The sequence below is a fragment of the Perca flavescens genome, chromosome 2 (assembly GCF_004354835.1).
Source record: "Perca flavescens isolate YP-PL-M2 chromosome 2, PFLA_1.0, whole genome shotgun sequence".
Taxonomy (NCBI): domain Eukaryota; kingdom Metazoa; phylum Chordata; class Actinopteri; order Perciformes; family Percidae; genus Perca; species Perca flavescens.
The window spans coordinates 34,419,847-34,491,935 of NC_041332.1; the positions used below are offsets into that span (position 1 = coordinate 34,419,847).

Below are 72,089 nucleotides of genomic sequence, written 5' to 3' on the forward strand. Positions count from 1 at the left end.
TCCTGGCATAAGACACTGAAACAGATTCAAAATTAAATATTTTCTAATTCCTATGTGTGTGAGACTTATTCAATCTGTGTGAGTCCCAATAGTGATGCAGGGTAAGTCTTGGCTTTAATGTTGGAAGATTGTGAGTTCAGATCCCAACTGGACTGTTTTTGTTTTAAGACCAAGAATGTTTTTTTTTTGTCACAAAAAAACAGAATTTTGAATGAATGAGTTACATTTGAATTAAAGCAACTCAGACTCATTTGAAGAAAAATCTCTAATTCTTTGCTAAAATAGAGCAATATTATTTAAATATGAGATGCAGTCAGCGCCACTAGATGTCAGGATGGCTGCAGGTTGGTTTGTGGAAAATCACACTATCACACACAGATTTAGGCTGCAAGAAGCAATCATAGCTGCAGTTAAGAAATTACAAATTTACATTGAGAAGGCAATGACGCAGTGATCTGAGTTCACACCGTGTGTGTGTGTGTGTGTGTGTGTGTGTGTGTGTGTGTGTGTGTGTGTGTGTGTGTGTGTGTGTGTGTGTGTGTGTGTTCTTGTTTAACTATATTCGTGGGGTCCAAAAACTGTGAGTCCAGTATACTTGTGGTGTCCTGATAGCTTTGTGGGGCCAAAATGCTAGACCCCGCAAGTTTAAAGGGCTGTTTGAGGTTTAAGACTTGGTTTTAGGATTAGGGTTAGAATTAGGTTATGGTTAGGGTGAGAGTAAGGGTTAAGGTTAGGCATTTAGTTGTGATGGTTAAGGTTAGGGTAAGGGGCTCTCTCGTTCCTTGTTCTAATCGTCTCCGGAAATGGTCCAGTGGAGAAGGATGGCGTCTGCCAACGCAAACACCGTGGGTTCAATCTCCGCAAGAGGTAAGACCCACAACAACACAAACATTAAAAACTTCAAGGGTTGCGTTGATTTAAACTTGCATTTCTACCACCAATCAAAGAGAACAGAACAGGTGAGCGCAGGGTACGGGCATATTGTTTTTTTTTAAACCTTAAAGGTGTTCTGCCACACATATTTCATTATGTTTTGGTCATAGATATATACACTAGATGTCGCCTTGAGGTTCTAAGCATACGTCAAAACCGCCGCCATCTTGGAACAGGTGTCCGAAGTTTTCCCGCATTCAGATCAACGCTAAATATGCTGGACTTTTGTGCTGCTTATTGATGTTGTATGTGCTGCTTATTGATGATAGAGATAATGAAAAGAACAAACAGCAAGGGATAACATTTAACAGGTGACAATGTGTTTTATGATATATATGCCGCCTTTGACCAGCAATCTGCGCTCCGGCGGCAGCGGGAGGCGGAGAGCTCCGTGGCCTTGCTGCTGCGCCAATCCCCGCTGATCCAGATCGGACCGGGCAAAGACAGAATGGTGATCGGGAGGATCTTACACGTAGTCCAGGACAACCTGTATGTCGATATCGGCGGGAAGTTCCACAAAGTTTGCCGGCGGCAGACGGACGGAGAAAAGCTACAGCGGTGCAACAGAGACTGTCTGCGGCTGCAGGATCCGGAGCTCAGTGCCCGTTAAAATGATATTTAACGCATAAATACATACAGAAATAAATAGTGAAGGAGTGAGCCTGGACATTTCAGTCTGTTTAAACTTCACTTTGAAGTAGAAAACTCTTAGTTCAGAAGGGTGAAGTTTCTGTTTGGACTCAGACCTGTGAACCGATTATAATAAATATTATTTGTATTAACACATTAATTAGTCTCTTTGTTTTGTATTCGATAGTTCATCTTAAGTTTACTTAAGTGGAAGCAGTATCAAGTGGAAGAATGGGACTATAAACCTAGGCTTACAGGCACTAGGCATTACATTTTGAACAAAGTAGATTATATTAATATCAAAAGCTTAATTTTTCTTTGAACTCGATCATAAATACATACATACCACAAAAACTAGAAAATCACTTGAGATTGAGGATTTATCGTGATTTTATTTCCGTTAGCCCTTTACCTACATTGACGCTGATGCATTTAACAGGAGTGACTCCCCTGTTCCAAGATGGCGGCTCTGTTGACGCATTCGTTCCACTGAACAGCAGCAGCCAGGCGACATCTAGTTTATATATCTATGACTTTGTGGTAATGTCTGAAGTTCTACCAAGGACTCTGTAACATTTCTTTTGTGGAAAAAATGCCTTGGTTACCTTGTTTCAAGCCATTCTAGCGTGGTATAGAAAGCCTTCAGGAAGATTTGTGCCAGTTCTCATTAATATTCAACGAGCTAAGCTGCTTGACTCTGATTGGCTAACAGCTAGCCAATGAGAGCCTGGCTATCAGCGTCCTTTACCCAGCGCACCTGGGCAAGCTCATGAATAGTAATGAGCTCAGGCAACACCACGTCAGACTGACCAGCTTTTGTAATCGGCCTAATTTCTCCGCTTATTTCTTTTTAGTGGCTAGAGCTGACAGAGGAGGTAGCAGTTCATTTTCACATTCACAACATAACACAAACACATATGGACCTAACATATTTCAAAAAATACAAGTAAAAACGGTTTTGTGTGGAAGGGCACCTTTAAAATGTACAAAACAACATCACATCGACACATTCATTAGTGACACAAGTAAAAAACTAAATCTTGTGTAAGACAAAAGAAAAAAGTAGTGCAAGTTAAGATATTTCTAGCTTGTAACATTCAGAAGGTCATGTACTGTAAGTTGACAGAAACTGAACTTTTTCATGTTCAAAATGTTTTCATTCTAGTTCAAATAAGAAAAGAAAGATGGAGGTTTGGATGAAAACACTTCCGGGACAACAACTTTTATAGTAGGACATTCCTGATGAAACTATATTTGGGTTTTTAAAGATTCTTTAGTAGGAACTAGAGCCGCAAAGATGAATTGATTAGTTTTCAACTATTAAATGTTTCTTCCCCTTTCCATCCTTCCTTATTTATTCACCCTCCTTTCCTCTTCTTTCCATCCTCGCCTCCTTTCTTTCAAACTTCTCTTCTCTTCACTTCCCCACCTTCTTCCCTATGTACTTCCTTTCTTCTTTTCTTCCCTTCTTGCATACTTACTTTAAACTTACATAAAGTCTAGAGCTGCAATGATTAATCGATTAGTTGTCAACTATTAAATTAAACAGACTCATCCTTCCTTCCATCCTCCCGTCCTTCTCTGCATTTCTTTCCTTCCCTTCCTCCTTCCCAACGTTCTTCCTTTGTTCCATCTTCTTTCCTTCCTTCCTTTTTTCATCCTTCCTTACTTATTCTTCCTTCCATTTTCCTTTCTTTCATCCTTCTTTCTTTCCCTACCTTCTTTCCTACGACAAAAAACGTAGGAAACCATCACAACTACAACTATAGGTCTCGTGTTGTGAATGTGAGACTAAGTGGCGTGTTAAGTTAGTAACGTGTGTGTGTGTGTGCGTGTGCGTGTGCGTGTGTGTGTGTGTGTGTGTTTGTGTGTGTGTGTCTGTGTGTGTGTGCGCATGTGTGTGAAGCGCACCATTTATATTTTAATACCTGATTAATTATGCCTTTTCTTTAGCTGTGTAAAATCAAATTGCCGGCAGATTGGGCTGGGTTTACCCAGTCTAGGATTTGGCCACATCTTAATCGAAAATTTTTTTCTTCCATGTCATGCAGACTGCTTAAGAGTTTCTTTCCCCTGAATATCTCCATATTTAGCTGTATTTAACAGCAAACCACAAACAGTGGGCGGCTGCAGAGAAGCAGCCCCACGGCTTGTTGTTGGCCCCAGGCTTCATAGTGAGGATGGTGTATTTCTGCACACATGCAATGTTCACATTAAACCAAACACAAACCATGCCAATAGTTCAGTATGATTGCCAAAAAAGCTTGATTTTGATTACATTAAATCATAGAATTTTCTTGCACTTTTTTTCAGTCTTCCATATGCTTTCTTTCAAACATTTGCCCAGATGTCAAATCAATTTGTTTCACATTTAAATTTGTAACAGCCATGAATCCATAAAAGTGAAATGTGAGACACCAGGAGGAGTAATGCACAGTATCTCCCATCTCAGATACCTGAAACTGTAGCTCTTTCCACAGAAGCAACAGTTGCCTATTAACATATCCAGCAGTTACAGAGCAACATTAGCATTTATATGGAGTCATGTTTGTGCAACTTGATGAATGGAAGTTTGCGCTGATGCACAAAGTTAAGTAAAAGTAGCAATATCATGTCTTTGGACGTGTTATGAGAACATTAGCTATTTTCAGTTTCAAACTTGTTTTGAGCAAGCTGTGCTCTACTAAATAAACACAGTGAGTGACATCAGATGCTTTTGCTTCTCAGAAAGCTACGTTGATATTTCATATGCAGAGGTGAAAGCCAGATCAGCAAGCAGGCTCCACCTGGGAATTAAAGAAAAGGTGGGCTACTTTTATTTTTAGTTTTTTTTTTTTTATCCTTCCTCTACAACGTTTAGTGAAAAAAGGCTCCTTATCTTTGAATTATACATACACAATATGCAGCTCACACACACACACACACACACGGCAGGTTGAATATCAGTCTCAATCTATGGGGTCCGATTTTGCCCAGAAGATGGTGCCATTGACTTGACTATAGAAATTGAATAAATGATCTTCATTCTCGAATTAAGCAAAACAGACCCCAAACTTACCAAATGTAGCCAAATATCCAATGAAAATGTGTGCATTATAGCAGAAATGCAGAGTTAACAGAACAGTACACTCCATAAGAGAACCTAAGGAGTGACTATAAAGGACAACATAACTGGACGATGTGTTGATGAATTTATTCACACAACTGACACACCGATGAGCTCTGTCACTTGCTTTCACTGACTCAGCCAGCCTATAAGAGGAGGGAAATACTAACTCCTTATTTATATGTGTCCTCTCAGCCGGCTAACCAGCCATCATCTACAAATCACAAAGGTTTTGTTCAGAGATGGAAGCATGTGAACCCCATGGCTGCTGAGCTGGGTGTAGGTCAATCAGGAAAGACAAGTGAATGAAGTAAAGATAAATGTTTACTATAACACATGACAGGTGATAGTTAAAAAAAAAAAAAAAAACCTTGAGCATCAGTGAGATAAATCCAGACACCGGTGGTGGTAGCAGCTAATGTTTCTGATGATTGTGATTCAGCTCAGGCTGATAAGGCTGATAAGTGCGATGATCTGCACTGACATCGTCATACTCAGATTCTAGTCAGAATATGAGTTTGATACTGCTCCATTGGGTTGTGATTATGGGGCGTGTTTCAACCGAACCAGGAAAGAAAATGCCTCTGCACTCAATCCGATAGACCTACAACCAATCAGAGCGCCCCACCTTCTTAGCGACCATCGGAGCCAGTTGATAAATTAAACTTTTGCCGAATCCCATAGGAAGGACGGCAAAAACATCTTTCCAATCGACAAATGCCTTGATCGCGGTTCTCTGTTCCTCTTTTAAAAATAATGCGCTGTCGATATCTTCTATAACAGACGCTATGGGAATCTACACATCTTAATTATCCAGCAGCAGCCATCTTTGTTGTAAATAAATTCAACCCAAGCGCTCTTTGGTGAGGTGGTTGATTACGTTACTGTTGATCATCTGTTCATCATCGTATAAAGCCCGCCCTGACAATTTGATTGGTCCAAACAGCTCTGGTTCGAGCATAGTTGCTCCACAATGGATCAAGTCCAGACCGAACTTCCCGACCTCAAATGTTGTGGGCGGGGCTAAGTTTCGCTGGCATTCAGGCTAAGCCGTTATTGAACAGTGGATTTTATTTGATCTGATATCTGATGCTGGCATGAGGAACATGCCCCATGTACATCATATACAAATTCAAGGCTCTCTTACTCAAACTAGAGTTGTTGGATTGTTCAGTGTTCCATGTGTCAGGGGTACCTGAAGCAACAGAACCCCACCAACGCAGCCCACTGCGTTGATTTAACTCAGTGCTGATAGCGGTCTGAATGCCCAATTAGTATTGGGAAAAAACTTTGAGAATGGAATGAGAAACCAAACAAGGTTGAGGCTGAACCTGTGACAAGTTAATTAAGGCCTTATTGAAAACGGGAAGCTCAAAGTGTAGTCCTTTGGCAGCTGCTCTCCATTAGGTTTAATCATGTTTATTTTGCACTGTGCAAACTTTTGACCGTGCAAAGTGTGTATGTCCCCTCTCATTCATTGCATGCTGGGATATGCTCCAGCCTCCTTTGACCATGATTAGGATAAACAAATACAGTTGATCTGAATTGAACAATTGAGAAATACAATGGATGATCTGTGGTTATGCTTTTTGAGCTGGGAAACAACAATTCAATAATGTCTGGGTTGAAGCAAACCTATATTTTAACGTTGTGTTTAGAAGTTAATGAGAAGCTCAGAGCAACAGTTCACACAAACACTTCTCACTTCCCCATTTACAAATTCGGCAACATTTTACATATGATCACAGAGCGCAGTTCTGGCGAAAAGTGGGCAGAGGTATGATATTGTGACTGTCTGTGGCTGTCTAAACTTGTTGCACAGCTGAGCAGCTTTTTGCAAAAAAAATTGGTATCAACACAGTATATCCGTTTTCATTTATTTCAGTAACAGTGGGTTGATGGTTCCATATTCTAGGCTGATGAGAGCATGCAAGCTAATAACTGGTTGTAAATTACACATTACTTCAGATGGTGTCTATAAAAATATTCACCCCCTTTTTCCTGTTTCCCAAAATTGAATAATTGTCAATGTGATGGTATAATTATGAAAAATGATGTGAGGTGTGGTGGCTTTAGAGTCATTTGAAGGCACATTTGACTCAGCAAGGTACAAAGCAATAACATGAAATGTAACTTATGACTCCTACTTTTTTATTGTTTTGAGAAATTATGTGACTACATTGATGGAAAATAGGTACTGAGTGGAACAATTTATTTGTGTGTGTGTGAACAATTATTCAATTTTGGGAAACAGGAAAAAGGGGGTGAATATTTTTATAGACACCATGTGTATCGTGTGTATCACCCATACTCTTCACCAACCCATTCACATGTGTTTCTGTTCCTTTATTTGGGGTTTTTGTTCCTCCCACTCTAGCACATTTTATGACTGTCCTGCTTGTCATGTGCATTTTCTTCAATGTCACCATGATATGATGATTATGTGTTTGTTAGTACTTTTTGTATTGCAATACACTGCGGATTGGCCTTGATCCCTACAGTGCATGACCCCAGAAAACAACATTTGGCCTGTATCCCACATGTTGGGAATTAGGGAAGATAATTTGACATTATATTGTTTTAGTCACAGTAGCTGTAGGTTAAACATGTTTAATACAAGAGCTACAGTATCACTGAGCATGGCTAAAGTTGAAGTAAGCAATCTAGACTTATATCTGTGTGCTCTCTCAGTTTGAATCCCTCCCCTCTACACCTTAGCCTCAGAAGTGAAGACTGTCACAGTTCAATATTTAGCTGAAAAGTAGGACAGTGAACGTTTTTTCCAGAAATGAAACTAAAAAAAAACAAACAGCTGTTACTCAAAATTATTTTAATTGGTTCTTATATTTCAAGTATTTAAAGTTTTGGACAGTCTATACATGAGTATGCATTTCATTTTTACGTGCAAACCACTAAACTACACAGTATTTTTCATACATAAAATCAGACAGACACCTGTGTTGTCTTTGTTGATGCTTTATTGGCAGATTTGGAAAGAAGCAAGAGAAAAGAACACTTCTCACAAACAAATATTTGGAGGACTTAGAACAAAAATTGAGAACATGTGCAATTATTGTTGTAAACAAAAGTCAAATGAAGACATAGTAACAGTGTGAACAATGCAATTAACTACATGCAAGATAATCATAAAATTAAATCCTAATTCTCTGATCACCCCATCTCAAGTCAACAAGTGACCTTAACCTGACTGACTGACCTTCCCCTCTGTCTCTCCAAGAAGGACCCCGTTTCTAGTGTGGAAGACCTTGGCCAAAGAGGAACTTATTGGGGAGGGGATGTATTCTTGACATTGGTCACCACCAAGACTTGGTGCACATTCTACTATGTAGGAGAAGAAGAAGGTACCGTGCTTTAACATGCAGCTGTCGCTCACTTTTCCTTTATGCAGATCAAATGAACACCCACCAAGCAGATCACTGTTCCAGTAAGAATCCTCATCATAAACACTAAACGTAAGTTGGTTTTTCATGTTAATGACGATGGGTCCAAACTCAAATGTCTCTGGCCATTTAGGATTGTCATTGTCACCTATGATGACAGTACGCTTAATCTTATCACCATAACTAACCTCCACTGAACCATCTGTCTGAGTCCACTCATCACCATAAAGACCTTCTGCATAGAGCCTGAAAACCTTTAATGTTGCAAGACCTTTCCCAACAGGACAGCAGTTTGACTTGATATTCTGACTACTGTTGCAAACACAAGCACAAGGATCCCTTTTGCTGGATCTGTGCCCAATCTTACAGGTTTCTGAGCATTTTTTCAACACTGCATTTTTCTTGATGTACTTCTCCACCTCTTGCTTCAGTCCGGCTCTGGCAATATGACCAGTTGGCAGTATGGTGTGCAGGGGATTAATGTTGTATCGGACCACATCAGGTGTGGTTTTCAGTGAGCTAAGCCAGTTACTATAGACAGAGGGGTTTGATTGGCCTTCAAAGAGGATATCAGCCTCGTTGATGTTTCCACCAATGATCTCTGTGGTACGTTCATTAAATGTGCTGCTGAAACTTTGACTAGAGCCTAACTTCTGCTTCTTTGCCTGACAGTGTTGGTACTCAGCCTTAATGCTAGCAGTACTTGCAAAGCTAGCAGAGGCCTCGACTGACAAACAGTCTTTGACGTCTGTTGCAGACAGTCCACTCATGGTTGTCTGGCAGGTCCGGACAGCAGTGCTTGCTTTTATTTCCCCTCCCAGAGACACTTGTGTGATGTAATGTGTACCATATGTGTCGATCAGACTGCGATATGATGGCTCTGTCTTACGTGAATAGGACGGAAGGGAGTCCACAGCTGATTCAAAGTCATGACTCAGTGGAGGTTTTGTTGCCATTCTGTAGCTGTAAAACACAAGGATAATATACATAAGTTACTGTCGATTGCAGTATTAAGTATTAAGATTACAGTAATGTTCATATTTGTCACTTTAAGCATGAAATTAATGATATAAAAGACAAATATCTGTGCACATACTCACCGGTAGAAGCTACAGTATACAGAATGGCTAAAGAAGTTGTAGTGGTCTTGTTTCGACTTTTGCATGGCAAAGGTAGATTCTTTGGAGTGGGAACCTCCAAAACCAACACCAAGAGTGACAGATGGATCTACAGGGATTTCAAGGCCAATTTTCCAATCATTGGACACGGATGATGTAGAATCATTGACAAGAGTTTCGACAGAATCATACTGGATACCGGAGACCTTTAAACTGCACTTGGGGAGGGTTCTCCAGTCCACCATGGCAGCTGGAACCTTCTGGCTCTCTCTATTCATGTAGCTGTTTGTGTACAGCCTGCAAGTGCCATTGCCAAGCTTCCATGTTTCAGAGTCGATGACATAGGCACCTTTCCGCTCCATTGTGACGATGTCGAAGCCTTCTCCACCCAGATTGTAACCAGGGACAAAGTGAGCGTTTTCACATTGCTGCGGTGTACCAATGAAGCTTACACTGGATGGAAGACACAGAGGACTCCATGCCCAGCACAGGAGCATGAGATGCCACAGCCTTGCCATCTGTATGGAAGAAATAAATAGGCACAGAAGGTGAAAGGCGTGAACACAGAATCAGTTACACAATGCATGTAATGCATCAATATACATTGGATATCACTAAACTAATGACTGAGGAATAGGATATACTATGCTATAGTCCTCTGTCTACTATACTAGATAGGAGAGAACTCAGGGGTCTTACCTCGGCTGTTGACAGCAAGCTCTGTTTAGTAACTTACAATGCCTGACCCATGTTATAGTGGTAATGTGGAGGTGGAGTCTTGATTGTTTGCCTATGTGATTCTCACACATTTTATAGGTGTGTCTGTGTGAGTGTGAGTGTGTGTGTGTTCTGTGTGTCAACTGTTGTTGACAGTACTAAACATTCATCAAGCAATTCAAAGGAGAAATATCTGTCCTTAAGTTGTATCAATAAACAGCTTGTGTTCAAGTTAACTTACTGCATTGGAATATAAAGAGCAATGTATAAGGTCAATGCCTCTGTTTGAAAGCCAGTCATTAAATTAAGATTTACAGTATATCACGTTTTATGGTATATTTTATAATGTGTAGGTGTATAGACCTTTTAAAACATGTTTCTGTTGAAATAAATATACCTATAAAGTAGTTATGTATCTTTTACGTTTGCCCTCTCATGGACATAATGCCCAGAAACATTTTTTTGGTCAGTTTTGTCAGCCCTAACTATGTGTGCCCTCTTGACTTTTGTTGTTTCCTTGCATTTGTATGATTATGCATTTCAATTGTACATGTAACCACAAAACTACACAGTATTTTTATTACAATAAATCACACTGACACCTGTGTTGTCTTTGTTGATGCTTTATTGGCAGAGTTTTTTAACTAACAGAAGCAGAAGAAAAGAACATTTCTCACAAACACATGCAGTATTTGGATTACATTTGAGAAATTGAATATGTGTAATTATTTTGTTAACAAAAGTCAAATAAAGAAATAGTAACAGTGTGAAATATGCGATTAACTAGATGCAAGATAATCATAAACTTAAATCCTTATTCTCTCATCACCCCATCTCATGTCGACCGCTGACCGTAACCTGACTGACTGATTTAGCATTCCTCTTCCCTGTCTCTCCAAGAAGGACCCCGTTTCTAGTGTGGAAGACCTTGGCCAAAGAGGGACTCATCGGGGAGGGGATGTATTCTTGACATTGGTCACCACCAAGACTTGGTGCACACTCTACTATGTAGGAGAAGAAGAAGGTACCGTGATTTAACATGCAGCTGTCGCTCACTTTTCCTCTACGCAGATCAAATGAACACCCACCAAGCAGATCACTGTTCCAGTAAGTATCCTCATCATAAACATTGAACGTAAGTTTGTTTTTCATGTTAATGACCATGGGCCCAAACCAGAGGTGGGTAGTAACGAGTTACATTTACTCCGTTACATTTACTTGAGTAAGTTTTTGAAAATTATACTTCTAGGAGTAGTTTTAAATCACTATACTTTTTACTTTTACTTGAGTAGATTTGTGATGAAGAAACTGTACTCTTACTCCACTACATTTAGGCTCCCATGAGCTCGCTACTTTTCTTCTTACCTCTTTGGTATTTTACGCGTCATTGTTTTTATCCCCCCGCGTACGCCTCATTTTAATGTTTCATTTTGACAGAGAGAGAAACTTCCGCTAAAGGCTCTACCACGTGACTGTGTTTCACCAATCAAGCGTAGTTGTGCAGTCTCGTCACGTGACCGTACTCAATCTCAGCGCCGGGACCGGACCATGGATGTATTAAGAGAACGGACGGGTCAGCTTTACAGTTGTAGCAAAGTCGTAGTTCAATCAACCCAGGGTTTCCCAATCTAGAGACGCACACGTTCACATAAAAGAGGCGATGTTTGCACAACATGACCGATAGCCACATATTTTTACATAAGAAGAGCAAACTATAATTCTACATAAATATCAAGAACACAGACACGGTTTTGCTGGCAAAACACAATACCATCACTGCTTCCTAAAACAGGACAGCTGGCAAAAAAAGGCGACACTGTAGATGCGTAAATCACAACACCCAGCATCACTTCCCTATCAGTCAGGCACAAGATCTGACCATAATTACACGTTGCCTTTCCATAAACTGTTGTTGCTTTAGCCTATTTGCAGTTGCAACCCTGGCAGTGACCATGAGAGCAAATAAAAAATATATAAAAAACATAATTCAAACCGCTGTGCGCATTGGCGACACACGGTCAAGAAGCCAAGAAATAGCCAATATGTAATTCCCTCCCATTAAAATCTATATATTTCATAAATATATCCATCAGGGAATGTTAACGGGGTTGTCTGTCTCTAAATGTTTTTTGTATGAGCGCACCCCTCTCGCTCTCTCCCCCCCTCTCGCTCTCTCCCCCCCTCTCTCTCTCTGCTCAGAATTCGAGTATTGATTGGTCAGTAGGCGGTGCTTTTACACCGGTTCATCTCTGATCTCCAACCTGCTCCCGACCAGGTTAGGCGTTCAGCATATTATGTTACAACGGCGATTGAACCCGGTATCAAGTGATCCACCTTCGTGATACAGAAAATCCTGGTGAACCTTAAATTACCTCGTTAATCCCAAATCTTGCTTTCTAGTCCAGGCCTCTGGCCTCATAATGAAAGCATGTTTACCTTAGTAAAACTGAGAAACAGCAGCTCCATTACCTTGTTCTAGTTCTGCCTGTAGAGCCTGGTAAAAAAGTATAAAGGTTTGGAAATTTGTGTTACTTGTAGGGTTGGGTACCGAAACTCGGTGCCAATAGGGAACCGGTGCCGACGTAAACGGTAGTAACGAGACCGAATAAGAACGAAAGTTTCGGTGCCTCATTTCGGTGCTCAACTTTACACTACACCTGACAGCATGTAACGTTAGCCTACCTTTAGCTAGCAGCTGGATTAATCACGGTTAAAATGCTGACAGCTAACGTTAAACAGTGTAAAGTGTGACTGTACAGCGGGATGTAACAGTCTGCGCAGCAGCTGCCGTTGTCGAAATTAAACAACACAGACGGTGCGTTCACTTGCAGCTGCCATTGTCGGAATTAAACAACACAAATTCACTTAAAACAGGTAGCCTCGTGGTGCATTCACAGTAATTGTAAAATACCCTTTTCCCATCTGGGGTTCAACAGCAATTTACTGGTGAAATAAGTTATTGTTATAGTTATTACATTATTATTAAATCTTTAATTTTGACCATGGCCTTAGCAATAAACAAGTCACTGACTGTTGTTTACTACCCTTATTTTTTTCTTCTTTTTTTTTTTTTAACTTTATTGAAAAGTACCGGTTCAGGCACCGTTTAGGCACCGGCACCGTTTTAAAAGTATTGATTTAGCACCGAATCAAAAAAAAAACCAAACGATACCCAACCCTAGTTACTTGTGCTTATTTATTTTTTATGTATTATTATTTTATTGATTTTATTTTTTAAGTAGGCTACTTGAATTTACCTGGATTATTTTAATTTAAGCTATTTTGTAATTAATTAATTAATTAAAATTTATTTTATTGATTGGATGAACTATAATTTGCCTAAAGATGATTATTTTGTATTTTTGTCCATCTGATTGAATGCTTGTGTTAAAAAATAAATCAGACATTACTCAACAGTTACTCAGTACTTGAGTAGTTTTTTCACCAAGTACTTTTTTACTCTTACTCAAGTAATTATTTGGATGACTACTTGAGTCATATTATTCTGAAGTAACAGTACTTTTACTTGAGTACAATTTTTGGCTACTCTACCCACCTCTGGTCCAAACTCAAATGTCTCTGGCCATTTAGGATTGTTATTGTCACTTATGATGGCAGTACGCTTAATCTTATCACCGTAACTAACATCCACTGAACCATCTGTCTGACGCCACCTGCCACTCCCGGACCCTCAAGTGTCCAATCCCACCGTAGTTCAACATCACGTCTCCTTAAGTCCTCTTAATATTAATATTTCCTCATTTATTTCATCAACACATCCATTTTTCAATTTTTAGACCAGGTTTTTCCTGGTCTGTGGCGGAATTGTTTTCTGAAACTGAAAAATAGCACCAGGGAACATTTGCGCCTGAACACGCCTCCTCTTTTTGCTGAACCGCCCCCGGGAGCGCAAATTCATTCCCTAATTTACCGACGTGCGTCTGTGGAGGGAAAAGTCCGCTGTGCATCAGGTGCAAAATAGAAATGATACATGCGTCAGTGTAAAAAGTCAATTGCGCTGGGTGAAAGATAGGGCCCTTAATGTTGCAAGACCTTTTCCAGCAGGACAGCAGTTTGACTTGATATTCTGACTACTGTTGCAAACACAAGCAGAAGGCTTTTGCTGGATCTGTGCCCAATCTTACAGGTTTCTGAGCATTTTTTCAACACTGCATTTTTCTTGATGTAATCCTCCACCTCTTGCTTCAGTCCGGCTCTGGCAATATGACCAGTTGGCAGTATGGTGTGCAGGGGATTTATGTTGTATTGGACCACATCAGGTGTGGTTTTCAGAGAGCTAAGCCAGTTACTATAGACAGAGGAGTTTGATTGGCCTTCAAAGAGGATGTCAGCTTCGTTGATGTGTCCACCAATGATCTCTGTGGTACGTTTGTTAAATGTGCTGCTGAAACTTTGACCAGAGCCTAACTTCTGCTTCTTTGCCTGACAGTGTTGGTACTCAGCCTTAATGCTAGCAGTACTTACCATGCTAGCAGAGGCCTCAACTGACAAGACCTCGGCCCGCTATGAGCTACATGGAGCTCCGTCATGGCCGGCAGCCCGCGGTGCTCGATACTCGCGCAAAGTCACCGTTTCTGGGTGACTGGACCACCAAACGCTGCTGCCCTGACAGAGCTCCAGGGCCTGCAGCTCGGTGCTCTCCCTCCCCTCTTCCTGCTAAATGGCCGGTGTGTGTGAGTGAGAGTGCGGTCAGCGAGCTTGTTACGCCCGCAATCTCTTACCACAGGTTCCAGTTAATCTTATAATGGATGTGTGTTGAGTTATTTAAACAAACGATCAGGGAAATAAACGCCTTTTGTCCGCGAGTCTAATTGATAGAGCCCACGGCTTGATGGAGCTCTATCAATGAGAGCTAGCTAGCTAGCCTCCTCCTAGACCTCTGAAATTCACAAAAATGCATTAAATTGAAATCGGACAAAAGTGTTAGCTAAGCTTTGTAAGGCCTTAGGGTAGCTGTGATATACATCCCGTGATGAAATTCAAACTGTAAATATACTCTAGTTATGCCAAAAGGGTAGCTAACTAGCTGCAAGCTTTAACCATAGGATTGAAGGGACACTAGCAGCTAAAGAAACCGCAAATGTTCACAAAAATGCATTAAATTGAAATTGGACACAACTGTTAGCTTTGTAAGACCTTGGAGTAGCTGTAATATAAGTGGAGTGATGAAATTAAAACTGTAAATATACTCTAGTTATGCCAAAAGTGTAGCTAACTAGCAGCGAGCTTTACCCATAAGATTGAAGGGACACTAGCAGCTTACGAAACTTTAGGTTACTTAATGTAACCCCGGTTCTTTGATAACAGAGTGAGGTGTTTCACTATGGGAATCGCCTCGGCGTGACCAACTAAGGAAGCTCCAATGACACCACGTCTGTGACAGACAGGTCGAACTGTGCCAGGGCAACGCCCCCTCATATAATCACAGTCGACCGGCTCCTTGCAAATCATTCCAGATAGGTTTCTTTCCGTGTCTCTGCAAGGAGGGACGTGTTGGTGAAACACCTCACTCTGTTATCAAAGAACCGGGTTTACGTTAAGTAAACAAAAGTTCTTTTTCTAACTTTGTTCGGTGTTTCACTATGGGAGATATAGATCACTCCCGGATTGCCTGAAATCTCCCGAAGCCAAATAATATTGAACCGAGAGTCACACTAACCCCGGCGCCATAACCTCCAGCACAGCCTGTGCCAAGGACAGTCCGGAAACATTGAGCCTGTAAAACCTCACAAAAGTGTGAGGTGTAGCCCTGCTCGCTGCCACACAACTTTCCTTCACTGACACACCCCTAAAAAGGGCCCATAAAGTGGCCATGTCCCTTGTGGAATGAGCTCCCAGACCCTGTGGGGCCTGTAAACCTTTAAACTCAACACGTCCAACACGACCTACAAATCCCACAGAGGAACCAGGGGCCTGGAAACTGGGAGCTTGCGGCGTGCCCCTTTTATGAAGCGACAAACCAAGGGATGTTGCCCTGCTGGCTTATCCCCAAAACCTACATGGCAAGCTGAGACAGCAGCCAAGTACACCTTAATTGTGGAGAAAGCTTTCCCTTTATCCATCAGGTACTGCAGGAAACATAGCAGGTCCACCACAGAACACTGGTAAGGGATGGTATCCCTATGTTCGCACCACTCCTCAAAAACCCGCCACTTCCCGCTGTAAAGAGCGCGGATGGACGTGGCCCTTGCGCTTTGAATGGTATTAATGACTCGTTCTGGCAGGCCTGATGCATTCAGGTTCCACCTCTCACGGGCCAAGCCCAGAGCGCCACGCGGTATGGGTGAGGGTGGTAGATCTCCCCGCCCGCTTGGGAGAGAAGGTCTCTGTGAATGGGGAGAGGCCATGGCTTTCCCGCCAGGAGCTGCATTATCTCTGCTACCCAATGCTTGGACAACCACCACGGCGCTATCAGGATTAGCGAAAGGCCCTGAACTCTCACCCTCGCCAGGGTGGGGGAGATCAGACTGAGGGGGGGAATGCATAGAGTAGCATGTTTGGCCACGGGTTGGCTAGAGCATCCACACCCAGCGGTGCATTTACGTCTGCCAGAGAGAAGAACATTGGACATTGTGTTTTCTTGCGAGGCAAAGAGATCTACGGCTGCCTGACCGTATCTCTGCCAGATCAGTCCCACCACCTGTGGGTGGAGAGTCCACTCCCCGTACAATGGGTTTCCCCGTGACAGAAGATCTGCACCCCTGTTTAGAATGCCTGGCACGTGTGTTGCTTGAAGAGACAGCAGTCTCCCGCTGCTCCACAAAAGCACTGTGCGAGTCAACTTGTGCAGCTGCAGAGAGCGAGTGCCGCCCTGGCGGTTGATGTACGCAACTACTGTGGAGTTGTCTGTTTTCACTAACACATGACAACCTTGGAGAAAGTGCAGAAAATGTTTCAGAGCCAGAAACACCGCCATAAGCTCCTAGACATTTATGTGAGCCTGGGCTAATCTCCAGCTCCGTGTGCCATTCACTGTTCTCCCCAACAGTGTCGCTCCCCATCCTGACAGGGAAGCGTCCGTTGTCATGGTTACTCTGGATTACACTAGAGATGGTCCAATACCATTTTTTGCTTCCCGATACCGAGTACTGATCCGATACCAGTGGGTCATATATTTTATTATGTTTTAACAATTGTATACAACTATCCCTGTATGGATGTGATATGATATAACAGCTGTATACTACAATCCCCGTATGGATGTGATATGATTTTTATCTTTGTTGTCTGTCTGGCTCAGGTTAAACTCTTTGTAAAACATGAACAAACACAAACAATGAATGTCGTACAACTTTCTTATATTCTCGGTTATAACGGAAAAAGAACATAAATAAACTACTTTAACGTAGATTTTCTTTAGGGCTTTATTACGTGGTATCGGATCGGTGCATAAACTCCAGTACTTCCCGATACCGATACCAGCGTTTTAGGCAGTATCGGATACCGATACCGATGGTATCGGAACATCTCTAGATTACACCGCCCCTAGCGGGACGCCCAATGCGAGCTCCGCCGTGTCTCTCCATAAGCGGAGGGCTGATACGCACGCATGGCGTGCTTCTCTGCTTTCTGTGTGTCACTGCTCGTGGCTTGTGGGGTGGTTCCCGACAGACATGGGTCATTACTGTTGGCCACAGCCACTCTCAGCCGCCTTTCCAGTATCTTTTCAGTCATTGGCGCGCAGTGGGCGCATGACTGGGGGTCAGCCAGCGCTGCCTGAGCATGTTTAATGCTCATGCAGGCTATGCACATCGGGTGAGGGTCCCTGCCCGAGATGGATGCCCTGCATGACGCGGGGCACAGGCGGGATACAGCCTCCCTAGCCTTCGGCTCCGGCCCTTTGGCGGGGGCCGCTGCTGAGGACATGGTGCTGGAAAGGAATCAGATCAGCGTAAATATACAACCTTAGCAGGCGCGTTGTAACACGTTAGCCTGTCGGCAAGATTAGCACACAGGGTTTAGCCCGAGCTAACGTTATTAGTGTACCATAAGAGTTAGCTCGTCGTAACACGTTAGCTCACTCCAGGTACCTGGTTAGGCTAACAAACAAATGCTAACCAAAAAACCCAGGGAGGCTCGCCGTAACATGGTAGCCAGAGGGTAAAGAAGTTACACAGCTAGCTACCGATAAACAAATACCGACTAGCCAAAGAAGAAGCAGTTCGCCTTGACACGGACAGTTCTTCAAGTGTGTAACCACCAGGTAAAACTTCTTACTTACTCAGCAAATCCAGACTGGGTCGGGAACTGCGTTCGGCGACGTAGTCCTTAACAGTCCATCTGTGAACTGTTAGCAGGCAACCAACCAAGCTAGCCCAGAAGCGCTGAGGGAGCTTAGTATAGTATTCTTCACGGGAAGAAAGCGAGAATGATTTGCAAGGAGCCGGTCGACTGTGATTATATGAGGGGGCATGGCCCTAGCACAGTTCGACCTGTCTTTCATGGACAGACGTGGTGTCATTGGAGCTTCCTTAGTTGGTCACGCCGAGGCAATTCCCATAGTGAAACACCGAACAAAGTTAGAAAAAGAACCCTTCATATTCAAAAAAATGCATTAAATTGAAATTGGACACAACAGTTAGCTTTGTAAGACCTTGGGGTAGCTGTAATATAAGTGGCGTGACAAAATTTAAACTGTAATTAAAGCTGCAAGCAGCGATGGACGGGCCTTCGCGCCCCAATGCGCGTCGGGGTTACTGGCGGACGCCGCTCCTTGCGACCGTGCACTCAGACACAGCAAATCATCACCAATGAAAAGGAAACTCCCTGCTGAGTTCAATGACACCTCAGACAAGACTCTACCTTAAACAGTTCAAATGTTATGAAAGGGGGCGTGGCTTAAGCATGGGGGCTGGCCAAACCATCACCAATGAAGAAGGCACTTTCTGATGAGTTCAATGACACCTCACACAAGACTCTACCTTAAACGGTTCAAATGTTATGAAAGGGGGAGTGGCCTGAGTAAGTGGGCATGGTTAAAGTATAGGGGGCAGCTCAGTATCACATGACGAACACATTATGGGCCCTATCTTGCACTCAGCGCAATTGCCTTTGTACACCGACGCATGTATCATTCCCATTTTGCACCCGAAGCACAGCGGACTTTTCCCTCCACAGACGCACGTTGGTAAATTAGGGAATGTATTTGCGCTCCCGGGGACGGTTCAGCGAAAATGTTCAGGCACAAATGTTCCCTGGTGCTATTTTGCGGGTTCAGAAAACAATTCCGCCACTGAAGGAAAAACCTGGTCTAAAGTCAGTGGCGCTAGTCTAAAGTCAGTGGAGTGTTATTCAGATGATATTTTAGGGCGCATGCTTGTCCATAATGTAGCGTGTGCACAACGTACATACACGTTGCTTCTCTCATCTAAACGGACGCAGCAGTTCCCATTTTTGCAAATCATACTTACAAGAAAAAATATTACTGAAAATGTGCTTCAGGTGTTTGGATAGGTCAGGAGCACTTTACAGTACAGTCCTCAAAAAGTCGCAGCATTCTTTGTGGTTTTTTGTGTTTTACACAACATTGCCATGAATGATGGATGTGTTGATGGCATAAATGAGGAAATATTAGAGGACTTAAGGAGACGTGATGTTGGGCACTCCAGCGGGATCTGGTCTGGGAGTGGCAATGCGCGATGTGCTCCTGGTGGAGCGGGTGGACGGAGATGGAGTGGGGGGAGGAGGAACGGGCACAACAGTAGCAGGTGGTGCGTTTGGAGGCCCACGCTCCATGGCTGCAGCAATCCTCTCCAGACTTGAGGAGATCCGCACGAGATGCCGCAGCAACATCGCCACCCGGTCAAGACGGGCATTTATTACTTTGCCGCATCCCGTACAGCTCCTGGCATGCGCCAGGCAAATCCGCCGTCATAATAGCAATCCGCCATGGAACAAGCGCGCCTGCTCTTAAAGGGAATGTGAGATAACGCTCTGATTGGTTTATTGCACGTTACGCCCAAACCACACCTAGCTACTTCAGACCAACCCATTTTAGATTTGCGTCGAGATCCGCCCACAAAGCTACTTGCGTTTCACGTTTGATACTTGCGTTTCAGAGCGTTAAAATAGGACCCTATAAGTTTCATGTAAATCGGATGATATTTGTCATATAAGGCGCATTTCCTGTTGCCAGCGAGGGGCGCTATGACCAAAAGTCAATTTTGGCCTGTAGATGTCCTCAGGCCTGGATCCTTGTCAATCGTGAGAAATTTTGGGCAGATACGACAACGTACACTCAAGTACACTCAAGTACACTCAACAACTTCTTTGTTCATTGCTAAACACTCAAAATGGCCACCACGCCACGCCCACACCGTCTGACGAAAAGTTTTTCTGTTAATAACTTTTCAACTTTAAGGTGTTGAGATGGTACAGACCAAGTTTGAAGTCCATCGGATAATATCTCTAGGAGGAGTTTGTTAAAGTATAGCACATATAGTTTTGGGCCTACTTCCTGTTGCCATTAGGGGGCGCTATGATTTTTTTTTTTTTTTTTTTAAGATTATTTTTTTGGGCATTTTAGGCCTTTAATGATAGGACAGCTGAAGAAGTGAAAGGGGAGAGAGAGGGGGAATGACATGCAGCAAAGGGCTGCAGGTCGGAATCAAACCCGGGTCCACTGCGTCGAGGTGTAAACCTCTACACATTGCTGCCCGCTCTACCAACTGAGCTATCTGAGTGCCGGGGTGCTATGACTTTGAGTAAATTTTGTCCTGTAAATGTCCTCAGAGCTAGAGTGTTATGAATCCTGAAAAGTTTCGAGCCAACTGGACAATGTACACTGGAGTTACACCCACTTCCTGTTTCGATGGCGAAACACACAAAATGGCTGCCCCGCCATGGCCACGCCCTATGACGAAAAGTTTTTCTTTTAATAACTTTTCATCTTTAATGTCTTGAGATGACACAGACCAAATTTTAAGTTGATCAGATGAAATCTCTAGGAGGAGTTCGTTAAAGTACGACGTGGAAATGACCAAAATCGCAAACAAATTTCAAACTTTCAATTCAAAATGGTGGACTTCCTCTTGTGTTTAGGGTATGGCTCCAATGAGGTTTTTTGTACGTCTTGACATGTTACATATGTGTACCAAGTTTCGTTAGTCTACGTTAAACGTACTGTAGGGGCTACATTTTTTTTAACTTTGTAGGGGGCGCTAGCGAGCCATTTTTGTGCGCCTATTCCCGAAGCCCTTAAAATATGTAAATTGTCACCAGATTTGATGCGACCTTTGGTGAGTTTTTGAATAGGTTAAGCACCTCAAAAAGGAAATTCATTTGCCGTAATAATAATTCCTTCAGTTTCAATAGGGCCTTCGCCGCTGTCGGCGCTCGGGCCCTAAATAGCAGACAAACAATGTATAACATTGCATTGTCTCGTCTCCAATGTATGTGTAAGTGTGGTTGCTCAACTAAATATTCTCTTGTTACAAATAGGGCCATATTCACAGGGTAGCAAGCGGGCAAATTTTTAGCCCAACCAATGTTACATACCCCATATTAGAAAACCTTAAGGAACAGTGTGAAATACCCTTTATAATCATTCTATCACCCCAATTTTTACCTGAATCTTGATCGCTAGATGTATCCGAGTACTGTCGATAGGAAAAAAAATGACCAAAATCAGTGCTAGCAAACTGGAGTTGCTGCAGCTAATGGCCAGAGCTCCCAGCATGGGCGTCAGTTTGGTTTGAAATGTGCTGGGGACAGAGACGCATTCGGAAGTGCATTTCCAGAAGTGCTGGGTACAATGACGCATTCATTTTTCTCTCAGTGAAGGACTTCGCTATGGCATGTGAGCAGCGGCGGTGCCAGGGAGGGGCTGGGGGGGGCTGTAGCTACCCCAAGGTTTGCCATAGCACCCCCTTAGCACCCCCAAGAAATTGCTGTGGTTGATTTATAAATAAATAAAAAAAATCGTTAATGTGTAAATAGTATAATTTATATTTGAAAAATGAATAAACACATTAATAAAACAAACTGATTATTTTTAGGCTAAAAATACAGGTGATCGTATTCAGCCAAAGGGTGCAGCACCTTCTTATATACTGTTTTTGTACAGCACACATTGAACTGTTGACCTTACTTCTGCAGTAACGTATTCACAAAGAAGAAAAAGAGCTTAATCTTTGGAGCCGTTAAGATTAGAGAAGTGAGTCTAACACTAGCAATGGATCGTTTTTTACTCCGTAAACGTCAAGGTGTGGAGACTTTATCAAAACCTGTAAATGAGACTGAGAGATATGGTGAACCTGTCACCAAGCGGGACGAAGAAAAGCAGCCGGAGGAAGATGACCTGACCACGGCTGTGATCGCTGCTGAGGATGCTTAACGTCACCCTGCTGTACATGACATTAGACCAGGGGATCACACAGCCAGGCCACAGTGGGGAAGTCAGCTGACAGGGGTCCATGCAAGAATTTTGATCTCATCTATGTCTCATAGAAGAACATTACAGTAAACATGTGTTTTACAGAAATGTGAATAAATGGATCACCGAATCTAAAGTTATACAGCGCACTGGACATCGGTTTATTTTTAGCCCAGAAAACATGTTCGCCCTCAGTGGCTTATTTAGATATATTAAGTCACTACAGATATGACTACAGTATTTTGACCATACGTGCAAGTGTGAAAACTGTGTGACGATACGCGAGTGTGTGCTTGGCTGTGTGTGGTGTATTTGGCCTGCTGCATTACTCTTCTGAGCCAATGTATGAGAGCTGCAGTAATGATTGTTTGAACCCGGCTTGTTGGCTGGTATTTGAAATATGTTTAGTGGGCTAATCAGAGTTCTATGGTGCTGTTGTATCGGCAACTTTAAATCAATCTCTCTCGTTCGCTCGTTTAGAAAACCGCGGCGGAGGTGGATGGGCATCTGCGCGAGTGTGTGTAATGTTAGGGAATGTGTCAAGGGAATCTCAAAATTTCAGAACACCCTCACTGACACGTCCAGCAACCCCAAAGCACCAGCAAAAGAACATCAATGGCGCCGCCACTGCATGGGAGGAGTGGCCTGAGCTTACTGCCATCAGCACACAGCAAAGTCTCTACCTGCAGTGCTCGAACCCTACTTTGCTACTAGAGTGGAACTCTCAGTCCAAGATGTGACAATATACAGGGGTCCTCACCGACGGCTAGTGCCTGTGGCCCTGAGAAAACAGCTGGTGGACCTGGCACATGAAACTCACCAGGGTGTTGTGTGCCCCAAGCAGAGGCTGCGTGACTTATGCTAGTGGCCCGGCATGGACATGTGGGTGCAGGACAGCATTAATGCATGTGTGACCTACCAGATGAATGATAAAAGTGCTAAGACGCACGCTGCTCCACTTCAGCCAGTTTCACTGCCAGACAGTCCATGGCAGAAAGTAGGAATTGACATCATCGGACCGTCAGCGAGTCAGCGAACTGGGACTGCCGCTATGCGGTGACACTGATTGACTATTACACAAAGTGGCCGGAGGTGGCTTTTACAAACTCAATCACAACCACGGCTGTCACCGCCTTCCTGTCTACTGTGTTTGCCCGCTTCGGCAACCCCACAGAACTCATTAGTGATAATGGGACACAGTTTACCTCGAGCAATTTCGCAGAATTTCTGGCAGTGAGGGACATTACAGACAGGAAAGTTTCTTTGTATTATCCACAAGCAAACGGAGCCATTGAACGCTGGAACCGCATTCTCAAAGAGTCACTTCTTACTGCCAAGCAGGAGAGGAAACCATGGAAACCATTCATACAGGACTTCTTGCTCACGTACCGTGCAACTCCACACAGTACAACAGGAGCGTCACCATATGAACTCATATTCAACAGGAAAATGCTCACAAAGGTGAATATCGGTCCAGCAAGCAAATCTACCCTGCTGTCAGAGAAGCAGCTGCAAAACCGTGTCACCTTCAAACAAATTGCATCGAAAGCCTATACAGATGTGAGGAGAGGTGCACAAGTACCAAGGATCAAAGAGGGAAGCCTAGTAAGCGTACGGAAACCCTTCCATGTCAATAAAGTTCCTATAGACCTGCAAGGGTGGTACAGAGAGCGGGTGCAAATGCGTATGTGCTGGAAGATGGATGTACATGGAGCGCTACTCATCTCTCTCTGGTTCCCCGACAGTGTCACCGATACCATTGAAAGTTCTGCTCCAGTACCTGAGCCGGGACCTGCACATTGGCGGGATGTTCCGGTACCTAAGCCAGGACCTGCACAACTGCTGGATGGTGACATGCTGACAACCGCCAGGGTCAGAAAGAAGCCTGCATGGCTTAGTGATTATGTACATTAATCCTTCTCATGGCCTTTTGGGGGAGAAGCTATTGAAGAGGGAATGAGAATGTGAGATGAACAGAAAAAAAAAAAAAAAAAAAAAAACATTGAAAATGTGACTGGAAGAAAACTATAATTTGAATGCTGTTTTGCTTGTGAAATTGTTTCTTTAATTCCGCTTAAGTTTAAAGCTTCTGTTAGAAGTGTGATAAACATAATGTTGCATGCTATAACTGTTAAATTGATGCTATTATTGGAAAGAAGAGGATGTTAATGTTAACATTGGGTATGCGTACCCACTGTCATACAAACTTCCTGTGTCACACAGTAAAACTGTGCTACTGTATCTGTTAGTGCTGTACATTTTCAGATGCATCCCACATTTAAACACTGTGAAACAATCTCTAGATACTGTATATTTATTGAATATGTGTAATAATAAACTATAAGCAGCATTTATTGTCTGTACACAATTCTTTCTTTTTACTGTTTGAATGGTCCTCCATCAAAGCAGCAATTTTTGCCCTGTTCCCACACTACAATTAACCAAAATGTCACACATCCAGCTCATTTACTTGAATGAGGAAGCTTGCTTGTTGCAAAAGCTTAACTGTTTATGGAGCTTAAACTAAGAAGGAAAGATGCACCATACTGAATAGGCCATGTAGGCCTAGTTTTTTAGACAAGTCCGTCATTAGGTAACTGTAAAGTACCATAACGTCTTTGAAGGTTTAACTCTTAAACTGCAAGATCGTAGTACAACTCCAGTAAAAATGTAAAAATAAAAATCCCATCAGCTCCTTCAACTTGTGCACGATTTATCATAAAGGATTGTGTAGCCATCAGATTGGCACACAGAAAGAGTCACCCGGTTAAATGGCAATGGGACACCAGGATCCAGCAAAGTCTCAGTGAAAAGGCCGCTCAGCTCCCGACATCCCGCTGGAAACCGACGGAGGCACAGAGGCCATCCAGCTCACCGTCCGACGCCTGCTCACTGGCCAGCAGGATGCCCAGCAGAAAGGTGGCAGTCGGTGCTCAATTTCTCCACGCTTGCCTCACTGCCCCCTCTGATGTAGAGATGAATATGGACCAGAGATGGGCCATTGCCCCTTCACCACTGAACCTCATACAACCCCACTTCAAGAAACCCCAACTGTCCAGAGTGCAGTCCTTGAATAAAGCAATAATCAGAATCAGAAAAGGATTTATTGCCAAATAAGTAGCACTTACGAGGAATTTGCCTTGGTTGTTGGTGCTTGCATAAACATATTAAACATGAATATGAAATAAAAAAACAATAAATACAGAAACAAGTAACGCAAACATTGTAACTATTATACAACCATTAACATTAAGAAAAAAGATGCTGTATGGATGTGCAAAAAATGTTAAGGGATGTGTATAAGGTTAGGATATATAGAATATGCAGAGGACAGGTAACTAGTACAGTATGTCATCCAAGTGCTTGTCAGCTCCAACCAAAACTGCACCTCCCTCGCCTGAGCCCCTGCTACATTTGCAACTAGTCCAAAATGCTGCTGCCAGTCTGACATTCACAACAACACTGGCTCCCTGTTGCAGCTTGTATCAAGTTCAAAACTAGCTTACAGGGCAGTGAAGGAAACAACTTCTTCCTTCTTACCTTTTAGCCATTGTCAAACCTAGGTGCACCCCTTTGCCTCTGGGAAAGTATCTACCCTCTAACTCTTAGGACTATGTGGTGGTTCAATAACTTCCCTATTGAAGTCAGCAGACTTTCACCACAGGCTGAAAACTTACATCCAGAGCTGTATAGTAACGAAGTAGAACTAAGTACTAAATGCCTGTATCTGTACTCTGCTGGAGTATTATTTTTCCACTTTTATTCTTGAGTACATATTTTCGATGAATCAAATACTTTTACTCCGATACATTTTTTATGTACTTGTTACTGTTGTGAATTCCTCACGCTACGGAGACTGTGGAGGTTACAGTGTGTGTAGTTACGGCTACATTAGTTACGTACTAATTACTTAATTTACGTAAGAAATCCCCGATACATTACGGTTGCCCGTTCAATGTAAGTTTTTACTCTTTCTATTTAGCTATTGTTGCAGCAGATTAAGCTATTCCTGAGTTGTTTCAGTCTGCAATGAGTACTAGCCAACTTTCCTGTAGCTACATCACACGTTACTAGCTAGTGTGTGAAACGTTTTTTGGGGGTTTAATCATTACTGTGCTGGAGAGGATGTTCATTTTACTTGCACAGTGTGATAATTGTACATTTTATTTCAGTACTTGTTATTTTTAATATAATATATTTAATATGTGTTAATTCCTTTGGCTACAGCCTTGGCTAAACATTTGACATAATATAAAAAATAAGATATTCAAACTTTTGACTGCTTTCTTTAATAACTAAATAACACAATACGTTCAGTACTTAAGTAGTACATTTTAAAATGAACTAGTCGCAATACTTAAGTACAAAAAATGTTGAATACTTTAGTAGGCCTACTTCCACTTAAGTGTGGTGCTTAAAGAGCACTTCAACTTCTACTCAAGTCACTTTTTTGATAGAGCAATTGTACTTTTACTCAAGTATGGGTCTCTAGTACTTTATACACATCTGCTTATGTCTAATTTCTAAACAGATATTGCACTTACAAGATCAGTTATCTCATAGGTATGAGATCTGTGGCCTAAATAGGGGTTGTGGTGGTTGTTGTCGTAACACAGAGTTATGGCCAAATACTATTGACTATGTTCTGTTTACAGTACTAAACATTCATCAAGCAATTCAAAGGAGAGGTATGTGTCCTTAAGTTGTATCAAGAAACAGCTTGGATTCGAGTTACAGTGCTCAGCATAAGTGAATACACCCATGCTAAAGTTGACTAAAAAGAGGAATAAAAAAATCTTCTTTTGGAAATTGATCTTAATGCCTTAGTTAAAAAAGTGAGGAAAAATCCAACCTTTAAGGACACCAATTTTGTTTGTGAATGAAAAATGTATCGTAAATAAATAAATGTTCTTCCTTAAAATACAGGGGGCATAAGTAAGTACACCCCTATGTTAAATTCTCATAGAGGCAGGCAGATTTTTATTTTTAAAGGCCAGTTATTTCATGAATCCAGGATACTATGCATCCTGATAAAGTTCCCTTGGCCTTTGGAATTAAAATAGCCCCACATCATCACATACCCTTCACCCTACCTAGAGATTGGCATGGTTTTATTTCAGCTATCCTAATAGACCTTTTTCACGGCAGACATGTTGACATGTCATAGTAGGAAAAGCACAGGTGTATTCAAAACCATCAATGATGGCTGCTTTCCACTTAGGAAAGGCCCTGGTATTGTGCATGCTGACTCACTGAACTAGCTTACTGGGACACTTGATGAAATTGAGCCATTGTTAAGGTTATCAATTTCAGCTGTGCTTTTCCTACTATGACAAGTCAAAATGTCTGCTGTAAAAAAGGTCCATAGCTGTTAGTTTGATTTGCATTGAGAGATGATTTTATAGAAAGTACCCCATGACCAATCTCCAGGTATGGTGAAGGGTATGTGATGATGTGGGGCTATTTTAATTCCAAAGGCCAAAGGAACTTTATCAGGATGCATAGTATCCTGGATCCATGAAATAACTGACCTTTAAATATAAAAATCTGCCTGCCTCTACGGGAATTTAACATAGGGGTGTCTATACTTATGCCGCCTGTATTTTAAGGAAGAACATTTATTTATTCACAATATATTATTCATTCACAAAGAAAATTGGTGTCTTAAACGTTGGATTTTTCCTCATTTTTTAATTAAGGCATTAAGATCAACTTCCAAAAGAAGATTTTTTTATTCCTCTTTTTAGTCAACTTTAGCATGAGTGTATTCACTTATGCTGAGCACTGTAATTTACTGCATTGCAATATAAAGAACAATTTATAAGGTCAATGCCTCTGTTTGAAAGCCAGTCTTTAAATTAAGATTTACAGCATATGACGTTTTATGGTTTATTTTGTATTGTGTAGGTATATATATCTTTAAAAATATGTTTCTGTTGAAATAAATATACCTATAAAGTAGTTATGTATCTCTTATGTTTGCCCTCTCCTGGAAATAATGCCCAGAAACAACACCATTTTTGGTCAGTTTGGTCAGCCCTAACATCTATAGGACATCTATAGTCGTTGCATTTGTATGATTATGCATTTCAATTTTACATGTAACCACAAAACTACACTGTATTTTTAATACAATAAATCACACTGACACCTGTGTTGTCTTTGTTGATGCTTTATTGGCAGAGTTTTTTAACTAACAGAAAGAAGCAGAGGAAAAGAACATTTCTCACAAACACATACAGTATTTGGATTACATTTGAGAAATTGACAATGTATTATTTTGTTAACAAAAGTCAAATAAATAAATAGTAACAGTGTGAAATATGCGATTAACTAGATGCAAGATAATCATAAACTTAAATCCTTATTCTCTCATCACCCCATCTCATGTCGTCCGCTGACCTTAACCTGACTGACTGATTTAGTATTCCTCTTCCCTGTCTCTCCAAGAAGGACCCCGTTTCTAGTGTGGAAGACCTTGGCCAAAGAGGAACTCATTGGGGAGGGGATGTATTCTTGACACTGGTCACCACCAAGACTTGGTGCACACTCTACTATGTAGGAGAAGAAGAAGGTACCGTGATTTAACATGCAGCTGTCGCTCACTTTTCCTTCATGCAGATCAAATGAACACTTACCAAGCAGATCACTGTTCCAGTAAGTATCCTCATCATAAACACTGAACGTAAGTTGGTTTTTCATGTTAATGACGATGGGTCCAAACTCAAATGTCTCTGGCCATTTAGGATTGTCATTGTTACTTATGATGACAGTACGCTTAATCTTATCACCATAACTAACCTCCACTGAACCATCTGTCTGAGAAGTCATATCACCATAAAGACCTTCTGCATAGAGCCTGAAAACCTTTAATGTTGCAAGATCTTTCCCAGCAGGACAGCAGTTTGACTTGATATTCTGACTACTGTTGCAAACACAAGCACAAGGATCCCTTTTGCTGGATCTGCGCCCAATCTTACAGGTTTCTGAGCATTTTTTCAACACTGCATTTTCCTTGATGTACTTCTCCACCTCTTGCTTCAGTCCGGCTCTGGCAATATGACCAGTTGGCAGTATGGTGTGCAGGGGATTTATGTTGTATCGGACCACATCAGGTGTGGTTTTCAGTGAGCTAAGCCAGTAACTATAGACAGAGGGGTTTGATTGGCCTTCAAAGAGGATGTCAGCCTCATTGATGTTTCCACCAATGATCTCTGTGATACGTTCATTAAATGTGCTGCTGAAACTTTGACCAGAGCCTAACTTCTTCTTCTTTGCCTGACAGTGTTGGTACTCAGCCTTAATGCTAGCAGTACTTGCAAAGCTAGCAGACGCCTCAACTGACAAACAGTCTTTGACTTCTGTTGCAGACAGTCCACTCATGGTTGTCTGGCAGGTCCGGACAGCAGTGCTTGCTTTTATTTCCCCTCCCAGAGACACTTGTGTGATGTAATGTGTACCATATGTGTCGATCAGACTGCGATATGATGGCTCTGTCTTACGTGAATAGGACGGAAGGGAGTTCACAGCTGATTCAAAGTCATGACTCAGTGGAGGTTTTGTTGCCATTCTGTAGCTGTAAAACACAAGGATCATCATTTGCAGTCGGTTGCAGTATCAAGTATTAAGATTACAGTAATGTTCATATTTGTCTCTTTAAGCATGAAGTTAATGACAAAAAGACAAATATCTGTGCACATACTCACCGGTAGAAGCTACAGTAGACAGAATGTCTAAAGAAGGTGTAGTGGTCTTCTTTCGACTTTTGCATGGCAAAGGTAGATTCTTTGTAGTGGGAACCTCCAAAACCAACACCAAGAGTGACAGACGGATGTACAGGGATTTCAAGGCCAATTTTCCAATCATTGGACACGGATGATGTAGAATCATTGACAAGAGTTTCGACAGAATCATACTGGATACCGGAGACCTTTAAACTGCACTTGGGGAGGGTTCTCCAGTCCTCCATGGCAACTGGGATCTTCTGGCTCTCTCTATTCATGTTGCTGTTTCTGTACAGCCTGCAAGTGCCATTGCCAAGCTTCCATGTTTCAGAGTCGATGACATAGGCACCTTTCCGCTCCATTGTGACGATGTCGAAGCCTTCTCCACCCAGATTGTAACCAGGGACAAAGTGAGCGTTTTCACATTGCTGCGGTGTACCAAGGAAGCTTACACTGGATGGAAGACACAGAGGACTCCATGCCCAGCACAGGAGCATGAGATGCCACAGCCTTGCCATCTGTATGGAAGAAAGAAATAGGGACAGAAGGTAAAAGGTGTGAACACAGAATCAGTTAAACAATGCATGCAATATTTCAATATTGGATGTCACTAAACTAATGACTGAAGAATAAGAGGAATTGGATGTGAAAATGTACTCAACTATACTATAATATACTCTCCTATTTACTATACTAGATAGGGGAGAACTCAGGGGTCTTACCTGGGCTGTTGACAGCAGGCTCTGTTCAGTAACTTACAATATCTGACCCATCTTATATACAAGTCTGATGTGAAGGTGGAGCCTTGATTGCATATGTGTTTCTCATGCATTTTTTTTCATTTATCCACCTGCATTCAAGCTGTGTGTGTGTGTGTGTGTGTGTGTGTGTGTGTGTGTGTGTGTGTCTTCCCCAACTGGTCTCCAAAACTCAAAACTATCCATTTAAGAGTGCAGTCCTTGAATAAAGTAAGCAACTTAATTTGATTTCTCTACACAGGGACTCTAGGTGCTGTCATACACTCACATGGCCGTACCATTGCTATGCTGTCAATGCTCAGATCTTTCTCTCATTTCGCACTGCTTGCCTGACAAATATCTCGGAGTGTGTCAAGGCACCTAACTTAAGCTCAACCTAAAGAAGCCTGAGCTTCTGTTCCTTCAGAGTCACTGATGTGAGTGCCGAGACCTGTCCATCACCAGTGATACCAATTCGACTATGAAGAACCTGGATGTGACTGTAGACTTGAACTGTTGCTCTAGGCCAGCTTGATTTTTACCTGAATCTTGATCGCTAGATGTATCAGAGTACCTTCAATAGGGAAAAAATAGACCAAAATCGGTGCTAGCAAATTGGAATTGCTGCAGCTAATGGCCAGAGCTCCCAGTTAGCTAAAATGTCAGTTGTGGGGGCATGTTCTAAAGAGTGCCTTTGTGCCTCTTAACAGACACAAAATGCAATTAAACAGGGCCCTTACGTGACAACAAGATGGGTTTTCAAGTCAAACACTGTGAAGAAACCGTTTAAATTCAAAGTTCGTACTGTCACCTACCTCTTTTCCATCGGTCGCTTCATCGAAAGTCAACAAGAGTCAATCACGGACGTCATGCCTTCGTTTATTTCCCCCTCAAATATAGGTAATTGAGCACTGTAGTGGTTATGACCAGGGTTTAAATTGGGAGTTGTTATGTGGGGGGTCTCTCCCTAGGGGGATGCGGGGGTATGCTCCCCCCGGAATAAAATTTTAAAAATAAACCGTTAAATGGCACTTTCTGGAGAGTTTTGTGCAAAGAAATGGAGAAATCGAGTCTTACATGATATGTGCAAAACTGCAAGGTTAAGAGCCTATACTTTGCATTGTTGTAGTATCAACAGGTATTAGGGCATTTAGCATTTACATTACTGTTAATCAGTCATCACTTGATTACACATTGTATTACCTTGTTATGATATAAGAAGTGACCCATACAATGTGCCACATGAAGAGACAGTGCAGCATATGACAGTAGCAACAGCTGAGAAGATTTGGGTCTGTGGTGACCAGGTCCACCTCACACAAACTTCCTTCTTCCAATCTTTCTCTTTACTACAACACACACATGCACAAACACAAACACACACACACGGCGCCGAGTGGGGCTCTTCGATGCTCGGAGGCGAACCGTGGCCGGCTCGGAGCCCTGCCGCTGGAGGAGATGCGACAGCGAGAACCGGTTCAACGGCTTGGTCAGCAACATGAACTTGTAGCGGCCATTGGAGCTTCCGAGCACCGGGCTTCCACCACTGCAAACGGGGTTTTTAGCTTTAGGAGTAGGCATTTTATCTGTTAAACCTACCGACGTAGACACTTCGCGTTATGTAGTTGTACAGAACAAGGTTGTTGCCGTGTTCTGATTGTTCTCATCTCAGCTCCGCCGAGACAAAATAGAAATGCCATTTCAAAAATCTTTCATTTATTGTCAGAAATACCATGTTTTCAAAAGTATCACTTTCTTAAAATTTTATGTGACATATTTAGACTTCAAGAAGGCACATCCCGACAAACGTGCAGGCTTATGTGCCAGGGCTGAGCCCCACAGAGCCCCGGCCCAATTTAACAACTGGTTATGACATATCAGTGACTATGTAACTACATGGAAACGGGCCAAATGATGCCTGTGGCTTGCACAGTAATAGCTTTTCTGAAGGCTAGCTCTGGTTTCTTTTTCCTATCGACAGTACTCTGTGACATCTAGTGATCAAGATTCAGGTAAAAATCAGCCAAATTTCTCCTTTAACTGACCCTCTACTGGGTTCCTACATAGCTGACCCATATGGCCAGTCTAGTCCAAGGTCTTCTTCTCTCCTTCAACTAATGCTCACTCCAATTATTCAAAATCCTTATACGCTGTAATGGGATTTTGGCAGTAAAGGAAATTGACTAACCAGCTGTTGTCTTTTCATCTTAATTACACACAGGTGATCTCCATTCAAATTAGTTGGTGACTGGGTACAAGGCATCATGCCTATGTATGTGTCACTTAAATGGATTTAAAGGATTTTGTTTTCACTTTTGCTGTTATTTAAAAAAAGAGCAAACAACAAAACATGAAATCCAAGTGGGCTGAACCATCTAATTCTTATAGGCACTACTGCAATAATACCTGCAACAAATATCCTATTATAGCGCCTGCACATGCAGTAGAAATAGCAATTAAGAATAAAAAACAGTTACTGTCATCTCCAGAGATACATACAAACTTCCTGTCACACAGTAAAACTGTGTTACTGTATCTGTTAGCGCTGCACGTTTTCAGATGTATCCCACTTTGAAACACTGCAAAACTAGATACTGTATATAGATTGGATAATATGTGCCATAATAAACTATAATTAGCATTTATTGTCTGTACACAATTCTTTCTTTTTACTGTTTGAACGGCCCTCCATCAACACAGCAATTTTTGTCCTGTTCCAACACTACAATTAACCAAAATGTCACACATTTGGTCTTGGTTCAGTTTTGTTCATCTGAAACATCTCACTGTGTCTCATGTCGTTGAGCTCAGTTACTTGAATGAGGAAGCTTGCTTTTGCAAAAGCTTTACCGTTTATGGAGCTTAAACTAAGAAGGAAAGATGCACCATACTGAATAGGCCATGTAGGCCTAGTTTTTTAGACAAGTCCGTCATTAGGTTACTGTAAAGAACCATACCATCTTTGCAGGTTTAACTCTTAAACTGCAAATTATGTATATTAATTTTGTCACATGAACTCCAGTAAAAATGTAAAACTATGTATGTAAAAATAAAAATCCCATCAGCTCCTTCAACACTACAACTACAATTAATCAAAATGTCACACATTTGGTCTTGGTTCAATTTTGTTTATCTGAAACATCTCACTGTGTCTCATGTGGTCAAACTCAGTTACTTGAATGAGGAAGCTTGCTTTTGCAAAAGCTTTACCGTTTATGGAGCTTAAACTAAGAAGGAAAGATGCACCATACTGAATAGGCCATGTAGGCCTAGTTTTTTAGACAAGTCCGTCATTAGGTTACTGTAAAGAACCATACCGTCATTTTGTCACATGAAATCATGCAGTACAACTCCAGTAAAAATGTAAAAGTAAAAATCCCATCAGCTCCTTCAAGTTGTGCATGATTTATCATAAAGGATTGTGTAGCCATCAGATTGGCACACAGAAAGAGTCACCCGGTTAAATGGCAATGGGACACCAGGATCCAGCCAAGTCTCAGTGAAAAGGCCGCTCAGCTCCCGACATCCCGCTGGAAACCGACGGAGGCACAGAGGCCACCCAGCTCACCGTCCGACGCCTGCTCACTGGCCAGCAGGATGCCCAGCAGAAAGGTGGCAGTCGGTACTCAATTTCTCCACGCTTGCCTCACTGCCCCCTCTGATGTAGAGATGAATATGGACCAGAGATGGTTTTGCTTGTCCGTATAGTCTGGGTCGTAGCCATAGATCGTTAGTTACATGCCATCACCTTTCAACATCAACAACATAAAGCACAACTACTATTTGTAAAATAGATAGTTAAGCATACATATTGCAGTGCTGACAAAGTTTATGTGCCTAATAGAACACATATACACATGTACTTATACATTACACGTAAACATATTTAGGAATCCATGTTGGACTCTCCATTTCAGTTAATATGTGACCTCTAAGAAACTTCCTACACCAGTGTGTGGTTTTGTGTGGTGAATATACATATATACAGTGCTCAGCATAAGTGAATACACCCATGCTAAAGTTGACTAAAAAGAGGAATAAAAAAATCATCTTCTTGATCTTAATGCCTTAATTAAAAAAATGAAGAAAAATCCAACCTTTAAGGACACCAATTTTCTTTGTGAATTAATAATGTATTGTAAATAAATAAACGTTCTTCCTTAAAATACAGGGGGCATAAGTCAGTACACCCCTATGTTAAATTCCCATAGAGGCAGGCAGATTTTTATTTTTAAAGGCCAGTTATTTCATGGATCCAGGATACTATGCATCCTGATAAAGTTCCCTTGGCCTTTTGAATTAAAATAGCCCCACATCATCACATACCCTTCACCATACCTAGAGATTGGCATGGGCTACTTTCCATGAAATCATCTCTCAATGCAAATCAAACCAGCTATTAGGCTAACTGAAATAAAACCATGCCAATCTCTAGGTATGTTGAAGGGTATGTGATTATGTGGGCTTATTTTAATTCCAACAGCCAAGGGAACTTCATCAGGATGCATAGTATCCATACAACATGTTTATGTGTAATGTATAAGTATACGTGTATATGTGTTCTATTAGGCGCATAAACTTTGTCAGCACTGCAAAATGTATGCTTAACTGTTTATTTTACAAATAGTAGTTGTGCTTTATGTTGTTGATGTTGAAAGGTGATGGCATGTAACTAACAACCTATGGCTACGACCCCGACTATACGGACAAGCAAAACCATCTCTGGTCCATATTCATCTCTACATCAGAGGGGGCAGTGAGGCAAGCGTGGAGAAATTGAGTACCGACTGCCACCTTTCTGCTGGGCATCCTGCTGGCCAGTGAGCAGGCGTCGGACGGTGAGCTGGGTGGCCTCTGTGCCTCCGTCGGTTTCCAGCGGGATGTCGGGAGCTGAGCGGCCTTTTCACTGAGACTTGGCTGGATCCTGGTGTCCCATTGCCATTTAACCGGGTGACTCTTTCTGTGTGCCAATCTGATGGCCAAACAATCCTTTATGATAAATCATGCACAAGTTGAAGGAGCTGATGTGATTTTGATTTTTACATACAGAGTTTTACATTTTTATTGGAGTTCATGTGACAAAATGAATATACATAGTTTGCAGTTTAAGAGTTAAACCTTCAAAGACGGTATGGTTCTTTACAGTAACCTAATGACGGACTTGTCTAAAAAACTAGGCCTACATGGCCTATTCAGTATGGTGCATCTTTCCTTCTTAGTTTAAACTACATAAACGGTAAAGCTTTTGCAACAAGCAAGCTTCCTCATTCAAGAAACTGAGCTCGACCACATGAGACACAGTGAGAAATGCGTCAGATGAACCAAACCTGAACCCAGACCAAATGTGTGACATTTTGGTTAATTGTAGTGTGGGAACAGGACAAGAATTGCTGCGTTGATGGAGGGCCGTTCAAACAGTAAAAAGAAAGAATTGTGAACAGACAATAAATGCTATTATCCAATCTATATACAGTATCTAGTTTTGCAGTGTTTCAAAGTGGGATACATCTGAAAACGTGCAGCGCTAACAGATACAGTAGCACAGTTTTACTGTGTGACACAGGAAGTTTGTATGTATCTCTGGAGATGACAGTAACTGTTTTTTATTCTTAATTGCTATTTCTACTGCATGTTTAAGCTCTATCATCCAATATATTTGTTCCAGGTATGTATACAGTAGTGCCTATAAGAATTAGATGGTTCACCCCACTGGATTTCATGTTTTGTTGTTTGCTCTTTTTTTTTAAAAACAGCAAAAGTGAAAACAAAATCTGTTTAAATGACACATACATAGGCTTCTCAAGAGATGCATTCATAATTTCCTGTATCACACGATTGAACTGTGCTCTTTGTCTGTGCTGCAAGTTTGCAGATGCATCCCACCTTAAAAACACAACAAAACGTGAAAGTATATACTGGCTGATTTGTGAAATGATCACAAAATCTTGTTTTGCAAAGTTTGTCAAAGCTGTTTGGAGTAGGATTAATCATAGCAACGTAGCATTAATTAATAGACACAGTTCCTCCTTTTCATGTGTGAATGTACATACACGATCATAGCAACCCTGCTACACCACATGAACCAAAATGCCACACCTTTGTTTTTTTGCTCATCTTAAGTGTTTCACACTCTGTCTCTTGTGGTCGGAGCCTTTTACTGGAATGAGGAAGCTTAATGTCCAAATAGATTTTTTTATTTTATTTTTTGTGGTTAAACACCCCTGCGAAATAATAATAAAAAAATATATTATTATTATTACTCTGTTCATTTAGCTTGCTTTCAGTGCCATGTTATTAATTCCACTTAAGGCATTTTTATAGTGTAACCTTTTATCATCTATCTTACAGGTCTTACATACAAATCACAACAATGAGAGGTTTAGAAATGAAACAAGGACAGCCTCAGAAAATAAATTACTGCAAATTAGTTCTTTTTCATTTCACCTGTTAAATTTCTTTAGATTTTAATCTTAATAGTTTGTATTTTATTGCAGTGTACATCTGTTGGTTCGGTCTTTTCTGACTCTCATTGTAACTATGTTTTGAAGGGTGCTATACAGTATAACCAAAGTAGTAGTAGTAGTAGGAGTAGTAGTATTAACTTTTTTAGATCAAAATAAAACACTATGATTATATATAAATACTATAACTATTTAAATTACAGTAAGTACATGTGTTAATTGAAACCCTAAGCACTTGCACTTTAGCTCTTTTCACATATCTTTTACCTTATTTCCCATTTTCGATGACATCTCGCTCTTGGTCCTTTTGAGTTCAAACGCACATATTGACTTCCTGCCAGATAAATGTCAAGCAAGTTACCTTTCTGATCAAGAAACAAAAAACGTTTTTTGAATTTTTGCGATCTCTTTCAATCCCACATCACTATCATGCCATACAGTAGGTGTTTGTTTCTGTGAATGTGTCTAAGACCCGACTAGACTGCAGGCCGACATTGTTTTGCTCTCCTGTGTGCTGAAAATGCAACCCAGTCTCACGGCAGTTCGTGAAATGTTTACGTTCATTTTAATCTATTGATTTGTGTACACGGACACGTGTGTTGGTCAGCACGTAATGGGAAGCATCTATATGGAGGTCGGGTTTAGGAAAAGAAGAACGGGGAAAGGACACGCCACACGTGGGCCACGAACCCCGGTCTCCGTGGTGAAAGTCCGGTGTTGTTTGACCCATCCACCACCCCAACCAACCTCCTTACGCAGTTTTTTGGCTTTTCATTACTAGCGTAGTCATGCTGTGATCACGAAAGATGCTTGTCATTGAAATACATTAGTTTAAAAAATGTGCTCACCACCACGAAATAAACCAAAATAACGTGACCATTTCTCAAACTGCTGTGAGACTGGGTTGACATAAACAACTTTACTGTCAGTTAAAATATCTATTTGTAAATATCATCCTAAGTACTTTACTGCTATCAATGATGAATTGAAAAAATAATAACCACAACAACAACATCATCACAACAATGAGTATTAACACATATCTGATTTAATTTCAGGAAAGGTTCTTAATGATTTCTCCATTAAAACAGCCTTTAAAATTACAACATAACTGCGTTGGATAAAAATCTTTTAGGTATTCAAAAATTACAACTTAGAAGGACGCAACCATCAACAGGAAGCAGTAATGTACTGTATATAGCCAAAAAGTACTCAGACCATTTACTTACTGTAAGTAAAAGTAGCAATACATTGTAGAAGTACTTCTTTTTTTATACAAGTAAACGTCCTGCATTCAAATTTGTACTTACTTTACTTTACTTAAAACCCAGAAGTATTCATCGCAAGATATTTAAAAAGTAAGAGATAGGCTTATTCTTTACTAGCCCCACAACAGGGATATTTGCAGTATTACAGCAGCAAAGGGGCAAACAGTAAAAAAGCAGCTAACAGTAAGGGGGAAATATAAAAAGTTAACAGACTTAAAGGTTGAATAATTAAAATATATAATATATATGAAATATTGAAAATGATATTTCACAGATAAGTAAACCTTGATATTGCACATGAGCAAGTTGTCAGTTTTGGTAAGTAGTGTACTTGGAGCAGTGCTGATTATAAAGTGTGACAGCAGCAGGAAGGAAGGACCTGCACTTTCTCTCCTTCACACAGCGCGGCCTGTCTGCCTGCTGAAGGAACTGCTCAGTGCTGTCAGAGTGGACTGCGGGAGGCGGGGACATGTTGTCTAAAGCTTGGCTATCCTTCTCCTATCTCTTCCCAAATCCACTGGTTCTAGTGGGCATCCCAGGACATAGCTGGCCTTTCTAACCAGTTTGTTTGGTCCCTTCCTGTCAGCAGTTGCGATGCTGCTCCCTCAGCAGACCAGAAGATGGCTGATGCCACCACAGAGTCAAAAAAACATCCTCAGGAGTGGCCCCTGAACTCCAAAAGACCGGATCCTCCTCAGCAGATAGAGTCTGCTCTGTCCTTTTTGACCAGTGCATATGTGTTTTCTGTCCAGTCCAGGTCCAGTTGATTGTTCAGAAGAACACCCAGGTTCTTGTTTAAAATTATGCAGAATGGCCTATTATTTCAGAATAATATACTGTGTATTATATCATCTATCATCTATAATTGCAGGAACATCTGTCTGTCTGTCTGATGTATTTCAAACTTGACAGGTGTCTTGCTATGGGCACGAGTAAGTGCACTGCCAAGTTTGACGTTGTTTGGATAAGAAATGCAAAAGATATTGTTAAATATATAGGTAAAAGAAGCACACAGTCTTTTTCCGCTCTAGCAGCTGGCCACTCCCCCTCTCACACTGAGTGAGCAGAAGCACAGAGAGAGAAAGAGAGAGAGAGAGAGCAGCGGAGCTTTGGCAGCTAAAATGTGTGCAAAGTAGCATTACTTTGGACTGTCTTTGACTTTGAATAAACAAACGACAATTCCCTAATTTAAGGACCTTTCAGAATCCCACACATGCAAAGCACAACCAGCTACAACAAGTGCAGACAGAGCGTGATGTCACTTATAGGCAGGCTATCTTATAAAGCGAGACGTATATGTATGTCCGTGTTTGGGGGGGAAGGTAACCTGCACATCTGCGCTTATGACTCTTTTCCTGCTATTGTATTAAATTGCTGTGAGCTGGCAGAACATAACGTAGCCTAATCTCGGAGATTATTCCTTCAGAGCGTTGTGCAATGCGATCAAATCTCAGAGCTGAACCAGGCAGATATCCTACATCCGATTTCATCAGACTTATTACTACTACTTACTTTTCTCATCATATTTTGTACTATTACTTTTAATGAATATCATAAGGCAGACTGTTCTGGGTTGGTTGTGGAGGGATTGAAAATGTAAAAAATACAATCACTGTATAAACAATAGCAATTGTCCTTGAAATAAAAATATATATATATATATATAAAAAAAAAAAAAAAAAGATTTCATCAGACTTACCCTGGCTCGGGTTAATTAAGTCGCCAAACATGTATGGATATGAACACCTCTGCTGGACAACGCTCTGTCTCTCACACACACACACACACACACACACACACACACACACACACACACACACACACACACACACACACACACACACAGACTCCGGTTCTGGTAGTTGATGATGCAGATATGTGCTGTTTAGCTCTCATAACGGGCCGGGGGGTAGCGCACTGAGTCCATGACGCTTATGTCTGATTACTCCACATTTTAATTGTGATATTTTGTGATTACATTCTGATTCTGCAATATTCTCTGTCAGGTAAATATAGAAGAACAATGTCTTCCTCCATAGGTGCCGATTTATGTTTTCCTCTGTGGGTGCTCACGGGCATTTCAGAACCTTAGGAAACGGACAGCAGCCGATACAAATAAACTATTAACTCAATAATAAAGCTGTAAAGTTTCAACTCAGGACAGCACCACTTCTCACAAATACAGATAGGATTGGAGATGAGAAGTTTAACTGACCACCAACTACCGCTGACTTGATTCTGGGGTATCCACCACACACTTGCATCTTTAGGTTTGGTTTTTTAATAACAAATCTGTCCATTTAATTCTCACTCTGATTACCTAACGCACATGCACGCACTGTGTGGGGGATGGAGGCGTTTTCATCCAAGAGACGCTGTGATTGGTGGATGGGATATGGAGCAGGGGACTGACAGTGACATAACCAATCACATTATGACAGACTTAGCACTAATTGCAATGTTTAATTTTAAACGAATGTAGCCTACTGGCAGTCTGGCACACGTGGGTGCTCAGTGGATGCTCTATATTTTCCGTGGGTGCACCCACGGTATCGGCGCCTATGTCTTTCTCTGATGTAGAAGTAGCTTACACTAAGTCAATAGATAGTAGGCTATACAGTGGAGTTGCATATTAAGTGGTTCAGGGTCCTTCTGTAAGTCATTTTGGGGTACACTTTGGTTTTTTCATAAATTCTACAAGCAGCAACACTACAGGCCAAGCAATGACCAAGTTTTCAACGGGCAAAGCACTAGTGTATAGGAATGATCAGATAAAATGAAGAGGAAAATGAGAAGAGCCTTCTATGTGTGCCCTCTTGACTTTAGTCGTTTGCTGCATTTGCATAATTATGTATTTCAATGTTACATGTAACCACAAAACTACACAGTATTTTTAATACAATAAATCTTGTTAGTTTTTTAACTAACAGAAAGAAGCAGAAGAAAAGAACATTTCTCACAAACACATGCAGTATTTGGATTACATTTGAGAAATTGAGTATGTGTAATTATTTTGTTAACAAAAGTCAAATAAAGAAATACTAAAAGTGTGAAATATGCGATTAATTAGATGCAAGAAAATCATAAACTTAAATCCTTATTCTCTCATCACCCCATCTCATGTCGACCGCTGACCTTAACCTGACTGACTGACTGATTTAGTATTCCTCTTCTCTGTCTCTCCAAGAAGGACCCCGTTTCTAGTGTGGAAGACCTTGGCCAAAGAGGGACTCATCGGGGAGGGGATGTATTATGTATTACCATTATGGTAAAATGTACCCCTGGAGACATTTGCTGTATCTGGATCTGTCACAGAAGTAGTTTTGAGTACTTTGCCAGATGGTCTGTCTGTGGCCAAATTTTGTCACCGTGCAAAATGCAGACACAAAAAACGCAAAAAGGTAGTAGTTGAGATCAGTATTAAGGCTGAGTTTGAAGAAGAAAGTAGAAGGGTAAGAAGTAGTGTAGGGGCCATTTGTTGGCACATGCTTTTGCCTTGATGCTACACACAGCGGTATCCACAAGGTGTCATCATCAGATGACTGAATCACTTCAAGTGGCTTCTTTCAACATGAAGGATCACCAGTGCTGGTCCGAGCTCTTTCTGGATTTCCAAGCTCCTCACCAGGGTTGGTGAACAACAATCACAGTAAAAAAAACACAGATCCATGGAGGGACTAACTCTTAATCCCGGACTCCTGGCTGCAAGCACTCCAAGTGCTGGAGGTCATGGTTCAATAAAGCATAAAGGCTTGCAAAGACCAGATAAGCTGATGTCAACATGGAAACATTATTTGCCCCTTATGTGTACTACGAGGTTATGTCTGTGAAAATCCCAAACAGAAAAGAGTCGATGACAGGACACAACCCTCGAGAAACCAAATTACCATTGAGAATGTAGCCTACTTAACTTTTTTACGAAGAATACTTAAACGACAGTCACTGCCGTTCTAGACAGTCTGAATGGCTTGTATTAATAGCTGCTGCACCCCATACTTCTGAACCATTAATTACCCAGAGGGGCATGATCATAAGGCATCTTCATCTCAATAAAGCACATGTAGACCAAATGTACAAACTGTAATGACTTCTTCAGCACCATTGCAAGAATGAAGAGTTGTACACTGCTCCATGACTAGATTGTAATCCACATGGTCAATGTCAAAGTTCTCAGTCACAAAGTTTAAAAAAATATACTGACATATACTTTCCCGAGGAGATATCACAGATCCCTATTATATAGGGGGGCCTTTTTTAGTTAGCTGAAATAAGTTTTGCTGCTGCCTGGCTGCCCCCATCCTCAGCAGTATATCGCTTTGCTTCCATGCCCTTATTTCCTGCCTGCTTTTTGAAAATGGTTGAGTGCCAACAGCCTTTTGGTGTAGGTAATACACTGACAATGGATACGTACCTCATACAACCCCACTTCAAAAAATCCCAACTTTCCAGAGTGCAGTCCTTCAATAAAGAAATAATCACAATCAGAAAATCATTTATTGCCAAACAAGTAGCACTTACGAGGAATTTGCCTTACATACATAAACATATTAAACATTAATATGAAATAAACAAACAATAAATACAGAAACAAGTAACACAAACATAACTACTACACAAACATACAACTATTAACATTAAATAAAATGTTAATGTTAAGGGATGTGTAACAAAAGGTTAGGATATATAGAATATGCAGAGGACAGGTAACTAGTACAGTATGTCATCCAAGTTCTTGTTATCTCCTACCAAAACTGCACCTCCCTCGCCTGAGCCCCTGCTACATTTGCAACTAGTCCAAAATGCTGCTGCCAGTCTGATATTCACAACCACACTGGCTCCCTGTTGCAGCTTGTATCAAGTTTAAAACTAGCTTACAGGGCAGTGAAGGAAACAACTTCTTCCTTCTTACCTTTTAGCCATTGTCAAATTCTACTCTCTGGCGCAACCTAGGTGCACCCCTTTGCTTCTGGGAAAGTATCTACCCTCTAACTCTTAGGACTATGTGGTGGTTCAATAACTTCTCTATTGAAGTCTAAACATCAGACCTCCACCACAGGCTGAAAACTTACGTCTAATTTCTGAAAAGATATTGCACTTACAAGATCAGTTATCTCATAGGTATGAGATCTGTAGCCTAAATAGGCGTTGTGGTGGTTGTTGTTGCAACACAAAGTTATGGCCAAATACTATTGACTATGTTCTGTTGTTGACAGTACTAAACATTCATCAAGCAATTCAAAGGAGAGGTATCTGTCCTTAAGTTGTATCAAGAAACAGCTTGGGTTCAAGTTACAGTGCTCAGTGTAAGTGACTACACCCATGCTAAAGTTGTATAAAAAGAGGAATAAAAAAATCTTCTTTTGGAAATTGATCTTAATGCCTTAATTAAAAAATGAGGAAAAATCCAACGCCACCAGACACCAGTTTTCTTTGTGAATGAATAATATATCGTAAATAAATAAATGTTCTTCCCTAAAATACAGGAGACATAAGTTAGTACACCCTATGTTAAATTCCCATAGAGGCAGGCAGATGTTTATTTTTAAAGGCCAGTTATTTCATGGATCCAGGATACTATGCATCCTGATAAAGTTCCCTTGGCCTTTGAAATTAAAATACCCCCCCACATCATCACATACCATTCACCATACCTAGAGATTGGCATGGGGTACTTTCCATGAAATCATCTCTCAATGCAAATCAAACCAGCTATAGGCTAACTGAAATAAAACCATGCCAATCTCCATGTATGGTGAAGGGTGTGTGATGATGTTTTAATTCCAAAGGCCAAGGGAACTTTATCAGGATGATAGTATCCTGGCTCCATGAAATAACTGGCCTTTAAAAATAAAAATCTGCCTGCCTCTATGGGAATTTAACATAGGGGTGTCTATACTTACGGCCCCTGTATTTTAAGGAAGCACATTTATTTATTTACGATACATTATTCATTCACAAAGAAAATTGGTGTCCTTAAAGGTTGGATTTTCCCCCATTTTTTAATTAAGGCATTAACGTCAATTTCCAAAAGATGATTTTTTTTTTATTCCTCAATTTAGTCAACTTTAGCATGGTTGTATTCACTTAGGCTGAGCACTGTAATTTACTGCATTGCAATATAAAGAACAGTTTATAAGGTCAATGCCTCTGTTTGAAAGCCAGTCTTTAAATTAAGATTTACAGTATATGACGTTTTATGGTTTATTTTGTAATGTTTGGCATATAGATCTTTTAAAATATGTTTCTGTTGAAATAAATATACCTCTGAAGTAGTTATGTATCTTTTACGTTTGCCCTCTCATGGACATAATGCCCAGAAACAATGCCATTTTTGGTCAGTTTTGTCAGCCCTAACATGTATAGGAATGATCGGATGAAGAGGAAAAATGAGAAGAGCCTTTTATGTGTTGCCGTCTTGACTTTAGTTGTTTGCTTGCATTTGTATGATTATGCATTTCAATTGTACATGTAACCACAAAACTACACAGTATCTTTATTACAATAAATCTCACACTGACACCTGTGTTCTCTTTATTGATGCTTTATTGGCAGAGTTTTTTAACTAACAGAAAGAAGCAGAAGAAACACAAACACATGCAGTATTTGGATTACATTTGACAAATTCAGTATGTGTAATTATATTGTTAACAAAAGTCAAATGAAGAAATAGTAACAGTGTGAAATATGCAATTAACTAGATGCAAGATAATCATGAACTTAAATCCTTATTCTCTCATCACCCCATCTCAGGTCGACCGCTGACCTTAACCTGACTGACTGACTAATTCCTCTTCCCTGTCTCTCCAAGAAGGACCCCGTTTCTAGTGTGGAAGACCTTGGCCAAAGAGGGACTCATTGGGGAGGGGATGTATTCTTGACATTGGTCACCACCAAGACTCGGTGCACACTCTACTATGTAGGAGAAGAAGAAGGTACCGTGATTTAACATGCAGCTGTCGCTCACTTGTCCTCTACGCAGATCAAATGAACACCCACCAAGCGGATCACTGTTCCAGTAAGAATCCGCATCATAAACACTGAACTTAAGTTTGTTTTTCATGTTAATGACGATGGGTCCAAACTCAAATGTCTCTGGCCATTTAGGATTGTCATTGTTACTTATGATGACAGTACGCTTATTCTTATCACCATAACTAACCTCCACTGAACCATCTGTCTGAGTCCACTTATCACCATAAAGACCTTCTGCATAGAGCCTGAAGACCTTTAATGTTGCAAGACCTTTCCCAGCAGGACAGCAGTTTGACTTGATATTCTGACTACTGTTGCAAACACAAGCACAAGGATCCCTTTTGCTGGATCTGTGCCCAATCTTACAGGTTTCTGAGCATTTTTTCAACACTGCATTTTTCTTGATGTACTTCTCCACCTCTTGCTTCAGTCCGACTCTGGCAATATGACCGGTTGGCAGTATGGTGTGCAGGGGATTAATGTTGTATCGGACCACATCAGGTGTGGTTTTCAGTGAGCTAAGCCAGTTGTTATAGACAGAGGGGTTTGATTGGCCTTCAAAGAGGATGTCAGCCTCGTTGATGTTTCCACCAATGATCTCTGTGATACGTTCATTAAATGTGCTGCTGAAACTTTGACCAGAGCCTAACTTCTTCTTCTCTGCCTGACAGTGTTTGTACTCAGCCTTAATGCTAGCAGTACTTGCAAAGCTAGCAGAGGCCTCAACTGACAAACAGTCTTTGACATCTGTTGCAGACAGTCCACTCATGGTTGTCTGGCAGGTCCGGACAGCAGTGCTTGCTTTTATTTCCCCTCCCAGAGACACTTGTGTGATGTAATGCGTACCATATGTGTCGATCAGACTGCGATATGATGGCTCTGTCTTGCGTGAATAGGACGGAAGGGAGTTCACAGCTGATTCAAAGTCATGACTCAGTGGAGGTTTTGTTGCCATTCTGTAGCTGTAAAACACAAGGATAATATACATAAGTTACTGTCAACTACAGTATTATTATTACAGTAATGTTCATATTTGTCACTTTAAGAATGAAGTTAAAGTGATGGTTCAGAGTACTTTCACCCTAGGGTCCTTTGCACCATGACCTCAAGCCAAACACCCCCCTGGAAGCTTTTTTCACCTGGGTCAAATATTGGACGAGTTAGCGTTATCAGCTGAATAGCTTAGTGCAGGTTTTCACAATGGGGGCCGGGAGGTTGTGCAGTAAAAATAAAAGGAAAGAGAAAACTAAAAATATTCCAAATTATTATGGGTATTGTTATAAAAATATTATGGGTAGGCCTATTATAAAATGGGTATCTTTATAAAAATATAAAACTGTCAGAGTAGCCCTGCAGCCGATTCAACATGTAGCTATAATAATAAGAATAAGAATAAGAATAATGATGATACTAATAATAATAATAATAAGAAGAAGAAGAAGAAGAATAATAGGCGCAAAAGCTGAGTTTCCTCTATGTTGATTTCTGCCGCCGATTTCTCAGAAATAGGGCACACGCACAACAGGGTTTCCGCTATGTACATGTAGTATATAAAGTCATAATAACACGACTCTACAGAGCCGTGTGCTCTACTGCAGGGGTCTTCAACGTTTTGAAAGCAAAGGACCCCTTAACTGAAAGAGAGAAGGCACAGGGACCCCCTACTACATATATTGTATAAAATTAAGTTGCATATTATTAAACTGTGCCTACCATAACATGTAGGGCGCTAGAGCCTTTTTTGCATTGAATACCAAGCTATTCAAATAGCCTAATAATGGTGGCATGCTTTTATAAATCTTATTTTCATGTTAAACATACATGTGGCAAAGTTAATCCTTAGTATTAACTGTATATGTGGATAGCCTTAGTGACTACGTCTCCTATAGGCCAGATAGCCTATCATCAGTGGGGATATATATTTGCTAATAATATGTTGGATTCATGTTAGGACTTTTTAATTTGAAAAAAACCTTTGAAAATTATCAATAATTTGGAGCCCCCCCTGCTTTGATTCTGAGGACCCCTTAGGGGTCCCGGACCCCCCGTTGAAGATCTCTGCTCTACTGAACTCAAGCGAACTGTCATCCGCGCTCTCTCCCCTCAACTGGAACAGTGACAGGACGTCATCACTCGCAAAGTCATGGCAACCAGATAAACAACAGGGTGAGTACACCTGGAGTACACCTTATATACTGTCTATGGAGTACACTTGTCACTCAAGCTTAGGCAAAGTCACAAACAGCAACGAAAGCCGCACATTAAAATCCGCACTCACTCAGCCGGTGCGTGGCAGGCACTAGCGGCGCCAGGATTTAGGTGGGCCTCCAGAAAACTGAATGGGCCAGTTAAAATAAGCCAAATGTATTCAGGTTCCCCCTGCATTCAGACAGCCAGACACTAATAACGTTAAGACACTACTTGCCTTGCTGGTGTGAGGGGTGGCTATGGGAGGACTTGTTAAATGAAAACAAGCTGCTTCGCTTCGCTTTGCGTTTCATATTAGCTAGCTAATAGCTACACTCTGGGTCTGTCTCATTGAGCTTGCTTGACAAGCTTGCGCGCAATCGTCATTCATTTCATTGGATCACTTTTTGATGACGATGCAGCCTGTGGGTAGGCTTAAGAGTCCACACGTGGGGTAGAAGCCGCTGATTGGCTGAGAAGCTTTCACTCAAAGCTTTCCTGGGTCAAAATGGGCGGGCCCGGACCTAAAATGCCCAACGGCAGCGCCATGGGTGGTGGCAGGGCGTTCTGAACTCTGGGAAACTCACTTGATTCCTCTACCTGTTCCACTGTCAAAAATAGCGGCGCAACTTGGTGGGCGTTATCCTGGTAATTTCTCTGCGTGAGAAATACAAGGTGTGGCGTGTGAGCGTGTGAACAGGTTGAAATGCGTGTGTCTCACGCCCAATGCGTTAGACTTGAGAGCCCTGTTGACATTACCTTATTTAATCATTAAATTAATAAATATTTTTTGTTGTATCTCTTTTTGGTGTTGTAATTTGTAGACGGCCCTAAGCACTCGTCTAACTGCAGGTAGCAGCAGCAGCAGCAGCAGAGACGAGAAGCCAACAGGCAAGTGTTATTTACATAACCTTCTGGTGTACTGAAATCAACATAGAGGAAACTCAGCTTTTGCGCCTATTATTATTATTATTATTCTTCTTATTATTATTATTATTATTATTATTATTATCATCATTATTCTTATTCTTATTCTTATTCTTATTCTTATTATTATAGCTACATGTTGAATCGGCTGCAGGGCTTCTCTGACAGTTTTATATTTTTATAAAGATACCCATTTTATAATAGGCCTACCCATAATATTTTTATAACAATACCCATAATAATTTGGAATATTTTTAGTTTTCTCTTTCTTTTTATTTTTACTGCACAACCTCCCGGCCCCCATTGTGAAAACCTGCACTAAGCTATTCAGCTGATAACGCTAACTCGTCCAATATTTGACCCAGGTGAAAAAAGCTTCCAGGGGGGTGTTTGGCTTGAGGTCATGGTGCAAAGGACCCTAGGGTGAAATTACTCTGAACCATCACTTTAATGACAAAAAGACAAATATCTCTGCACATACTCACCGGTAGAAGCTACAGTAGACAGAATGTCTAAAGAAGTTGTAGTGGTCTTGCTTCGACTTTTGCATGGCAAAGGTAGAATCTTTGGAGTGGGAACCTCCAAAACCAACACCAAGAGTGACAGACGGATGTACAGGGATTTCAAGGCCAATTTTCCAATCATTGGACACGGATGATGTAGAATCATTGACAAGAGTTTCGACAGAATCATACTGGATACCGGAGACCTTTAAACTGCACTTGGGGAGGGTTCTCCAGTCCACCATGGCAGCTGGAACCTTCTGGCTCTCTCTATTCATGTAGCTGTTTGTGTACAGCCTGCAAGTGCCATTGCCAAGCTTCCATGTTTCAGTGTCAATGACATAGGCACCTTTCCGCTCCATTGTGACGATGTCGAAGCCTTCTCCACCCAGATTGTAACCAGGGACAAAGGGAGCCTTTTCACACTGCTGCGGTGTACCAAGGAAGCTTACACTGGATGGAAGACACAGAGGACTCCATGCCCAGCACAGGAGCATGAGATGCCACAGCCTTGCCATCTGTATGGAAGAAATCAATAGGGACAGAAGGTAAAAGGCATGAACACAGAATCAGTTAAAGGGGTGATAGAATGCAAAACCGATTTTACCCTGTCATAGTTGAATAACTACAGTTCGGTTGGTAAATAGGACATACATAAAAGCTCAAAGTCCCACTGACACCCCTTTACTATGAAAATCTCATATTTTGAAACTGCCGCTGAAAACGGGCGAATCCCAACAAAGCTGGAAGTTGACGTCAACCTCCCAAAAACCGGAACCTTTGTCAGCCCATGGGTGTATTAAGAGAACGGTCACGCCCCAACATTTACATAGGCTACACAACTGACCTGAGATCAGGTAGTCTTCTGAATCTAGCTAGGTCACGCAGATCTCTGCTATTCCATTACAAAATTCACTTCTGAAACTTTTTTATGCGAGAAATCAACTATGTAAGGCTCAAATATGGGCCGTTTTACGAAAATGGATGGCTAATTGCAAATTTTGTCCGACTGTGTGTCGGAGTTCAGCGCCGGTGCTGCCTGTGTTGTTGCCTCGCCGCCTGGCCTGCCTTCCTTTACACACCCCGGCTTGCTCTGAGCTCGATTGAGCTCCGTTACGACTGGCAGCCCACAGCACTCCATACCCGCTCAAAGTCACCGGTTTTTGGATAATGGACTACTAAACGCTGGTGCTCTGACAGAGCTCCAGGGCCTGCAGCTCCCCTCTTCCTGCTAGCTAAATGCCCGGTGTGTGTGAGTAAGAGCGCGGTCAGCGAGCTTGTTACGCCAGCAATCTGTTACCACAGGTTTCAGTTAATCTTTTAATGTGTGTAATTATAATGTGTTGAGTTATTTAAACAAACGATTGGGGAAATAAACGCCACTTGTCCGCGAGTATCATTGATAGAGCCTGCGGCTGGATGTAGGTCTATCAATGAGAGCTAGCTCCTCCTAGAATTCCTCTGAAATTCACAAATATTCATTAACTTGAAATCGGACACCGTGTTAACTTATACATTTAGGGAGATCTTGTATAAGTGGCGTGATGAAATTCAAACTGTAAATATACAGAAATTACGCCAGAAATGAAGCTAACTATCCGTGACTTGTAGCTAGCTACACATAGCCTGGATTGAAGGGACAGTCCTAGCTAACGAAACCCCCACTGTTCACAAAAATTCATTAATTTGAAATCGGACACCGTTGTTAGCTTTATAAGACATTTATGGAGATCTTGTATAAGTGGCGTGATGAAATTCAAACTGTAAATACACAGAAATTACGCCAAAAATGAAGCTAACTATCCGTGATTTGTAGCTAGCTACACATAGCTAGGATTGAAGGGACAGTCATAGCTAACGAAATCCCCACTGTTCACAAAAATTCATCAATTTGAAATCGGTTACCGTTGTTAGCTTTATAAGACATTTAAGGGAGATCTTGTATAAGTGGCGTGATGAAATTCAAACTGTAAATATACGGGAATTACGCCAAAAATGAAGCTAACTATCCGTGATTTGTAGCTAGCTTCCCATAGCTAGGATTGAAGGGACAGTCATAGCTAACGAAACCCCCACTGTTCACAAAAATTCATTAACTTGAAATCGGACACCGTTGTTAGCTTTATAAGACCTTTAGGGAGATCTTGTATAAGTGGCGTGATGAAATTCAAACTGTAAATATAGCTAGTTATGCTGACAGCCAGCCAAGATTAACTGGAACTGTTGTAAGAGATTGCTGGTGTAACAAGCTCGCTGACCGCGCTATCACTCTCACACACGGGCCATTTAGCTAGCAGGAAGAGGGGAGCTGCAGGCCGGGGTCTGTGGAGGAACGCAGGCCGTGCAGCGAGGCAGCAACACAGGCAGCACCGGCAGCTGAACTCCGACAAACAGTCTTACCAAATTTGCAATAAGCCATCAATTTTCGTAAAACGTCCCATATTTGAGCTTTATATAGTTGATTTCTCGCTTAAAGGAACACGCCGACTTATTGGGAATTTAGCTTATTCACCGTAACCCCCAGAGTTAGACAAGTCGATACATACCCTTCTCATCTCCGTGCGTGCTGTAATGCTGTCTGACGGCTCCAGCGGCAGCAGGCCAGCAGAGAACACGCAGGTAATGGTTCCAGTAATCCTACTGCTCCGAATAAGTGACAAAATAACGCCAACATGTTCCTATTTACATGTTGTGATTTGTAGAGTGACAGCGTGTACAAAAAACAACGTAACATGAGACACAGCCATTTTCTAACCGTAAACAAACCGGGAACTATATTCTCAGGTGGAAGAATATAGTACTTGGGCGGAGTGATATGCTCGCAGCAAGCCTGTCTGAGAATATAGTTCCCAGTTTGTTTACTGTTAGAAGATGGCTGTGTCTCATGTTACGTTGTTTTTTGTACACACTTTGACTCTACAAATCACAACATGTAAATAGGAACACGTTGGCGTTATTTTGTCACTTTTGTCACAAATTGGAGCAGTAGGCTAGTTGGAACCAGTTACCTGCAGGATCTGTGCTGGGCTAAGCTAATGCTGGAGCCGTCAGACAGCGTTACAGCACGCACGGAGATGAGAAGGGTATGTATCGACTTGTCTTACTCTGGGGGTTACGGTGAATAAGCTAAATTCCCAATAAGTCGGCGTGTTCCTTTAAAAAAGTCTCAGAAGTGAATTTAATAACGTAATAGCCCGACAAACAATGTATAACTTTGCAATGAGACCTGCTGTCGAGTCTCCCATGTGTTTCTATGTAGTTTGCTCAAACCAATCAATCAGCCGTAGCTCATTCTGAATATTCATGAGCATACCATATTTGGAAGAAAAGCTCTTGTTCCAAATAGAGCCATATTCACAGGGTAGTTAAGGGCCTAATAAAATAGCATTCGGGCAATTTTCAGCCCAACCAATGTTACATACCCCATTAGGAGACCTTAAGGAACAGTGTAAAATACCCTATATAATCATTCTATCACCCCTTTAAACAATGCATGCAATATTTCAATATACATTGGATATCACTAAACTAATGACTGAGGAATAGGATATACTATGCTATAGTCACCTGTCTACTATACTAGATAGGGGAGAACTCAGGGGTCTTACCTCGGCTGTTGACAGCAAGCTCTGTTCAGTAACTTACAATGTCTGACCCATTTTATAGTGGTAATGTGGAGGTGGAGTCTTGATTGTTTTCCATTGTAATTCTCACACATTTTACAGGTGTGTGTGTGTGTGTGTGTGTGTGTGTGTGTGTGTGTGTGTGTGTGTGTGTGTGTGTGTGTGTGTGTGTGTGTGTGTGTGTGTGTGTGTGTGTGTGTTTGTGTCTTTTGTTTGTGGGACATGGTATGGTTTGGTCTTTTGGAGGGTGTTAGGTGTTATAACCTGAGTGCTAGATCACACGTGTCAAACTCAAGGCTCGCGGGCCAAATTCAGCCCCTTACAGATTTTGATCCGGACCGTATATCAATTTAGGTTCACAATACATTTTGGCTGATGTTTTTGCCACTTTTTTCCGACGTTTTTGGGGCCTATTCTGGCGTTTTTTAGGGCCCGAGCGCCGACAGCAGCGAAGGCCCTATTGAAACTGCAGGAATTATTATTACGTCAAATGAATTGCCTTTTTGAGGGGCTTAACATATTCAAAAACTCACCAAATTTGGCGGTCGCATCAAGTCTGGTGAAAATGTACATATTATATGGGTTTCGGGAATAGGCGCACAAAAGTGGCTCGCCAGCGCCCCCTAGAAAGTTAAAGAAATTTAGCCCCTGCAGTGCATTTTATGTAGCCTCACGAAACTTGGTACACAAATGTAACATGTCACGTTGTACAAAAAACGTCATTAGAGCCATACCCTAAACCCAACAGGAAGTCCGCCATTTTGATTTAAAAGTTCAAAATTAGTGCGATTTTGGCCATTTCCACTGTCGTACTTTAACGAACTCCTCCTAGAGATTTCATCCGATCAACTTCAAACTCGGTCTGTGCCATCTTAAGATGTTAAAGATGAAAAGTTGCTAAAAGAAATTTTTTTTGTCATAGGGCGTGGCCGTGGCGGGGCGGCCATTTTGTCCGTTTCGCCGCCGAAACAGGAAGTGGGTGTAACTCGAGAATACATTGTCCAACTGGCTCGAAACTTTTCAGGATTCATAAGAGTCCCTTAAAGATGAAAAGTTATTAAAAGAAAAACTTTTCGTCAGACGGTGTGGGCGTGGCGGCCATTTTGAGTTTTTAGCGATGAACAAATAAGTTGTTGTAACTTGAGTGTACGTTGTCGTATCTGCCCGAAATTTCTCACAATTGACAAGGGTCCAGGCCTGAGGACACCTACAGGCCAAAATTGACTTTTGGTCATAGCGCCCCCCCGCTGGCAGCAGGCAATGCGCCTTATATGAAAAACATCATCCGATTTGCATGAAACTCAGAATGTGTGGTCTACATGTGATACTGAGCCGCCCCCTATACTTTAACAACGCCCACTTACTCAGCCCACGCCCCCTTTCATAACATTTGAACCCTTTAAGGTAGAGTCTTGTGTGAGGTGTCATTGAACTCAGCAGAGAGTTCCTTCTTCATTGTTGATGGTTTGACCCGCCCCCTAAGCTTTAGCCACGCCCCCTTTTATAACTAATGACCCGTTTGATGTAGACCCTTGTGTGAGGTATCATTAAACTCAGCAATGACTTCCTTCTTCATTGGTGATGGATTGGCCCGCCCCCTATGTTTAAGCTACGCCCCCTTTCATAAATGCTGACCCATCTAAGGTAGAGTCTTGTGTGAGGTGTCATTGAACTCAGCAGAGACTTCCTTCTTCATTGGTGATGGTTTAGCCCACCCCCTTTTATAACTAATGACCCGTTTGATGTAGACCCTTGTGTGAGATATCATTGAACTCAGCAGAGACTTCCTTCTTCATTGGTGATGGTTTGGCCAGCCCTCTATGTTTAAGCCACGCCCCCTTTCATAAATGCTGACCCATCTAAGATAGAGTCTTGTGTAAGGTATCAATGAACTCAGCAGAGAGTTCCTTTTTAATTGGTCACGGTTTGTCCATATGCTTTAGCCACACCCCTTTTCACAGCTTATGAACCGTATAACATAGAGTCTTGTGTGAGGTATCGTTGAACTCAGCAGGGAGTTCCCTTTTCATTGACGATTTGCGGTTTCTGAGTGCCGCGCAAATGCACGGCCGCAAGGAGCGGCATCCACCAGTAACCCTGATGCGCGCCGAGGCGCGAGGGCCCGTCCATCGCTGCTTGCAGCTTTAATTTTCCCAATGTTTTTGTTGCTTTTTACGACATTTTTTGTCACTTTTTTCTTTGATGGCTAAGTTACTTTTTGGGGGCTTTATGTGTACAAAACTGTAAGTGAGAAGACTATATGAGACACAGAATAATCCAGTAAAAGATCCTTGACTTTTTCGATAAAATAAAAGCATGTGAATAAACATGTCCGGCCCTTGATTTCATTCTTAGTTTCCAGTGTGGCCCTTAGTGAAATTGAGTTTGACACCTCTGTGCTAGATGGTTCGTTATACAGAACCATCTGGAACCTGTTTGGAAAAGGAAAAAATATGCGGGCAGGTATCACGTCCGCCATCGTTGTTTTGACAATCAGTTGCGGCCGTCACACACACCTAACCCACGTCCGTAGCTGCCAGTAGCTCCTACAGCACGCTGATTGGCTCGGTCCAGTGCTGTTCGGACACACGCCCCATACTTGTGAACACGATAACTTAGATAAATAAGAATTAAAAGAATTTGAACAATGTAAGGAGAGGGGCAGTACATTTACAGCCTGGGTGTCACTGCCTGAAATGACCGATCCCCTCTGTTTTAAAGTGAGTGTGGGGAGCCACTAACAACATCTGACCTGATGACCTCAGACTCCGGGAAGGAGTGTGACGCTGTATCAAGGTAGATATATAAGAAAAACATTGTCTGTGCAAGGCTCTAAAAGGAAGCACCAGAATTTTGAAATAAATTCGAAAATGAACTGGTAACCAGTGAAATGATGCTAAAACAGGTGTGATGTGTGCTCTTTTGCTTGTTTGAGTTAAAAGCCTTGCAGCAGAGTTCTGAACAGCCTGGAGACGGTAAAGCTCTTTCTTGTTCAAACCGGTAAAAGATTCTTAAGGTAATCCAAACAAGACAAAATAAAAGCGTGCATGATCTTTTCCAATTCTACCATTGGCACCAGTGTCATTAGCTTGGATATGTTCCTCAGTTGGAACAAGCAGTTTCTAATTAACTGTTTCAGGTGATACTCCAAGCACATCACTGAATCTTAAGTCAAGGGGCCTTATTTTAACGATCTGATCTCGGGTGCTGTTGCTATTATACCGGTGGGATAAATGACTCTTGCGCCCGACGCAAATCTAAAATGGGTTGGTCTGAAGTAGCTAGGTGTGGTTTGGGCGTAATGTGCAATAAACCAATCCGAGCATCATCTCACATTCCCTTTAAGCAGACACGCTCATTACATGGCATATTGCTATTACAATGACGGATTTGCCAGGCACACGCCAGGAGCGGTTCACAGCCGAGGGGACCGACTTTCTCGTCAGGGCCATAAAGACAGAGAAACAGAGAAGTGACATTGTGTGGGGGTGGGAGAAACCCACCCAAATTAGCTTCTGTTAAACAGGTGTGGGAAGACATTTTTTTCACAGCTGGCATCCCCAGGACATCGTACCAGTGCTGCAAGCGCTACTACGATGTCAGAAGACGGGGGAAGTCCAAGCTTGCTGGCAACAAACGGACACGTGGTACAACTGGAGGTGGCTCACCCTCTACTCACGACCTGACGCCAGCAGAGGACATCGCTGTGTCCACCCTCACCGCTGAAAATGTGCTTGGAAATCGGCTGGTGGCGATGTTACTGCGGCCTCTCGGGCGCATCTCCACAGTCTGGAGAGGATTGCTGCAGCCATGGAGCGTGGGCCTCCTCCTGTTGTGCCCCTTCCTCCTCCCCCCACTCTATCTCCATCCACCCACTCCACCAGGAGTTCACCTTTAAACGCAGGACTGCTAGAAAGAACGACTAGACCTAACATATACTTAGACTGATTTAATCCTATAGACCTTCAGCAATTAATGTTAAAGGTATCTTCAGCTAAGCCATCTACCTGTCTCTTATACCCCATCCCAACGAGGCTACTCAAAGTAGCGTTACCCCTGGTTAACACTTCATTACTAGATATGATCAATATGTCTTTTTAACAGGTTATGTACCGCAATCATTTAAAGTAGCTGTGCTAAAACCTCTTCTGAAAAAACACACCCTCGATCCTGAGGTCTTAGCAAACTATAGACCTATATCTAACCTTCCCTTTGGTAGTTGCTAATCAGTTATGTGATTTTCTACATAGCAATAGTTTATTTGAGGACTTTCAATCAGGATTTAAAAAGCATCATAGCACAGAGACGGCACTGGTGAAAATTACTAATGATCTTTTAACTGCTGCGGACAAAGGACTTGTCTCCATGTTTGTTTTACTAGATCTTAGTGATGCATTTGACACTATTGACCATACAATCCTGTTACAGAGATTGGAATACTTAGTTGGCATTAAAGGAATCGCACTAAGCTGGTTTAAGTCCTATTTCTCTGATTGATCTCAGTTTGTTAATGTTAATGATAAACCCTCCAAGTACGCTAAAGTTAGCCATGGCGTTCCACAAGGCTCAGTGCTTGGACCAATTCTATTCTCCTTATATATGCTTCCTCTTGGTAATATTATTAGGAAACACTCAATTAACTTTCACTGTTATGCAGATGACACCCTATTATACTTGTCAATCAAACCAGACGAATACCAGTCAGTTAGCTAAACTTCAAGCATGCATTAAAGATATAAAATCCTGGATGACCTACAATTTTCTGATGTTAAACTCTAACAAAACTGAAGTTATTGTGCTGGGCCCTAAACACCTCCGAACCTCATTATCTAAAGATATAGCTACTCTGGATGGTATTGCCCTGACCTCCAGCACTACTGTCAGAAATCTACGAGTTATTTTTGATCAAGATATATCCTTTATCGCCCATCTAAAACAAACCTTTTTTCATCTTTGTAACATTGCAAAAATTAGGAATATCCTGTCTCAAAACGATGCTGAAAAACTAGTCCATGCATTCGTTACTTCCAGGCTGGACTATTGTAATTCCCTACTGTCAGGTTGCTCAAATAAGTCCGTTAAGACTCTTCAGCTGATCCAGAATGCTGCAGCACATGTTCTGACAAGAAGTAAGAAAAGAGATCATATTTCACCTGTATTAGCTTAGGATTGGAAAATTTAGGATTGAATTTAAAATCCTTCTCCTGACCTACAAAGCTCTAAATGGTCAAGCACCATCCTCATCAACCATCATCACCAGCACCATCATCATCAACCATCATCTAGAAGAGCTCCTAGTACCATATTGTCCCACTAGAGCACTGCGCTCCCAGAATGCAGAGTTACTTGTGGTACCTAATACCTGCAGCAGTGAGAGAGAGCTGTGCAGTACAACAAAAATATGGTGTTTTTTGAAAATTAAACCATGTAAACCTATTCTGGTACAACCTTAAAATACAGTTATGAACCTGAAAATGAGCATAATATTGGCGCTTTAATGAAAACAATTTGGAAAAATCCAACCTTTAAGGATACCAATTTTCTTTGTGAATGAATAATGTATCGTAAATAAATAAATGTTCTTCCTTGAAATACAGGGGGCATACGTATACACCCCCCCATGTTAAATTCCCATAGAAGCAGGCAGATTTTTATTTTTAAAGGCCAGTTATCGCATGGATCCAGGATACTATGCATCCTGATAAAGTTCCCTTAGCCTTTGGAATTAAAACATTATCACAAACCTTTCACCATACCTGGAGATTGGCATGGTTTTATTTCAGTTAGCCTATAGCTGGTTTGATTTGCATTGAGAGATGATTTCATGGAAAGTACCCCATGCCAATCTCTAGGTATGGTGAAGTGTATGTGATGTGGGGCTATTTTAATTCCAAAGGCCAAGGGAACTTTATCAGGATGCATAGTATCCTGGATCCATGAAATTTAACATAGGGGTGTACTTACTTATGCCCCCTGTATTTTAAGGAAAAACATTTATTTATTTACGATACATTATTCATTCACAAAGACAATTGGTGTCCTTAAAGGTTGGATTTTTCCCATTTTTTTAATTAAGGCATTAACATCAATTTCCAAAAGATGATTTATTATTCCTCTTTTTAGTCAACTTTATAATGGGGTTTTCACTTATGCTGAACACTGTAATTTACTGCATTGCAATATAAAGAAAAATGTATAAGGTCAATGCCTCTGTTTGAAAGCCAGTCTTTAAATTAAGATTTACAGTATATGACTGTGGTGGTGTGGAGGGGGTGTGGGGAGGAGGTGGTGGCTCAGGTGAGCAGGTAGGGAGGGACTGATTGCTACAGCTGCAGCGAGTTGTCTGATTATGTTCTCCCTTTAAAAGCAGTAGTGAGCCGGAGCAAGCGAGGAATGGCCAACTGCGAGAGAGGAGACGTGGACACTGTGTGGTGAGCTGGACATCGCAAGTTTTGCCTCGGGCCAAGTGGGAGCGAGGGAGCTCCAGACGGATTGTGGGACAATTCATTGCTGATGCGATCCGTAAATAAAGCGCTGTGGCAAATATTCCTCCCTGTGTGTTTGTCGTTGTCTGTGAACAGAGGTCTACAGCAGTGGAACTGCTACAATGACGTTTATGGTTTATTTTGTAATGTGTAGGTATATATATCTTTTAAAATATGTTTCTGTTGAAATAAATATACCTATAAAGTAGTTATGTATCTCTTACGTTTGCCCTCTCATGGACATAATGCCCAGAAACAAGGCCATTTTTGTTCATAGGAATGATTGGATGAAATGAAGAGGAAATATGAGAAGAGCCTTCTATGTGTTGCCATATTGACTTCAGTTGTTTGCTTGCATTTGTATGATTATGCATTTCGATTGTACATGTAACCACAAAATTACACAGTATTTTTATTACAATAAATCACACTGACAACCGTGTTGTCTTTATTGATGCTTTATTGGCAGAGTTTTTTTAACTAACAGAAAGAAGCAGAGGAAAAGAACATTTCTCACAAACATGCAGAATTTGGATTACATTTGAGAAATTGAGAATGTGTAATTATTTTGTTAACAAAAGTCAAATAAAGAAATAGTAACAGTGTGAAATATGCAATTAACTACATGGAAGATAATCATAAACTTAAATCCTTATTCTCTCATCACCCCATCTCATGTCAACCGCTGACCTTAACCTGACTGACTGATTTAGTATTCCTCTTCTCTGTCTCTCCAAGGACCCCTTTTCTAGTGTGGAAGACCTTGGCCAAAGAGGGACTCATCGGGGAGGGTATGTATTCTTGGTCACCACCAAGACTTGGTGCACACTCTACTATCTAGGAGAAGAAGAAGGTACCGTGATTTAACATGCAGCTGTCCCTCACTTTTCCTTTATGCAGATCAAATGAACACTCACCAAGCGGATCACTGTTCCAGTAAGAATCCTCATCATAAACACTGAACGTAAATTTGTTTTTCATGTTAATGACGATGGGTCCAAACTCAAATGTCTCTGGCCATTTAGGATTGTCATTGTCACCTATGATGACAGTACGCTTAATCTTATCACCATAACTAACCTCCACTGAACCATCTGTCTGAGAAGACAAATCACCATAAAGTTCTTCTGCATAGAGCCTGAAAACCTTTAATGTTGCAAGACCTTTCCCAGCAGGACAGAAGTTTGACTTGATATTCTGACTACTGTTGCAAACACAAGCACAAGGATCCCTTTTGCTGGATCTGTGCCCAATCTTACAGGTTTCTGAGCATTTTTTCAACACTGCATTTTTCTTGATGTACTTCTCCACCTCTTGCTTCAGTCCGGCTCTGGCAATATGACCGGTTGGCAGTATGGTGCGCAGGGGATTAATGTTGTATCGGACCACATCAGGTGTGGTTTTCAGTGAGCTAAGCCAGTTGTTATAGACAGAGGGGTTTGATTGGCCTTCAAAGAGGATGTCACCCTCGATGATGTGTCCACCAATTACCTCTGTGGTACGTTCATTAAATGTGCTGCTGAAACTTTGACCAGAGCCTAACTTCTGCTTCTCTGCCTGACAGTGTTTGTACTCAGCCTTAATGCTAGCAGTACTTGCAAAGGTAGCAGACACCTCAACTGACAAACAGTCTTTGACGTCTGTTGCAGACAGTCCACACATGGTTGCCTGGCAGGTCCGGACAGCAGTGCTTGCTTTTATTTCCCCTCCCAGAGACACTTGTGTGATGTAATGTGTACCATATGTGTCGATCAGACTACGATATGATGGCTCTGTCTTACGTGAATAGGACGGAAGGGAGTTCACAGCTGATTCAAAGTCATGACTCAGTGGAGGTTTTGTTGCCATTCTGTAGCTGTAAAACACAGGAATTATATAAATTAGTTTCCGTCTATCACATGTCACTGTTTGTTTTTTTGTTTTTAGCTAAATTGCTTTCATTACTGCCAACTATCCAGTACACTGTAAAACAAAGCAGTGAATGGCAAAAAAACAAATATCTGTGCACATACTCACCAGTAGAAGCTACAGTAGACAGAATGGCTAAAGAAGGTGTAGTGGTCTTCTTTCGACTTTTGCATGGCAAGGGTTAATTCTTTGGAGTGGGAACCTCCAAAACCAACACCAAGAGTGACAGACGGATGTACAGGGATTTCAAGGCCAATTTTCCAATCATTGGACACGGATGATGTAGAATCATTGACAAGAGTTTCGACAGAATCATACTGGATACCGGAGACCTTTAAACTGCACTTGGGGAGGGTTTGTAATGGGATAATTACATTTAAGTATAATGCCTTATATTTCTGGTTTAGATCAGGGACCAGAAATGTTGTTGGACTTCTGTGCTAGTCATGGATTGTCTATAACGAACACCATGTTCGAACATAGGGATGCTCATAAGTGTACCTGGTACCAGAGCACCCTAGGCCGAAGGTCAATGATCGATTTCATAATCGTTTCATCTGATCTGAGGCCGTATTTTTGACACACTCGGGTGAAGAGAGGGGCAGAGCTGTCAACCGATCACCATCTGGTGGTGAGTTGGGTCAGGGGGTGGGGGAAGACTCTGGACAGACCTGGTAAGCCCAAACGTGTAGTGCGGGTAAATTGGGAACGTCTGGAGGAGGCCCCTGTCCGACAGACTTTCAACTCACACCTCCGGGCGGAGCTTTTCGTGCATCCCTGTGGAGGCTGGGGGCATTGAACCCGAGGGACAATGTTCAAAGTTTCCATTGCTGAAGCTGCGGCGAGGAGCTGTGGTCTTAGGATCTTAGGTGCCTCAAGGGGGTAACCCACGAACACCGTGGTGGACACCAGTGGTCAGGGAAGCCGTCCGACTGAAGAAGGAGTCCTTCCGGGATATGTTATCTCGGAGGACTCGAGGCGGTTGCAGGGTACCGAAGGGCCCGAAGGGCTGCAGCCTCTGCCGTGAAAGAGGCAAAGCAGCGGGTGTGGGAGAAGTTTGGAGAAGACATGGAGAAGGACTTTCGGTCGGCACCAAAGTGTTTCTGGAAAACTGTTCGCCACCTCAGGAGGGGGAAGCGGGGAACCATCCAAGCTGTGTACAGTAAGGATGGGACACTGTTGACCTCCACTGAGGAGGTAATAGGGCGGTGGAAGGAGCACTTTGAGGAACTCCTGAATCCGACTAATACGCCCTCTATGTTAGAGGCAGAGCTGGAGGATAACGGGGATTGTCGCCGATTTCCCAGGCGGAAGTCACTGATGTAGTCAAACAACTACACAGTGGCAAAGCCCCGGGATTGATGAGATCCGTCCAGAAATGCTCAAGGCTCTGGGTGTGGAGGGGCTGTCCTGGTTGACACGCCTCTTCAACATTGCGTGGAAGTCTGGGACGGTGCCAAAGGAGTGGCAGACTGGGGTGGTGGTTCCTCTTTTTAAAAAGGGGGACCAGAGGGTGTGTGCCAATTATAGGGGTATCACACTTCTCAGCCTCCCTGGTAAAGTCTACTCCAAGGTGCTGGAAAGGAGGGTTCGGCCGATAGTCGAACCTCGGGTTGAGGAGGAACAATGCGGATTCCGTCCTGGTCGTGGAACAACGGACCAGCTCTTCACTCTCGCAAGGATCCTGGAGGGAGCCTGGGAGTATGCCCAACCGGTCTACATGTGTTTTGTGGATTTGGAGAAGGCGTATGACCGGGTCCCCGGGAGATACTGTGGGAGGTGCTGCGGGAGTATGGGGTGAGGGGGTCTCTACTCAGGGCCATCCAATCTCTGTATGACCAAAGTGAGAGCTGTGTCCGGGTTCTCGGTAGTAAGTCGGACTCGTTTCAGGTGAGGGTTGGCCTCCGCCAGGGCTGCGCTTTGTCACCAATCCTGTTTGTAATATTTATGGACAGGATATCGAGGCGTAGTCGGGGTGGGGAGGGGTTGCAGTTTGGTGGGCTGGGGATCTCATCGCTGCTCTTTGCAGATGATGTGGTCCTGATGGCATCATCGGCCTGCGACCTTCAGCACTCACTGGATCGGTTCGCAACCGAGTGTGAAGCGGTTGGGATGAGGATCAGCACCTCTAAATCGGAGGCCATGGTTCTCAGCAGGAAACCGATGGAATGCCTTCTCCAGGTAGGGAATGAGTCCTTACCCCAAGTGAAGGAGTTCAAGTACCTTGGGGTTTTGTTCGCGAGTGAGGGGACAATGGAGCGGGAGATTGGTCGGAGAATCGGGCGCAGCGGGTGCGGTATTGCATTCAATCTATCGCACCGCCAGACGAAAAGAGAGCTGAGCCAGAAGGCAAAGCTCTCGATCTACCGGTCAGTTTTCCTACCCTCACCTATGGTCATGAAGGCTGGGTCATGACCGAAAGAACGAGATCCAGGGTACAAGCGGCGAAATGGGTTTCCTCAGGAGGGTGGCTGGCGTCTCCCTTAGAGATAGGGTGAGAAGCTCAGTCATCCGTGAGGAGCTCGGAGTAGAGCCGCTGCTCCTTTGTCCGAAAGGAGCCAGTTGAGGTGGTTCGGGCATCTGGTAAGGATGCCCCCTGGGCGCCTCCCTAGGGAGGTGTTCCAGGCACGTCCAGCTGGGAGGAGGCCTCGGGGAAGACCCAGGACTAGGTGGAGGGATTATATCTCCAACCTGGCCTGGGAACGCCTCGATCCCCAGTCGGAGCTGGTTAATGTTGCTCGGGAAAGGGAAGTTTGGGGTCCCCTGCTGGAGCTGCTCCCCCCGCGACCCGACACCGGATAAGCGGACGAAGATGGATGGATGGATGGATGGCCTTATATTTTTATGTTTTATTTCTACTTTAATTCTCTCACATTATTGAAAGACAGTTTATCTCAGTTTCTGCTTAAACTGCTGAGGTGTCCAGTCTGGAACATAATGTGAGCTGTTTGTCTGAACCGATAAAGGTAGAAGGTCACCCTAAAACTATCTCATGTTTTCCCATGCCAGTTAAGATGTAACTGGGGGGTGAAAGTCGTACAGGGAGGAGGAGATGAGATGATAGCGTCATAATAATCCAAGTGCGTGTGTGCTGTCACTCTGAAGATACATAAAAGCCTAGTGTTCTGTTCACTCATTTGAGAAACTGACTCCACACTGGGCTGCGGCCTTTTGTGAAATCATGTTGCTCCTATATTTGCAAATATATATATGTTTTTAATAAAATACAAAAACCCAACTTGGTTTTAGTCTCAGTCTGTCTTATTTGTTTCAATTTACTAAACTCTGAAAAACTCTCCCCCCATGCTGCAAAGTAAACTTCCACGACAAACATGGCGACGAGATGGGAGATCATGTGCGGGTCTCAGATAAGAGAGACTCCGTGGTTGACTGAGGACTTGCGATCCGAGATCAAACGATCTTTGCCTCTACCTCGCCCAAAAAGCATTCAGAGAAGAGAGGATCAGAAACCACGGAGTGCTCTACTGACCCAACACTGATCTATTAAGATGAAAGCAATTCCACGCAGCAGGGTAAAATCAAACTCTAATTTAAATTGAATTAAGAGTAATTTGAATTGGCTGTAGTAAACTTCCAGAAACAAATACTGACGTTGGAAACTGAAATAGGACAACCATTTTGGGGTTGTTTGTATACATTTTGGGTGGTCCTTTAAATTTGGGTGATTACATTTGTGATCATTCTGGCAGTATGTCTAGAACCTTCTAAGCCACAGATCTCTATCCACACGGGTGTGACTTTGTTTTATAGATTTTCAGGGGACAAATCTAATTAGATTTTGAAGTAAATGTAATTAGATTTTGAAGTAAATTTAATAAACGTTTTTTCAGAAACTGTTAGGTTTTTTCGTGCATGGTTTTTCCGAAATAAGATAGAAACCAGGCCTTACAGTGACGATTGTAAGTAGGATGGGTAACGGATCGAGCAGATCCGGGTCACACACTCCTATGGGATCCGTGGTGGATGAGATGGTAAATGGTGGTTCAGAATATCTAGAGCAGGGGTCGGCAACCTTAGGCACGCGTGCCACCATGGGCACGCGGGACCTTAACCAATGGCACGCTGGCACTATGTGTGCAAGAGAGTTATTGATGTGTTGAAATCATGGTTGAAATGCTGAAGCACTCTCTCATCCGCATGCCAAATTACAACGTTCACAGTTGCCGACCTCATAGGTGCCGATACCGTGTGCCAGACTGTCAGTTCATTTTTACATTAATTTAATATTAAACATTGCAGGTGGTGCTAAGTGTGATTGGTCATGTCGGTGGCATTGATTTATAATTTCCCACGAAGCTGATTAAACTTCTCATCTCCAATCCTATCTGTGAGAAGCGGCGCTGTCCTGAGTTGAAAGCTAGCTTACTTTACGGCGTGTGTGTTAGTGTCGGCCGCTGTCCATTTCCTGAGGTTCTGAAATGCAAACATTGTTGACTACTTTCTTTATTTAAACTGTGTGCGCGTGTGAGCACCCACGGAGGAAAACATAAATCGGCACCTGTGCACGACTTGTTATTTACGGTAGTTTGATTGACTCATATCTCTGACTGGGAACAATACAAAGAGGATTACCAACGGCCGCTGGAGCAGATGAACTAACGCTAGTCTTGTTACTGTAAGGAGGCTACAATTAAACCTTGGGGAGTTAAAAGTCAATACTTATCAGTTCACTCACCTGTGTAGACCGGCATCAACATGGAGAAAGCGATATTTCAATCTGCTCTGTCTGCTCAGTCCACTCTTGTCCACCGCACTGTTTTACGCAAACACAGCTCTACTCTAGTCTGCAAATAGCTAATTTTTACAAAACAAGCTAAAAGAAAAGCTGTCGGTTTGTAGTCTGTTTATCTGAGTTTTCAGGGAATCTGGAAATTTGGACAAATTCTTATAAACTTAAGCTGGCTGAAGAAACCATCCTCTCCGCTGGAGCGGTAAATATGGACGCATTATAAGACCAAAACAAATACATGTGGCTACTTAATATGCACTTGAATGACGCAGTCGTTATGTTCGTGTTCTTCATTCTTGATAATGATGCTGGTTGTGTTATTATTATTTTGCCACAGCATCGTTTCATTGAAAATGAGGCATACAGGACCTGCTTATCAGTCCATTCATCATTAAAGCTGGGCTTTTCGCTTCAGGCTCTTTGACAGTGATATTTCTGTCAGCCCATTTTCCACCAATCAGGACTGCATACTAAAACCATGTTTCCATAATAATAATATACAATAATAATAATTACAAGGTCCTGATTATTACAGATTCCCTGGATATTACATTTTGATGTGATGTCATAAAAAAAATTTATGTTAACATGGCACACTAATAAACAAGAAATTTTGAAAAGGGCACTTCATATCAAAAAGGTTGCCGACCCCTGATCTAGAGTGTCTGTCGTATTGGTAAAAATATTTTTTTTTTGGTTTCCTTTAAATTCGGGCAAATTGAAAACTAATGAAAAAAGACTAAATTAAGACACAGGCAGGCAAATAATGCAAAAACACACATACACCAATAAAGTCCTCATCAGTTCTAACCAAAGCCCATGTTCTGAGCTTTCTCTAAAAACCAGAAAGACAAGCTGGAGAAACGGAGGGACGAAGAGGACACAGACTCAACACTTGGACAGGACCGACAACATCAGTCACACCTGCATCGGGTGGAAAGACCAACGAGTATGTGAGAAAACCATGTTTGAAGCGTTTGTCTGCATGTTACAACAGGCTGGTGGGCAACATATGGAGCACGGACCCAAAAAAGGCCGCTCCCACGAAGGACGTGGTCGAGCCAGAGGAGGCCAAGGCGGGTACCGTGGGCAAAATGATCAGCCCTACAACCCAGACCAGTGTTGGTACTGCAAGGACTTTGGACATTGGGTATGTAACTGCCCGAAGAAAAACCAAAAAACCCCAGACAGAGAACAACACCTGTCCCTCTGTTTGACTGAGTCCAAAACTGATGAGGAAGGTAGTGCTGACACACACACACACACACACACACACACACACACATGAAACAATGGTAAAGATTGTTTCCAACAATTTGTCAAGTGCTTGTGGACAAACCTCTGACAATTGAAGAACATGGAAGATGCTATTGGCAAAAATAGATATAATCATTAAAGTAATTTGTGTATTGTGATTAGGTTGTAATCAAAAGGGTGGAATGTAATGGGAAAAACTAAATTTAAGCATAATGCCTTATATTTTTATGTTTTAATTCTTCTTTAATTCTCTCACATTATTGAAAGACAGTTTATCTCTGTTTCTGCTTAAACTGCTGAGGTGTCCAGTCTGGAACATAATGTGAGCACTGTTTGTCTGAACAGATAAAGGTACAAGGTCACCCTAAAACTCTCTAGTTTTCCCATGCCAGTTAAGATGTAACTGGGGGGTGAAAGTCGTACAGGGAGGAGGAGGTGAGATGACTCCAAGATGTCTCTTGCATTTCTCTGATAAGTCTTCATGTGTATCAGATTGCCTGTCAAAATTGTAGCGTCATAATAATCCAAGTGCGTGTGTGCTGTCACTCTGAAGATGCATAAAATCCTAGTGTTCTGTTCACTCATTTGAGAAACTGACTCCACACTGGGCTGCAGCCTTTTGTGAAATCATGTTGCTCCTATATTTGCAAATATATATAAAAAACCCAACTTGGTTTTAGTCTCAGCCTGTCTTATTTGTTTCAATTTACTAAACTCTGAAAAACTCTCCCCCCCTGCTGCAAAGGAAACTTCCACGACAGGTTCTCCATTCCACCACAGCAGCTGGAACCTTCTGGCTCTCTCTATTCATGTAGCTGTTTCTGTACAGCCTGCAAGTGCCATTGCCAAGCTTCCATGTTTCACTGTCGATGACAAAGGCACCTTTCCGCTCCATTGTGACGATGTCAAAGCCTTCTCCACCCAGATTGTATCTAGGGACAAAGGGAGCCTTTTCACATTGCTGCGGTGTACCAAGGAAGCTTACACTGGATGGAAGACACAGAGGACTCCATGCCCAGCACAGGAGCATGAGATGCCACAGCCTTGCCATCTGTATGGAAGAAATAAATAGGGACAGAAGGTAAAAGGTGTGAACACAGAATCAGTTAAACAATGCATGCAATATTTCAATATACATTGGATGCCACTAAACTAATGACAGAGGAATTGGATGCGAAAATGTACTCAACTATAATATAATATACTCTCCTTTCTACTATACTAGATAGGGAAGAACTCAGGGGTCTTACCTGGGCTGTGTGTGTGTGTGTGTGTGTGTGTGTGTGTGTGTGTGTGTGTGTGTGTGTGTGTGTGTGTGTGTGTGTGTGTGTGTGTGTGTGTGTGTGTGTGTGTGTGTATTTGTGTGTTTGTGTGGGCTTCTTCCCCAAACTGGTAGTGTGGCGACTGCCATCTAGGCCTACTGTAGATAAAACACAATGGATACAAGTAATTAAGTAAATCATGCAACCCTACTTCAAAACTCCAAACTCTCCCTTTAAGAGTGCAGTCTTGAATAAAGTGTTACCGGCACCAGACCTAGGGGAAATCTGTACCGGCAGCAATCGCTACACAGGCTAGGAAGCACTGCGTAGCTTAAGAAAACTGGGAACTGTGAATCAATAGATAGAGAACACAATGTTAACGTGTTGCTCACAGCAAAGCTTGTTTATTTCTGAACAATTGCATACAGTCCCCATACATTCACGTTGTCTCTACTGTATAAACTCTGATAAAAGTGCATGTCAAAATGATAATAAAATGTTTAAAAAAAATCAAATAAATGGTGTAACCAAACTGATGATAAATAATATGAAACAGTCTGACAGAAAATAAATGCACATAAATTCAAGTTATTTAACACATATTACACCTACAAGACTTGGCTTAATTTAAAATATAAAAAGATACCAAAATAATATAACTTCACTTCACATTCACTGGACTCGGACACCTACAGTCTTTCACATATAACCAATGCTATCCTGCTAACACAATTGTAACCGTAGCATAATACACATCCATACATACAACATTCTTACACATGATATTGTTATGGTTGGGACCAGCTGGCTGTGAGTTTTTGTTTATTTTTCTCTGCTGTTAGTATTTTTTATTGCTCTGCCTCATCTTCTCTGGTGACACTCCATGCTAAAACAAACGCTTATCTTCAAACTTTCTGCCTCACTTGTGTTATTCCTTACCTGACCCTCCTCTGTGTTTGTCTTTCAGATCCACTTCCTCCCTCTGTTCCAGTCAGCTGGCCTCCCCGTTCAGTCCTCCTCCCACGCAGAGGTGTCAAAAGTATTCACATTCATTACTCAAGTAGAAGTATAGATACTAGGGTTTGAAAAGACTTTTGTAGAAGTTGAAGTATCAACTCAAGCTTTTTACTTAAGTAAAAGTGTAAAAGTACTGGTTTCAAAACTACTTAAAGTATAAAAGTAAAAGTAATGTAAGGCAGAGATCTTCAACAGGGGGTCCTCAGAGTCATTGCAGGGGGGCCTCCAAATTATTGTACATTTTTGAGTCTTTAAAAAAAATAAAAATAAAATGCCTTAACATAATTCCAAAATATTATTAGCAAATATAAATTCCCACTGATGATAGGCTTACTGGCCTATAGGTAAGGTAGTCCCTAAGATATCAGCCCACAGATACAGTTAATCCTAGATTTACTGTGCCACATATGTAACATTAAAATATGATTTATAAAATCATGCCAACAATTAATATTTTAATAGCTTATGAAAAAAAGGTATGTAAGAAGGCTTTAGGTTACCCTAACAGTTATTGTAGGCCCAGTTTAATATGCAACTTAATTTCATACAATATGTAGGGGGTCCCTGCTACATCTCACTTTAAGTTAAGGAGTCCTTGGATTAAAAAACATTCAAGACCCCTGATGTAAGGGGGGGAAACGCCATTAAGGACAACAGCTTAACTCTAAAACGCGGGGACAAAATCATATGACTATAATAATGTTACAGTATATTAAAATCATACCTGCAAACTCAGTGTTTTTCAGACAACGGCAGCTACAGTCTGGTGTCAGACTCCTCTCCAGTGAAATATAGACACACTTTTACACCGTTTAGCTCTCAGCATTTTATCATGTTTACTCCATCTTCTAGCTAACGCTAGGCTAACCTGCTTCCAACTCTAGTGTTGACTAGCGTCCCGTGCGGCGATGTTCAGTTCCCTCTAAAGTCCGTTTTTCGGAGCATCGCGCGGGCACCTAAGGCACCGAAATCCGTGTTGCTATTCGATCCGGTTGATAACGGTCGTTAAGGCACCGGTGGCGTATTAGCACCGGGTCTGTACAGGTGTTATGGATCGCGTACAAACCAATAGGGTGTCGGAATAGCTATGTTTACACTTCTCATCCAACCACAATCAAATTCACTCTCTCCGGATGGAGCGATTTGGATAGGTTTTTTGTGTGTGTGTTTTTTTGAACGATGACGGACGAGCTGGAATGAAAACAAACCGAACTGAAATATGAGTAACGAGGCTATTTTTAAAATGTAGGGAGTAGAAAGTACAGATAATTGCGTGAAAATGTAAGGAGTAGAAGTAAAAAGTATGCTGTAAAATAATTACTTCAGTAAAGTATAGATACCCAAACTTTCTACTTAAGTAAGGTAACAAAGTATTTGTACTTCGTTACTTGACACCTCTGCTCCCACAGCACCCTACATCGCTCTGCCTCCGCTTCCACGCTCCAGCCAGCTTTCGTCCGCTCCTCGGCTCCCCCGTTCCAGTGCCTCCTCCGTGGCTTCCCAGCCCCGGTTTCCCCGCTTCTCCCTGAGCTCCCTGGTCATCCTAGGTTTTTCCCTTGAGCCCCTGCCATCCTAGTTTCTTCTCCTATGTTCCTCACCATCCTAGGTTTTCCCTCTTTGTCCCTCATCTTCCTAGTTTTTTCTCCCGTACTCCTCCCTCCTTGTTTGTATAATAAAATATTTGTTTTGGAGCATTGCATTTGAGTCCGTTCTGTCCATCTTAACAGAACAATTCAGCCAAACATGGACTCAGCAGGCTCACCCCAACTCCCCACTACTTCTGATTCCCCGTCTCCGGACCTCTCTTTTGCCATGGCCTCCCAGGGGGCGCTGCTCGGCCAGCATGCCACAACCATCTCCGCCATGGCCGAGACGCTGCGCTCCCTGGTCGAGGAGGTCTGGCGACTGGGTCAACCCGCTCCTTCCCCCGAGCCTCCCCATCCTTCCAGTAACCCCGCTCCCTCCGCTCACTTCGCTCACTCCGATCGCTCCCCCGTGGTACATTCGGCCCCCCCCGTTCCCCTCGAATCGATCTGTTTCACCTCCTGACAAATTCTCCGGCGAGCTGGGAACTTTGGAGGGTTTCCTTGTGCAGTGTGCCCTGGTGTTCCGGGGGCAGCCAGTAACTTACCACTCTGACGAAGCCAGGGTGCGTTTTGTCACCTGGTTGCTCCGCGACTCTCGTGGTACACTTCGGTGAACGCGGGAAGGCCCGAATCTCCTATCCTCGTACTCCGCTTTTAGGAGGAACTAAAAAGAGTGTTTGATCGCCCTGTGCAGGGGGCTGAGACTGATTCCCGTTTATGGTACCTCCGTCAGGGGACTTGCAGTGTCGCGGAGTATTTGGTTGATTTCCGCATTCTGTCCACTAGATCAGGCTGGAACAGTCCGGCTCTCCATTGCGCGTTCCTGTATGGGCTTAGCGAACGTATGAAAGACCTGCTAGCCACTAGGGACGAGCCGGAGAGCCTGGACCGCCTGGACCGCCTTGTCGAAACTGCAATCGACTTAGATAATCGCATCCGGGAGAGAGAGAGAGAGCGCTCGATCCGCGCCTCTCCCTCTCCCCGGTCCTGCCCTCTGCCTTCTCGGGTCTCTGCTCCCTCGCTTTCCCAGCCACGTTCAGTCTGTCCTCTGGCGCCCCCATCTCCGCCCCCCTCGGAAGAGCGAGAGCGCCGGGGTCTGCATCTATTGCGGTAACCCCAGTCA

The 72,089-nt window shown here is 42.2% G+C and overlaps 3 protein-coding genes and 1 pseudogene across 3 annotated transcripts; all 4 read right to left on the bottom strand.

Annotated features, from left to right (window-relative positions):
* Positions 1–7,777: 7,777 nt before the first annotated feature.
* Positions 7,778–11,356, bottom strand: LOC114572175 (perforin-1). The gene is made up of 3 exons (XM_028603659.1): positions 11,271–11,356; positions 9,171–9,706; positions 7,778–9,033 (listed from the first exon to the last, which is right to left on the bottom strand). Exons 2-3 carry the CDS (start codon positions 9,704–9,706, stop codon positions 7,869–7,871), a joined length of 1,701 nt encoding a protein of 566 aa, XP_028459460.1. The 5' UTR covers positions 11,271–11,356; the 3' UTR covers positions 7,778–7,868.
* A 17,099-nt stretch (positions 11,357–28,455) lies between these two features.
* Positions 28,456–38,960, bottom strand: LOC114562995 (perforin-1). Its single transcript, XM_028589741.1, has 5 exons — positions 38,821–38,960; positions 35,478–35,732; positions 32,186–32,306; positions 30,006–30,541; positions 28,456–29,875 (listed from the first exon to the last, which is right to left on the bottom strand). The coding sequence occupies exons 1-5, from the start codon at positions 38,958–38,960 to the stop codon at positions 28,675–28,677; spliced, it is 2,253 nt and encodes a 750-aa protein (XP_028445542.1). The 3' UTR covers positions 28,456–28,674.
* A 6,265-nt stretch (positions 38,961–45,225) lies between these two features.
* On the bottom strand, positions 45,226–49,597 carry LOC114574036 (perforin-1). The gene is made up of 2 exons (XM_028606326.1): positions 49,061–49,597; positions 45,226–46,423 (listed from the first exon to the last, which is right to left on the bottom strand). Exons 1-2 carry the CDS (start codon positions 49,594–49,596, stop codon positions 45,271–45,273), a joined length of 1,689 nt encoding a protein of 562 aa, XP_028462127.1. The 5' UTR covers position 49,597; the 3' UTR covers positions 45,226–45,270.
* Positions 49,598–59,864: 10,267 nt separating this feature from the next.
* LOC114563004 (perforin-1-like) lies at positions 59,865–70,922 on the bottom strand (annotated as a pseudogene).
* Positions 70,923–72,089: the final 1,167 nt, after the last annotated feature.

Bases quoted from the DNA above. Each gene is read 5' to 3' on its own strand.
- LOC114572175 (XM_028603659.1), bottom strand. From the start codon at position 9,706: ATGGCAAGGCTGTGGCATCTCATGCTCCTGTGCTGGGCATGGAGTCCT. The intron at 9,034-9,170 runs GTGAGTATGTGC...TGTGTTTTACAG, and splicing joins GTATACTGTAGCTTCTACCG to CTACAGAATGGCAACAAAAC.
- LOC114562995 (XM_028589741.1), bottom strand. From the start codon at position 38,960: ATGTCCCCGCCTCCCGCAGTCCACTCTGACAGCACTGAGCAGTTCCTT. The intron at 30,542-32,185 runs GTTCGCCTCCGA...TCTTCCATACAG, and splicing joins AGGGCTCCGAGCCGGCCACG to ATGGCAAGGCTGTGGCATCT. The intron at 29,876-30,005 runs GTGAGTATGTGC...TGTGTTTTACAG, and splicing joins GTCTACTGTAGCTTCTACCG to CTACAGAATGGCAACAAAAC.
- LOC114574036 (XM_028606326.1), bottom strand. From the start codon at position 49,596: ATGGCAAGGCTGTGGCATCTCATGCTCCTGTGCTGGGCATGGAGTCCT. The intron at 46,424-49,060 runs GTGAGTATGTGC...TGTGTTTTACAG, and splicing joins GTCTACTGTAGCTTCTACCG to CTACAGAATGGCAACAAAAC.